At 39.4% G+C, this 64,183-nt stretch overlaps 2 protein-coding genes across 2 annotated transcripts; both read left to right on the top strand.

Moving 5' to 3' along the window:
• The first annotated feature begins 14,267 nt into the window (after positions 1 to 14,267).
• Positions 14,268 to 21,194, top strand: LOC136390840 (C4b-binding protein alpha chain-like). The gene is made up of 5 exons (XM_066361871.1): positions 14,268 to 14,449; positions 17,406 to 17,594; positions 19,006 to 19,173; positions 20,182 to 20,357; positions 20,892 to 21,194. The coding sequence occupies exons 1-5, from the start codon at positions 14,365 to 14,367 to the stop codon at positions 21,063 to 21,065; spliced, it is 792 nt and encodes a 263-aa protein (XP_066217968.1). The 5' UTR covers positions 14,268 to 14,364; the 3' UTR covers positions 21,066 to 21,194.
• Positions 21,195 to 33,031: 11,837 nt separating this feature from the next.
• On the top strand, positions 33,032 to 40,349 carry LOC136393437 (apolipoprotein R-like). The gene is made up of 4 exons (XM_066366064.1): positions 33,032 to 33,230; positions 37,282 to 37,452; positions 39,235 to 39,410; positions 39,955 to 40,349. Exons 1-4 carry the CDS (start codon positions 33,095 to 33,097, stop codon positions 40,090 to 40,092), a joined length of 621 nt encoding a protein of 206 aa, XP_066222161.1. The 5' UTR covers positions 33,032 to 33,094; the 3' UTR covers positions 40,093 to 40,349.
• Positions 40,350 to 64,183: the final 23,834 nt, after the last annotated feature.

Below are 64,183 nucleotides of genomic sequence, written 5' to 3'. Positions count from 1 at the left end.
TGCAGGGCCACTCTTATTGCAGCTCCTTGCACATAACTCCCAAAATAGCCTTGTAGTTTCTGCTAAAATCTTCAACAGTCCTTAATGCTTCCACACAGTGTAGAATGCATTGTGTTTAAGGCTCTCTGCAATATCTTTTTTTTTTTTTTTTTTCTGAAGCTGGAAACAGGGAGAGACAGTCAGACAGACTTCCGCATGCGCCCGACTGGGATCCACCCAGCACACCCACCAGGGGCGACGCTCAGCCCACCAGGGGGCGATGCTCTGCCCCTCTGGGGCGTCGCTCTGCCACGACCAGAGCCACTCTAGCGCCTGAGGCAGAAGCCAAGGAGCCATCCCCAGCGCCCAGGCCATCTTTGCTCCAATGGAGCCTTGGCTGCGGGAGGGGAAGAGAGAGACAGAGAGGAAGGAGGGAGGGTGGAGAAGCAAATGGGCGCTTCTCCTATGTGCCCTGGCCGGGAATTGAACCCGGGTCCCCCGCACGCCAGGCCAACGCTCTACTGCTGAGCCAACCAGCCAGGGCCTCTCTGCAATATCTTGCCAGCCTATCTCTCAGCCTCTTCTTCTATTGCTTATATTAAACCCCCATGCTCAGCTTAACATAATTCCTCAAAATTTTTAGAGTCAACTCACATTTTCCTAACCTCAAACGTACTAGTCTAATTCCTTTTCATAATTTTTTTATTGTATTGACATAATTGTCATTATTTAGCTGGATCACTAGGCCATTACCCTCTTCCACCCTACTTTCTAGGTTTTTTTCTCTTTTCTAAACCCACACTACATTGGTTGTGGCATTCTCATAGCACTTATCACATTAAACCTCCTTGCTAGATTAGTAAATTGGATTCCCTGACTGAATTCCAAGGGCAGGAAAGTGTTCCCTAATAACAATAAATAGTTCTCATGACTCTGATACTATTTACCCAGAGATTGCATCATATCTCACAAGTAAAGGGATCAGGCCTACAAGAGTGCACACCCCCCAAAAAAAACCAACAATTTTTTTCTTTCTTTTTTTTTTTTTTTTGTATTTTTCTGAAGTTGGAAACAGGGAGGCAGTCAGACAGACTCCCGCATGCCCCGACTGGGATCCACCCAGCATGCTCACCATGGGGCAATGCTCTGCCCATCTGGGGCATTGCTCTGTTGCAACGAGAGCCATTCTTGAGCCTGAGGCCATAGAGCCATCCTCAGCGCCCGGGCCAACTTTGCTCCAATGGAGCTTTGGCTGTGGGAGGGGAAGAGAGAGACAGAGAGGAAGGAGGGGGGGTGGAGAAGCAGATGGGCGCTTCTCCTATGTGCCCTGGCCGGGAATCGAACCCGGGACTCCTGCACTCCAGGCTGACACTCTACCACTGAGCCAACCGGCCAGGGCAAAACCAATTTTTGTACACCAGCAGGGTGTCCAAGAAGTCAATTCTGACACTATCTACCTAGAGACGAACATAACACCAAAGTTCACAGGTGAAGGGTTCAGTCCTACAGGACTGTCCTTCTCTCCAAACACACACACATTTTAGTTGCCAGCAGGAATGCCAAGCTTTCTGTGCTTCTACCAACTGGCTATGGATTTTAGATTGCCAATTGCAAGTCCAGGTTGCCACCATGCAGTTAGTCATATAACAATGTTCAGAGGGTAGGAGTTCAGCTACAGAAACATCTCCTCTGCCAGTTCTTCTAATGTATCATAGGCTTAATCAGCATGGTCCTATCTGGCATCCTTGGTAAATCTTCAAGACAGCCAGGGTCAGGTGTCTCCCAGGAGCAGCCAGGACCTGGTGCCTCTGGGACCATCTGACTCTGGGAATTATCAGCAAAAACACTCCCTGTTTCTTAAGATACAAAGTAAAGATTTAAAATTGGTGAACTTAGTTTTTAATTAATTTATAGGCCTTAACTTTTCATAGTAAATTCTGTGGCTAGGCTTTTATAAACAACTGTTGTGATTTAAATTCCCCTAATTGTCAGGTCCTTTTTCAGTGTAAGCTTTCTCTGACATTCCCTGCAGAGGTAATTGTTAACTGCTCACTATTTCATATTGCCTATGTAAACAAAGTTTGAGTATACACATTTTCACTTTTTTACCTAATCCCAAAGATTTCCTGCTTTGCTTTCCCCCGCCTTCTTAATCTATCACCAATGCATTTTGTGTAACCCCCTTAAGTCTTCCCCTGTGATTCTGATGTATAAAATAAGTGGTAAAACCACCATTTTCTGGAGTATTTTTTCAATTCATTGAGATTTTGCTTCCCAGAAATTGTTGATAGTCTGGCACAAATAAACTCATAATAATTCTTACAGGTTTGAATGTTTCTTATGTTGACATTTCCTCATCTATAAAATGTGGACAATCATCTGTAGTTCATGTAATTGTGTTGGTAAAATGATATAACCTATATGAAGTGATTAAAACATAAAAATGTGAGGTCATTATTTAAAATACAGTAGTACCTTGAGATACGAACAGACCAACATACAAATTTTTAAAGATACGAGCTGCAATTCGGTCTGTATTTTTGTTTGAGATCTGAGTGAAATTCTGAGATACGAGTCCTGCATTTTTTACAATTAAGTTTTTGTGGTTTCATTTTAGGTAAAGAAAGTACAGTTTTAGTTTTGTTTAAAGTAAAGAAAACGCAGTTTTAATTTACATTTAGTGTTAAGAAAGTGCAGTTTTAGTTTACGTGTCTACAGTGTCTGCATTCCTTCCTCCCTCCCTCCTCCTCCTCCGCCATTCACCGCCATTAGCTGCACTCATCTGTCTCCAAGGTGAGAATACAGTACTAAATAACACTTTTCTTTTATTTCATATACAGTAGTACCTTGAGATACGAATTTAATTCGTTCAGTAACTGAGCTCGTAAGTCAGTCAACTTGTATATGAAACTGCCGATACTGGACCCGTGCACCAACGTGCCAACTAGCAGCAGTTTTCCAAATCACGACTCGTATCTCAGAATTTTGCTTGGATCTCAAACAAAAATACAGACCGAGTTGCAGCTTGTATCTTAAAAAAATTCATATGTTGGTCTGTTTGTATCTCAAGGTACCACTGTATTTTGTTATGCATTGGTAAAGTATACACGTGTGTTTCTTAACTAAAAACATGTCTTTTTTCATAATTTAGGATGGTTTGAGGATGTTTCACAGGGCTGGAATGGATTAAATCTATTTCAGTTATTTTAAATGGGAGAAATTTGTTTTATATACAAGTAGACTGATTTATAAGCTCGGTTACAGAACGAATTAAATTCATATCTCAAGGTACCACTGTAATAATATACCTAAAAATAAATTTAACCAATGGAGTAAAAGACCTGTACTAAGAAAATTATAGGATACTAAAAAAAGAAATTGAGACAGATACAAGCAAGTGAAAGCATATACTGTATTCATGCATTGAAAGAATTAACTTTATTAAAATGTCCATACTACTACCTAAAGCAATCTATAGATTCAACACAATTCGTATTAAAATACTAATAGCATATTTCACAGATCTAGATCAAATATTCAAAAAATTTATATGAAACCACAAAAGATGCTGAATAACCTCAGCAATCTTGAGACATAAGAACAAAGTTGGAGGTATCCACTACTACAAGGCCATAGTAATTAAAACAGCTTGATACTGGCCTAAGAAGAGGCATATAGATCAATGGAAGAGAACACAGAGCACAGAAATAAACTTATGCCTTTATGGTTAATTAATATTTGACAAAGAAAGTAAGAACAAATAATGGAGTAAAGACAATGTCTTCAATAAATGATGTTAGTAAAAATTGGACAGGTATATGCAAAAAACTAAATCTAGGAGATGACGTCAGAGTAATGGCGGGATAGGAAGCGATACCGATAAATCTCCCCCAAAACTCAACAAGATCTTCAACCAGAAACAGAAAAACCTATACTTGGAGCCTCCAGATGCTTCGCAATACACTCAAAGGTATGGTCGAGTGAAAAATTGGCTAAATATATAACCAAACCCCGAAGGAAATAGAGAGTAAGAAATGCTCCGCCTTCCTCACTAACCTAAACAGGGCGGCTTTCTCTGGTAACTGTGAATATAGAAACTGAGGTGGGCAAAGGGGGTGAATAGATCCAGGCCGCGGCACAAACGGCCGAACCAGGCTGTGGCACGGAGATCCAAGCCGAGGAAAAACTGATCCTGTGGCAACCCGGGCAATACAAGCTAACACTCGTGCCAAACCCAAACAAAGAAAGACAAGCGGGGCAGCCATTTTACCCGGTCTCCTGGTCGGTGCGCAGTTAGTGGGCGAGAGATTTCTTCCTAAGCCCCGGAAGTGGGTGCCCGTGTTACCCCACAGAGAGGCAGAGTCAGAGGCCTTTCTGTGGGCCGAAAGCAGAATCTCTGGGCAGCCCCAGCGCCCTGGGAAAGCCGCACACGGGAGGGAGCGAGAACTAATTCCAACGGTGGAAATTTTCCGTGCTGGTGGGGGTTTCACTCAGAGGGAAACGCGGCCGGCCTCATATCCTGGTCTGCGCACGCAGATAGTGAATGAGAGATTCCTCCGAGTGCCTCGGCAGTGCGCGCCCGTGCTATAGCACAGAGGGGCAGAGTCAGGGGCCTTTGTGTGGGCCAAAGCGGAATTTCGGGCCACCCCAGCGCCTTGCAAAAGCCACGCACGGGGACGGAGCGAGACTCAATTCCAATGCTGCAACTTTTCCATGCGGTTGGGGGTTTTACTCAGAGCGTGAGACTGCTGGCCGGATATCCTGGTCTGCGCACGCAGATAGTGAATGAGCATTTCCTCCAAGCGCCCCAGAAGTGGGCACCCGCCTGTGTTACCAGACAGAGTGGCAGAGCCAGAGGTCTTTGAGTGGGCAGAAAGCCCACCTGATTATGCTAGCAGCTCTGACTGACTGAGCCTTACCCAGAGCCCTGTGCTGAGTGGAAATAGAGTGGGGAGTTGCCAGCTCTTTGAGCCTCTTACTATCCAGGCAGAGGCAGCAGCACCCCATAGCTGGATTATCAGGCTACTAATTGAGGAAGGAAAGACTAGGAGAAAGGCTCCAGGAACATGAACTCTTTCACTGTCGGAGCCTATAAATGCTAATGAGCCTCGACTACCAACGAGACTAAAGCACAATACATGACATTGCCATAGAGACTTATCAACTGCAAACCTCTACCTGAGCGTGCCAAAGGGGCAGAACCCGGGGTACAGAGTCACCGACCAGGAAGAGGGAGAGAAAAGAAAAAGCAAGAAGATAACCTCTCAAAATCAAGAATAATCTGCAGACTTTATAACCTATCCCATTTTATTATATTTGTTCATTTGTTTCTCTTATCTTCATTCTTGATACTTTTTTTCCTCCTCCAATTTGGCCGATTAACTCTCTGCCGGTCTTACTGTCTCCTCTCCTTGAACTACACTACCCATAAGTGTTACATCTCCCATTATCTTTTCTCTCCTCTTCCTTTCTCTCTATGAGGGTTGCACTCCAAAACCCTTAACTCTCTCTCTCTCTCTCTCTCCTTTCTTTTTTCTTCTATTAGTGGTCCCCTCTTTTTTTCTCTCTCTCTCTTTCTTTTCTCCCTCTATATTAGTTTCTTCCTTTCTCCTTTACATCTCCTCTCATTCAAACCTCAATAACAAACAAAGTATCTTATCTGGGACTCAAACTTATGTTTGTGGCATTTTGGGGGTTTTTTACTTCACTTTTTTAACTCACTAGCAGTGCTCCCATCCCTGGCTCTCCATTTTATCTAGTTCTTGTTCCACTAAATACAATAGTAATTTTTTAATTTGTCCCCCCATTTTTTCTGTTTTCCTCTTATTCCTCTCATCATAACTCTTAGACAACCAACACCTAAAAGCAAATCATTTTATTCTTGACCCAAATTTTTTCCTTATTTGCTTTTTGTGGGTCCATACCCTCTTTTTTTTCCTTTTTTCTTTTTTTTTCTTTTTTTTTTTTGCCCCTTTTTTACTTTTCCCCAATTCAGGCCCTCCATCACAGGCATTGTTTGTTATAATTCACAGTTCACCACAAGATTTTCTCAAGAAAGAGGGGAGAGGAGAGGAGAGGAAAAAAGGAAGGGGGAATAATTTCCTTTTTTTAAAATTTTTATTTTATTTTATTTTTCTTTATTTCATTATTAATTTTTTTTAAAAAAAACAACTCTTTTTTATTTTTTATTTTTTTATTATCTTTTTTATTTATTTTTTTTAACTTTTTATTCTTTATTAAATCTCATTAATACTATCAACAAAACCACCCTCAGATGCCATTAAGGAAGAGAAAATCGAATATCATGGATACAAAAGGAAGAGAGGTAACACAGCTAGATGAGGAAAAATCTATGGAGAAAAAATTTAATATATTGGAAACCTTGGAGCTAAATAACAGAGAATTCAAGATAGAAATCCTAAAAATCCTCCGAGATATACAAGAAAACACAGAAAGGCAATTTAGGGAGCTCAGAAAACAACTCAATGAACACAAAGAATATATGTCCAAGGAAATTGAAACTATAAAAACAAATAAAAACAGAGATGAAAAACTCAATTCACGAGCTGAAAAACGAAGTAACAAGCTTAGCTAATAGAACAGGTCAGATAGAAGAGAGGATTAGTGAAATAGAAGACAAGCAATTTGAGGCACAACAGAGAGAAGAAGAAAGAGACTCAAAAATTAAAAAAAATGAGATAGCCCTACAAGAATTATCTGACTCCATCAAAAAGAATAACATAAGAATAATAGGTATATCAGAGGGAGAAGAGAGAGAAAATGGAATGGAGAACATACTCAAACAAATAATAGATGAGAACTTCCCAAGCCTGTGGAAAGAACTAAAGCCTCAAGTTCAAGAAGCAAACAGAACTCCGAGTTTTCTTAACCCCAACAAACCTACTCCAAGGCATATCATAATGAAATTGACACAAACCAACAGCAAAGAAAAAATTCTCAAGGCAGCCAGGGAAAAGAAGAATACAACATATAAAGGAAGGCCCATTAGATTATCATCAGATTTCTCAGCAGAAACTCTACAAGCTAGAGGAGAGTGGACCCCAATATTTAAAGTCCTGAAAGAGAGGAACTTTCAGCCACGAATACTATACCCATCAAAGCTATCCTTCAAATATGAAGGAGAAATAAAAACATTCACAGATACAGAAAAGATGAGGGAATTTATCATCAGAAAACCCCCATTCCAGGAAGTACTAAAGGGGGTTCTCCAATCAGATACAAAGAACAAAAAAAAAACAGAGCCACAAGTAAAAGCTCCAAGAAGAACACAATAAAACCAAATTTAAACTGTGACAACAAAAAGAAAGAGGGGGAGAAGATGGAGATTAACAGTAGCAAAGAACGATGGAGTGCAAAAGTACTCACAAAATAGTTAACTACAATGAACAGAATAGGGACCCTTTTCATTACTCAAAGGTAACCACCATTGAAAAAACCACCACAGAAGCACATGAGATAAAAAAGATAGCAACAGAGGAAAGATGTATGGAATACAACCAAATAAAAACAAAAGATAGAAAAATGAAAGAGAAGGATCGAACAAGACACAAAACTAACAGAAAGCAAGATATAAAATGGCAATAGGGAACTCACAAGTATCAATAATTACACTAAATGTAAATGGATTAAACTCACCAAAAAAAAGGCACAGAGTAGCAGAATGGATTAAAAAAGAAAATCCAACTGTATGCTGCCTACAGGAAACTCATCTAAGTAACAAGGATAAAAACAAATTCAAAGTGAAAGGCTGGAAAACAATACTCCAAGCAAATAACATCCAAAAAAAAGCAGGTGTAGCAATACTGATTTCGGATAATGCTGACTACAAGACGGAAAAGTACTCAGAGACAAAAATGGCCATTTCATAATGGTCAAGGGGACACTGAATCAAGAAGACATAACAATTCTTAATATATATGCAACAAACCAAGGAGCACCAAAATATAAAAGACAGGTACTTATTGATCTTAAAACAAAAACTGACAAAAATACAATCATACTTGGAGACCTCAATACACCGCTGACGGCTCTAGATCGGTCATCCAAACAGAGAATCAACAAAGACATAATGGCCTTAAACAAAACACTAGAGCACCTGGATATGATAGACATCTACAGGACATTTCATCCCAAAGTGACTGAGTATACATTTTTCTCCAGTGTACATCGATCATTCTCAAGAATTGACCATATGTTGGGCCACAAAAACAACATCAGCAAATTCAGAAAAATCGAAGTTGTACCAAGCATATTTTCTGATCATAAAGCCTTGAAACTAGAATTCAACTGCAAAAAAGAGGAAAAAAATCCCACAAAAATGTGGAAACTAAACAACATACTTTTAAAAAATGAATGGGCCAAAGAAGAAATAAGTGCAGAGATCAAAAGATATATACAGACTAATGAAAATGACAATACCACATATCAGAATCTATGGGATGCAGCAAAAGCAGTGATAAGAGGGAAGTTCATATCACTTCAGGCATATATGATCAAAGAAGAGAGAGCCCAAGTGAACCACTTAACTTCACACCTGAAGGAACTAGAAAAAGAAGAACAAATACAACCCAAAACCAGCCGAAGAGAGGAGATAATAAAAATCAGAGCAGAAATAAATGAAATAGAGAACAGAAAAACTATAGAAAAAATTAATAGAACAAGGAGCTGGTTCTTTGAAAAGATCAACAAAATTGACAAACCCTTGGCAAGACTTACCAAGGAAAAAAGAGAAAGAACTCATATAAACAAAATCCAAAATGAAAGAGGAGAAATCACCACGGACACCATAGATATACAAAGAATTATTGTAGAATACTATGAAAAACTTTATGCCACTAAATTCAACAACCTAGAAGAAATGGATAAATTCCTAGAACAATACAACCTTCCTAGACTGAGTCAAGAAGAAGCAGAAAGCTTAAACAGACCTATCAGTAGAGAAGAAATAGAAAAAACCATTAAAAACCTCCCCAAAAATAAAAGTCCAGGCCCTGACGGCTATACCAGCGAATTTTACCAAACATTCAAAGAAGACTTGGTTCCTATTCTACTCAAAGTCTTCCAAAAAATTGAAGAAGAAGCAATACTTCCAAACACATTTTATGAGGCCAACATAACCCTCATACCAAAACCTGGCAAGGATGGCACAAAAAAAGAAAACTACAGACCAATATCTCTAATGAATACAGATGCTAAAATACTAAACAAAATACTAGCAAATTGAATACAACAACATATTAAAAAAATAATACATCATGATCAAGTGGGATTCATCCCAGAATCTCAAGGATGGTTCAACATACGCAAAACGGTTAACGTAATACACCATATCAACAAAACAAAGAACAAAAACCACATGATCTTATCAACAGACGCAGAAAAGGCTTTCGATAAAATACAACACAATTTTATGTTTAAGACTCTCAACAAAATGGGTATAGAAGGAAAATATCTCAACATGGTAAAGGCCATATATGATAAACCATCAGCTAACATCATATTAAATGGCACTAAACTGAAGGTTTTCCCCCTTAAATCAGGAACAAGACAGGGTTGTCCACTCTCTCCACTCTTATTTAATGTGGTACTAGAGGTTCTAGCCAGAGCAATCAGACAAGACAAAGAAATAAAAGGCATCCATATCGGAAAAGAAGAAGTAAAGTATCACTTTTTGCAGATGATATGATCCTATACATCGAAAACCCCAAAGAATCCACAAAAAGACTACTAGAAACAATAAGCCAATACAGTAAGGTCGCAGGATACAAAATTAACATACAGAAGTCAATAACCTTTCTATATGCCAACAATGAAACAATTGAGAACGAACTCAAAAGAATAATCCCCTTCACGATTGCAACAAAAAAAATAAAATACTTAGTAATAAACATAACAAAGAATGTAAAGGACTTTTGTAATGAAAACTATAAACCATTGTTAAGGGAAATCGAAAAAGATATAATGAGATGGAAGAATATACCTTGTTCTTGGCTAGGAAGAATAAATATAATCAAGATGGCTATATTACCCAAAGCAATATACAAATTTAATGCAATTCCCATCAAACTTCTAATGACGTTTTTTAAAGAAATAGAGCAAGAAATCATCAGATTTATATGGAACTATAAAAAGCCCTGAATAGCAAAATCAATCCTAAAGAAAAAGAATGAAGCTGGGGGCATTACAATACCTGACTTCAAACTATATTATAGGGCCACGACAATCAAAACAGCATGGTATTGGCAGAAAAATAGACACTCAGACCAATGGAACAGAATAGAAAGTCCAGAAATAAAACCACATATATATAGTCAAATAATTTTTGATAAAGGGGCCAACAACACACAATGGAGAAAAGAAAGCCTCTTCAATAAATGGTGCTGGGAAAACTGGAAAGCCACATGCAAAAGAATGAAACTGGACTACAGTCTCTCCCCCTGTACAAAAATTAACTCAAAATGGATCAAAGATCTAAACATAAGACCTGAAACAATTAAGTACATAGAAGAAGACATAGGTACTCAACTCATGGACCTGGGTTTTAAAGAGCATTTTATGAATTTGACTCCACGGGCAAGAGAAGTGAAGGCAAAAATTAATGAATGGGACTACATCAGACTAAAAAGTTTTTGCTCAGCAAGAGAAACTGATAACAAAATAAACAGAAAGCCAACTAAATGGGAAATGATATTTTCAAACAACAGCTCAGATAAGGGCCTAATATCCAAAATATACAAAGAACTCATAAAACTCAACAACAAACAAACAAACAATCTAATAAAAAAATGGGAAGAGGATATGAACAGACACTTCTCCCAGGAAGAAATACAAATGGCCAACAGATATATGAAAAGATGCTCATCTTCTTTAGCTATTAGAGAAATGCAAATCAAAACTGCAATGAGATATCACCTCACACCTGTTCGATTAGCTATTATCAGCAAGACAGGCAATAGCAAATGTTGGAGAGGCTGTGGAGAAAAAGGAACCCTCATACACTGTTGGTGGGAATGTAAAGTAGTACAACCATTATGGAAGAAAGTATGGTGGTTCCTCAAAAAACTGCAAATAGAACTACCTTATGACCCAGCAATCCCTCTACTGGGTATATACCCCCAAAACTCAGAAACATTGATACGTAAAGACACATGCAGCCCCATGTTTATTGCAGCATTGTTCACAGTGGCCAGGACATGGAAACAACCAAAAAGCCCGTCAACAGATGACTGGATATAGAAGATGTGGCACATATACACTATGGAATACTACTCAGCCATAAGAAATGATGACATCGGATCATTTACAGCAAAATGGTGGGATCTTGATAATATGATACGAAGCGAAATAAGTAAATCAGAAAAAACCAGGAACTGCATTATTCCATATGTAGGTGGGACATAAAAGTGAAACTAAGAGACATTGATAAGAGTGTGGTGGTTACGGGGGGGAGGGGGCAAAGGGAGAGGGAAAGGGGGAGGGGGAGGGGGAGGGGCACAAAGAAAACTAGATAGAAGGTGACAGAGGACAATCTGACTTTGGGTGGTGGGTATGCAACATAATTGAAAGACAAGATAACCTGGACTTGTTATCTTTGAATATATGTATCCTGATTTATTGATGTCACCCCATTAAAAAAATAAAATTATTAATAAAAAAATAAATAAATCTAGACCAACAATTCCCACCACACACAAGAATAAACTCAGAATGGATAAAAGAGTTAAAAGTAAGTCACAAAATCATAAAATTTCTAGAAGAAAAAACAGGTGAGAAAATCTCAGACATCTCTCATAGCTATATTTTTGTTAATATATATATATTTTGGGGCAAGAACACAAAGGAAAAAACTGACAAATGGGACTAATATCAAACTAAAAAGCTTTTTGCACAGTAAAAAACAACAACAAACTATCAACAAAATGAAAAGGAACCCACTGAATGGGAGAACATACTTGCCAATGATACATCTGATAAGGGGTTAATTTCTAAAATATTTTATATATAAAGAAGTCTGACACTCAACACTAAGAAGACAAACAACCCAATTAAATAACGGTCAAAGAATCTGAATAGATAATTCCCCAAAGAGGACATTCAGGTGGACAACAGACATATGAAAAAATGCTGAACATTATTAATCATCAGAGAGATACAAGTTAAAACCACAATGAGATATCACCTCACACCTGTCAGAATGTCTGTCACCAATAAATCAACAAATAAGTGCTGTGGAGAAAAGGGAACACTTGTGCACTGATGGTAGAAGTGCAGACTGGTGCAGCCACTGTGGAAAACACTATCATGGGTCCTCAAAAAATTAAAAGTGGAACTATCTTTTGATCCAATGACTCCACTTTGGGGCTATATCTAAAGAAACCTGAAACATTAATTTGAAGGAATACATGCACCCCTATGTTCATTGCAGCATTATTTATAATAGTTGAGATTTGGAAGCAGCCTTAGTGTCCATCAGCAGATGAGTGGATAAAAAAGCTGTGGTATATTATACAATGGATTATTACTCAGCCATAAAAAAAGAAGGACATCTTACCTTTTGCAACAACATAAGTGGACCTGTAGATTATTATGATAAGTAAAACAAGCCAACCAGAGAAAGATAAATACCATATGATCTCACTTATATTGTAGAATCTAATGAACAAAATAATTTAATAAACAAAATAGAAAGAGAAGTGTAGATACATTGAACAGACTGACAGCTATTAGAAGGGAGTAAGGTTGGCATGCTGGGTGAAAAAGGGTAAACAAAGTAAGTAAAAACAATTTATATATATATATAAAATATATATTATATATATATATGACACATAGACACGAACTAAGGTATGATGATAAACAGAGGGGGGGTGGGGGGGAAGTGGGCAAAGGGGGATAAGTGGGGATGGAAAGAGACTTTCCTTTGGGTAATGAGTACACAGTGTCATATGGACATGTTATTGAGGTATACACTGGAGATCTCAAAAATTCAATAAAAATTATTTAAATTATCTTTTTAATCTGATATACTCTGATTTTATTTTAATTTGTCTCAAAATTGAAGCAACTACATGTTGGGTTTACTTGCTTTTTTTCCCCTAGCAAGGTTGAAATTTAATTGTGCTGTCATCAATATTACAGAAGAGTCCACTTATTTCTTTCTGAGGAACGTTCCTCTTTATTTCTGAGAGCTCAGCAATTTGGCTGTTATAGGCCGCACAATGTACTCATTACAAATCAACAGGGCGGTGAGTCATTTTCAGACATTTTCAATGTTTACCATCCTCTATGGATGAATAACTATGTATCTTCAAGCAACAGCTATCCAGAACTTGTGCAAAGGGGAAAACATAAAATCCAGGTTGGTAACTTCACCTGTGCACTTTGCAGAGACTAAAAGAAATAATGAATAAAAACCTCAGATTTATTAATGGACCAGCCTTCATTCAGAGAGTTAATAATATGGGTTTAAAAATATGCCTTCTTCCACTTATCATTTAGTGCTTTTGTCAGAGATATAATACTGGGCTGGAAGGTTCTTCACTCTGATTCAGTGCCATTGAGAAACTTGACGTTGTCAAGATCCTTTGTTCTTCCGTAATGCTTAATCCTCTACAGTTTAATTTTCCATGCATGCTTTATCTGGGCTCAAAATACCACTTGAGAAATTTCCCTTTACTCCCCAACTACTGTAATCCAAAAGTTGATTAATTTGGTGTCATAAATACTCAAGAAAAGTTACATATTGATGAAATAATTGTTGTTTGGACTATATATTTTTTCTTTTCACAATTATAGACTTGCATGCTTTTTTATTCCAATTAGGTTGTGAATTCTTGAGGAAGAAAATTGAACGCTAGATCTTTTTTATACTTCCTTCCTATTGAGAATTCGCACTAGTGAATGAAGACCTGACTCCTAGGAGAGGGCCTAGAATGAATCTCAGCACTTCATCCCGATCTCTGGAGAAACTACTACTCACACTGTGTTTCTAGTTCTTCTTGATTACTCAAAGATAAATGGTGCCTATGTGTAGACAACCAGCCAGTAAGTATTCCCCAAAGCAGTAAGAAATCTTGGGGTTATGACTGTAAATACCCACATAATCCCAGAGAACTCACATGTCAAGCTTATATATCATTGTCCCCAAGACTTGGCGCTTTATTGCACTGCCCTGGTCAGATCCCATTCACTACCTTATCTACTCAGTTCCTCTCCTCTCTTTTAGTGACTCAAAGCTGTGGCACTGCCAAGTCTTAGTTCCTTGATTCAGGCCTTATATTACCATTGACTTAGAATCTCCACTTCATCTTGATCAGAACATCTGGAACACTGAGACCCAGTGCTGCATCTCTGAGACTTTTCACCATGTCTCCCAAGTTGCACAGAATTTTCCCCGCACTGTGCCTTCTTGGAGTCCTGGCTCTGTTGCAAAGCCTGTTTGTCCTGTGTGGTGAGTATAGATGTAATAGGGAAGACAGGTGTGTGTAAACCAAGGTTTGAGGAAAAATTATTGATTAAAAATTAGTTAATTATAATCAAATGGCAATAATTTAGTATGATTTTGGAGAAATACAAAGAATATTTTATTAAGAATATACTTAAATAATTGTAGTACTTTTAGTACAGGATATAATTACTTGGAAAGCAAAATATTACAAATGTTTGAAGAGCTGATCTAGCCCCCAAAACTTTTTAATTTTTTATTAATGCATCCTATTTAAAATAATATTTCTAAATTATTAAAGAATAAATAAGTGGAAAAGTTTTACAATTCAGAAAGTAAAATTTTATATTATTACAAATAATGAGTGAATTCATTACAGTGAAATTACAAAGTACTGTATAAACTAAAAACATTATAGAAGTGTGAGGTATTGTATTTAAAACTAGGGAATAATTGTCCATAACCAATGAGCACTAGTAATGCTGATTGTAAATGCAGATATGAGTAATTGTTTTCATTTATAAATGGAAAATATACCAACAAAATAACATTTCTTATTCATCTATAAATATATTTCTTCCTTAACAGAAATAATATCTAAGAATATTTTAATGTATTTACATACATGTCCTTTATACTATCTATCAGAAAAATAAATGTAGAGCATTTGAGACAGAGTGATAAAGTCACTCAAAAAATTTTACCAATAGCTGTGCTTATTTCAATGGATACTATGTTTTAATCAATTGATATTGGTTATTTTAGTAATTTTGATGATTGCATGCCAAGCAGAAGAAATGTGGAGTCCCCAAATGTCACTTTTCCATTCTATGTCAAGATTAATGTGTAGGGCCTCAGAATGACTCCATGCTGTTCAAGCTTTATAAATTTTCTTAATATCACAGAGTGACTTTAGAGTTGTTTTTCAAAGGGAATTACAAACTATTTTATTTTGGAATTTTTTATGTCATAATAATGGATATTTTAAAGGAAAATTTAAGGTAAGATAAAAGAACTGATATATGCTGGGTGATTCTCCTCTCCTGGAAATTGCAATGGCTAAATCTATTATGCTTCCAAAGCTCTCTCTACCTTACTCAAGCACTCTCATTCTCTTCCCTGAGTACCATCACCTTGACCTTCTCAGCTTCTTCTTTCTTTATCAGGTAGTGAAGGTAGATGACATTCAACAAGTCACAGAGACTTGTCATGATTCTGTCAGCCTCCTTTGTATCTATTCCCTCTTTTTCCATTCACTCAAAATCCTACCCTATCTCTGGACCATGGTCAGTATAAGGAATGCCCAAATCCAAATCTGTCTCACTCTAGTTTCTGAGCTCACCTCTCTTTCATGCTGCATTAACAACTTTCTGCTGCCTTTAAGTCTTTTCTCAAATTGTCACTCCAAGACAAAATGCCTGTCTAGATCTCATATATCAAAGCAATTTTTATTGAAACCTTAAGATACACTTCCAGGTCACTCTAGGGAATACTATTTTATCCTTTTTTTTTTAGTTTTCTTTTCTCTCTTTTTTTAAAAAATATCTATCTTGTTGGCATTTCTTGTCTTTAGACACATTATAAAGTGATTGATATTGTGGTTTTGATACTCATGTGGTTATGACTTATTTTCCTTATTATATTGCAAAAATATTGCTTAGTATCTGCTGGACAGACTTACAGGGACCAATTTACATAAATATTTGTTGGATTAACTCATAAAAAGGCACATTCTAATGAAGTGTTGATCTGAGGCTTAGAAAATTTCATTTGTGAACTCTAGACTTGTACACTGGGGATCATTTATTTTGAACCTACAATGTCAAGAGTGAAGGCACAAAGTTACTTGACACACATTGCCTGCACTCAAAAGGGGAAAAATTATACATATGGGTAGTATAAATAAGCTGTTAAATAATTACTAAAGTGTAGACTGAAGCCATAGAGAACATGGACTTTTGAGTAAGATAGATCTCAGTTCTGTCTCTGCCACTCAGCAGCTGCCTTACTTGGAACAAGACACTTAAGCTCTCCAAGAGTCTGTTTTCTGTTATAAAAGGTGGAGAAGATGAGAATGTGTACCTCTCAGGGGTGTTGTGATGATTGGATGAGGTAATACAGGAAATGTCTAGATTATGTATGCATAGTATCTATAGTATAAATGGTATACATATACTATGAATTGAGCACATAGTGTAATAGTATACAAAGTTAATGTATACATAGTGTCTAGATTATAGTAAAATCTCAATAAACAGTTGGATAAAATAAATAATCTCTGCCTACTAATTGCTTTAGGAGCTGAGAAATAAATGGTGACTATTTGCTGGGGCACTAAGAGAAGCATTCACAGAACAAATGGGACTTGAATTGCTAGCAGACAAAAAAAGTATCATTCTAAGTAGGATTATAGAATATAAGCACAGGTACAGATGTGGGAATGTGGGTGGCATATTTGGTTAGAGGGGTTAATTACCCTACAGAAAAAGGTTCATATGAAAGTAGTGATAGTAAAAATTAAAGGATCCATGATAAAGGTCAGGAGGGGGTCTTCTAAATAAACATGGGTTGGTAAATGTTTTAAAACTTTTTATTTCTAGAAATATAAATTCTAAAACTATCATTACTTGCTTTCAGCCCCATTGAAGCCAAAGATAGATAAATGTTATTCATCATTGCTTTTGAAAATTTTTGAAAATTGACATTTCCATACAGGTTCAATCCAAATTCTCATTTTGGAGGCTCCAATGAAAGTATTTAATTGGAGGGAAATGGCTGGATTGAACTACTTTTGCAAATCAGGGACAGGAAGCCAGGACTCAAAGTGTCTCATGTACCCTTGTCTGTTTCCCCGATTGCTCTTCTGTGGTGAGCTCTTCCAGAGGTGGAAATGAGATTATTAGCCATAGGAGCCTCTTCATGGTGATTTTACTAACCATTAGGCTCACTTTGTATTTTTCAGAGGTATGTTGCCCAGTACCTGAGCTGAAGAATGGCGAAATCATTAAACATAAAAGGCGTTTCACCAATGACTGTGCCTATTTCTATGGAGACTTGATTACATATTCATGTCATGGAAGATATTTTAACTCTGAAGCCACCTGCCAAGGAGATGGCACATGGAGTCCTGGAACACCAGCATGTGATGAGAGTAAGAGCTGTTTAATATTGTTTTAGAAGTTTAGGAGATTATTAAGGGAAGGTTTGAAATTAGGTAAAAAGAATTTGTACATTCTGCATGATTCTTGGAGTAGATCAATTTATTCAAAAGCACTACCTCCATTTCAACACCCCCCCCCCTGTGTATTCATTCCTATTTTTTTGAATCAGTGAAAATAGGAAACATATAGCAGATGAACTAGCTTTTAAATTATTGCATTCTGTTTCTTGGTATTCTCTTTTCTTCCCTTCCTTCAGGTCCATATGTCTTAATGTGGAAAATAAGACTTACCCAGACCTATTATGAACCTGCTTTTCTAAACTACCTTCCTTCCCTCTTTCCTTTCTTTCTTCTTCCCTCCCTCCCTTCCTTCCTTCCTTCCTTCCTTCCTTCCTTCCTTCCTTCCTTCCTTCCTTCCTTCCTTCCTTCCTTCCTTCCTTCCTTCCTTCCTTTCTTCCTTCCTGCCTTCCTTCCTATACGCAAAAGCATCATCATGCTACCTACTTCTTGCTTAGATAGAATTGACATGATGCCACTGGTACACTGGATCAAGGTGATAGTCTTTGGATGTCCAGACACTCATGAAAAGTTCAGACTCTATCATAAGAGAGGCAGGTGCATCATTATAACTCAGGGCTAAAACTGCAAATGTATGATCTTGACTATTCATGTGTATGCAAATGGTTTCTGATCTTCTTTTCTGATAAGGATGATAAAGAAGACCTTTGCTAAATCAGTGACCTCATTTATCTGAATACATATTAATCTGCTTGAGTAAAAAGAACACATTTGTTACAGTGGCTGCAATAGGGGTGAAAGTGTTGTTGAATTTTCAAGTCTGTTGTAATTGTTTAGAATCCTAATTTTTTGGTAGACAGACTAGAGAACTAAGTGGAGATACAAAGAGGATGATTACTTCTGCATTTCATTCTTTAAGATTGGCGTTAATTTCTCCCTTACCCAGTACATATATATGTATGTATTTTAAATTAAATTTATTGGAGTGACATTGGTTAATATGATATATGTATTAAATTTCATTTCTTTGCTTCAACAGGGAGGGGTCTGGATCAGATCAGTGGCCTTCCAGGATATGATTGCTCTTAACCCATAGGCCAGTGACCCAATATGGAGATTGGACCAAATACCAATTTTGTTTATTCAGATTATACTTTTGAAGATAATGGAAAGGACCACCATGTGGTCTAAGAGGGTGCCATGGTGGTTGTTCAGCATGAGGCTTACAGGAGGGCAGTGCAGGTACCAGGGTTTGGCTAAGTGATCCCATGAGCAGAGAAGATGGCCGGACAGGACAGAGCCTCCTACAAACCACACTGATTCTGGGCTGTGTTGTTTATATTCTGTAAACTCAAGCTCTCTCGCTTTATGTCTTACCACCAAGGTTGCAGTTATCCTCCGATCATTGCCCATGGACGTTATAAAAAAATTTCAAGCATTTTCCAAGATGTAGAAATTAAATATGAGTGTGACAGAGGCTATACCCTGATCGGAAGGGCCACTCTCTCCTGCAGTAATTCGCGCTGGTCAGCCCCAGCCCCTCAGTGTAAAGGTAACTCCAGCTCATGGCTAAGTGGGTGGAACTGTCATAAAGGGATTGAGAATAAGGTTTCTTTCCAGCCAGAGGCAGGACAAAAACATTTGTTTTGACTTGATTTATTTTAAATAATTACTATATTCAAATGGTACCCAAAGCAAAAAGTACAAGGGGCACACAGGAACATTAATCTCTCTTACTTCTTTCTCCAAGCTAAAAAATTCAGCCTCCTTGAGGTAGCCCCTCTTCCCACATCCTCATGTATTTGGGTAACAGTCTACAGGTGGTGCATTTTCTCTGAGTGTGGCTGTGGCCTGTGGTGAAATTTTCATGGGAAGATGCTCTGGCATGAAGATAGGATCTCGTGAGCTAATTCCAATCACCAGGAAGTAACAGGCATTTCCATCAGACCACATGCAGGGCACCGTCTGCCCATGGTGCAGGCATGCTGGGGGGACTCCCAGTTTGCCAACCTGTCATGGGGACAGGAGGAGTCAAGATCAGGTCTGGTTTTTGCATTCAGACAGGTTTAATATCACTTTGCCATCAACAACTCCAGGGATTATTTGCCACCATTGTCTCCATTGCACACAGGACAACAATAGGAAAGACAAAAAAATTTATCCCTAGTGTCTTATGAGGATCACAATATGAGGGATAGTTGCTGAGAATCTGGGGTCATGTGCATTTTTTATACCTTGTCATGTTATTTAAAGAGGTTATGTACTGGAACAAGTTTCTTAACCTCTCTGTGTTTCATTTTCTCCTTGATAAAATGGAAATAATAACAGTGTTCACTTCATAAAGTGGAGTGAGATTTAAAGGAGATAATTACATCAAATACTTAGCCCTTAATTTTTATATGAGCCAATGCTCAATAAAAATGTTAACTAATATTGCTATCACCATGAAAGAAAGAACAATTGGAAAACCTATATGTAGTTTAATTTAATAATCCTAGCCTGTTATCACATTTTTTTTTTTTTAGATTTACAGATTGCTTATCTATACTTTCTTTTGTAGCTCTGTGTCCAAAACCAGAGATAGAACATGGAAAGTTACTGGTGGATAAGAATCAGTTTGTTGAATCTGATACTGTCACCATCCAGTGTGACTCTGGCTATGGTGTGGTCGGTTCCCAAAATATCACCTGCTTAGAGAACAGTGGCTGGCACCCAGAGGTGCCCAAGTGTGAGTGGGTAAGTGGAACACTTCAAAGAAGTTCCTGTGATATCAAACCCTCAAAATGGTGCACCCGCAGCACTGTCCCAGCCAGGAAAGGCAAGATTTGACTTGCCAAGACTCATTTCTGAGTCACTCAAAAGAACTCTCATGTTTTCCCTTGAACCACTCTGGTCAGTTAATGTGGCAAATTTTCTTGCTCTCACTTGAGAACAGGAAATACTGAGCCCTTTTAAAAGAGGAGGTTCTCAGAGACCTGGGAGGACTAACTCCTAACTTTTCTTTTCTAGACTATATGATACACTCTGTTCTACTTCTGAATGGTTAGCCAAATTAGCCTCTGGTCCCCACAGAGGCCTCTGGGAAGCTGTCCGGAGCAGGTCCATATCTCCCTGGGGGAGATTCTGATGGAGCCTGAGGTGTTTTCTGGCTTTTCTGCTCAGCTATCAATCTTGGGCTTGGTCTTGGACCTGACCCTGTAGTCCTGTCATTGTCATGATCTGGAGTTCTAGAAACCTGTCAGCCATACTCATCACCTGTATCTCTTTTAGGAGACCCCTCAAGGCTGTGAGCAGGTTCTAGCAGGCAAAAAACTCATGCAGTGTCTCCCAAGACCGGAGGATGTGAAAATGGCCCTGGAGTTGTATAAATTGTCTTTGGAAATTGAAGTCTTGGAACTACAGAGAGACAAGGAGAGGAAATCCACTCTGGAAGAGTCACTGTAATTTTTCCCAGAAGAGGGAGAGCAAGGTGTCTTGCTGCCTTCCATTCAATGTGGGTCACTTTACTTTAGCAACTCTACCATCCTTTTGGTCCCCACATTCATCCTAATAAACATGCATATGTCAAAACTATTTATGGTCATGGTCATTTAGGATGTCATCAAGAGAAGGTCTTAAGCTAACTCATAGTTAATAGTTAAAAAAAATTTTTTTTATTAATTTTAATTTATTGTGTTAACATGAATTCAAGTGTCCCACTCAATATAACTTCCTCACCCTCCACCCCCATGTTCCCCTTTACATCCCCTTTGCCCCCTTCCCACTGACTCCCTCCCTCTTCCCTCTGGGATTTGCTGTCCTGTTATCTGTATCTATGTGTTGTGTATACATAGTTTCACTAATCCCTTCACCCTCTCTGATCCCATCCCTTCATCCCCCTTTCCTCTGACAGCTGTCCCTCTGCTCCCTGGGACTGCGCCTCTGCCTCTGTTCCATTCTTCAATTCACTTTGTTCATTAGATTCTACATATAAGTGAGATCATATGATATTTGTCTTTTTTCTTTTACTGCATAGACTTTGAAGGTATGTATTGCATTCACACCAAAAGTCTTTGAATGCTTTTACTTCAGAGTTCAACATGTCTTGATCATTCATGACATTAAAAATTTAGCCTGACCTGTGGTGTTGCAGTGGATAAAGCGTCGACCTGGAAATGCTGAGGTCACCGGTTCGAAACCGGCGACCTGGTCAAGGCACATCTGGGAGTTGATGCTTCCAGCTCCTCCCCCCCTTCTCTCTCTCTGTCTCTCCCTCTCCTCTCTAAAATGAAAAAAAAAATTTTACATTAGGCCCTGTCTGGTAGGCTCAGTGGTAGAGCATCAACCTAGTGTGTGTAAGTCCCAAGTTCGATTCCCAGTCAGGGCACACAGGAAAAGCGACCATTTGCTTCTTCTCCCTTCTCCCTCCCCCTTTTTTTTCTCTCTTTCTTTCTTCCCCTCCCACATCCATGGATCAATTGATTTGAGTGTATTGGCCCCAGGGGCTGAGGATGGCTCCATGGTGTTGCCTCAGGTGCTAAACATAGCTCCCCTTGCGAGCATGAGCCCCAGATGGGCAGAACATCGGCCACAGATGGGTGTCACCTGGAGTCTCTCTATCTCTGCCCCTATCACATAAAAAAAATTAAATTAAATGTTAACTTACCCCAAAGACCTTGTGTATTCTCCCCCATTTGAAGGAAGTTATGTCCTCTTTTAAGCCCCCACGCACTTGGTCTCTGCCTCACTAAGCCTACCTCTTGACTTTTGCCTTACATAAAATGTATTTTGATTGTATCTGACCCATTTAGTCCACCCTTTGAGAACAAACTCTGAAAGACTGATGAATATGAAGCCTGCATGACAACCACCTGCCCGTGTATTTCCAAGTCCTCCATCTGATCTGGTCCTCATTTTCTTTAATAGAAAATAATATCCTTGAGCAATTATCCCACACACGAGGAGAAACCCCATAAAAATTGTTTTCATATTGAGGTATTTCAAAAGTTTTAGTCCTTCCACTCACCATTTCCTCCAACTTTGCTTTCTCTGAAATCTCTTTTCTACTCCTATTTCAGCTCCACTGGCTTTCTTGCCTTTCCCTAGTACCTAGAACCTGACGGTGGACATTGACCTCTTTTAATTTCCCCAAACATATTCTAAAAAGGCAATGGTATATAGCAGGCTTTCACTGAATTACAGATATCACCAAGGGGCTTGAATTGTTATCCATGGTCTTAAATGCCATAACTTCTCCTGCTACTAGGACATCCTTTAGTTTCATGTTTATTTTGAGTTTCTCTTGAGGCTAGGATTTGTAGGTTCTAAGTGTCCTTGAGAAGTGGCTCCAGAAAGCACTGTGAGTGGGAAGTAAGATGGAGAAGGGGGGACAGCCTCAAGAGGGAGCATTACTGAGGGGATTGTTGTCATTGTTGCTGAGAGGAGCTCAATTATGCTGACTGCCCTCTGAAGGTGTGTGGACACAGCTATGATTTATTCTCCTGATGATGAAGACCTCAGTCTTTATTTGCTAATTCCCTCCCCTCACTGGGGAAGCTTGCTTGCAGCACACCAGACCCATACTGCAGGCCGGCTGGTGGCACTTATAGGACTGTTTGAAGTAACTTCCAGGGTAGGAATATGGAGGTTTGCAAAGAAAGCAGACACTGAGGAACATGTGTGCCAGCATGTGCCAAAGTGGTAGAGACCCAGTAAACTGAAAGGAATTTGACAGTGCTACACTTTGACATGCAGTGGAGGTTCTCTTGTCTGTATATTTGCTTTCCTGACCATCTGCTTTTGGTTTTTGAAATCATGTTCTCTTTCTTGATTTATTTCCTCATTTTATTGCAGCATATCCTCAAGTTGCTGCCTAGGAATTGATGCACAGGAAATAAAATATTGAGCTCCTACATATTTGAAACAATCTTTTCCAAATACTTGATTGATAATTTGGCTGGGAGTAGAAAACAGGGTTAAAAGTAATTATCTTTTAGAACTTTTAAATAATATCTTTTTTCCCTGATAGATTTCAATATTCCAGTTGAGAAGTCAGAGCCATTTTTATTATTGATAGTATAGTATTTTTCTTTATTTCTATTCTTTTTAAAAATTTTATTTAGAAAGTTAAATTTAAAAGGGGGATATTGATCAATAAGAGTACATAGGTTTCAAATAGACATTTCTACAGCATTTGAACTGTTGATTATGTTGTGTACACATAACTCAAAATCAAATCATTTTCCGTCAGCATATATTTGTCCCTCTTTACTCCTTTCCCCCTTCCACCTCTCCCACTACCCCTTCGTCTTCATCATCAGGAGGACAAATCATAGTTGTGTTCCACGCACCTGCAGAAGGCAGTCAGAGGAGTGGAGCTCCTCTCAGCAACAACACCTCCCTCTGTGATACTTCCCTCTTGAGGATGTCTCCCCCTCTCCCTCTTACTACCGCTCATTCTTTCCTTTTCTTTCTTTTTAAATATCCTATTGGTCAAATATTACACTTTGTCAATCCTATAATTTTCTTTTAATGTCCTATATCATCACCTCTACTTCCCCTCTCCCCCACGTTATTTGGGGCTATTTCCTTGATTTTTTATTTTAATCATTTTATTAATTATAAAAAATGTTCCCTTCATTTTTTTAAAAAAAGGGTTTCATTTTTAAGGATATAATGCCTATTCACTTATCTCAGGGAATGTTAATACTAGTTTCTTTGTAAGTTCTATTCTGCTTTCTGTAAACTTCCTCTGCTGCTGATTCTAGGTTATACATTGATTTTAAAGGGTGAGGCCTATGTAAAATGACTTAAGTTCCGTGTACATGGGGAGATTGAAAAGTGAGTTATGCTTTTGGAGTTGTATCTGATGCTGCTAATTGTTGCTCAATATCCATTTTTCCCCAGCTGTTTTAAGTAGTAGACCTACTTTTACTCTTTTAAATATTAACTAGAGCCTCCCTTTGTGCAGAATCTTAGCCACATTCTTAAAAAGGAAGCTGCTAACCTTCCACTTCCTGTTTTGCCACATAAAAACTAGAATGCTGACTGGGTGGTGGCTCATCAGCTTCCACCACGCTGATGAGGACAATACACTGGGGGATGTTGGAACAAGGAAGAGAAAGAGACCTGACCCCTGGATGACCTCATTGGACAGAGATGCTGACCAATCTGAATATGCCTCTGCCTCTGAACTGTTGAATGGGAGATAAACTTCTGCTTTTGTTTCCACAGCTTAGCTTATACAGTAACAAATTCAGAGAAATCCCCAAATATCAGTGCTTATTGGTGTCCTCTCTGTTGCTGACCAGTTTCTTCTGAGATGAATCCTCCAGTTCCTGCCTGCTTCTTTAGTAACTTGAATTTCTACCATGCAAAATGAGGAGATTACTGCGTCTCTGCTTCTCCGGAAACCCTTCTGCCTATTTCCACTGCAACATTGCTTCGCACTGTCAGCATTGAGAGCACTCGCTTTCTTTCTTGAAATGATTGCACCCATCCCTAGAAAGTAGAGCATGTACACTTATCTTTTTGTTTTAAGTGGAATGCTTTCCTTCTTTATGACAAATTCATCTTTGTATTTCCCTCAGAGGTTTGCTTTCTGTATGTACTGAACAATTATATTATGAATACAGAGTGTATAAAGTTACATGAGATAAAAATTTGGTTCTAATTAAAAATTAATAAGGTAAAATGTTAGAGGCAAAGCACATTTCTTTTTCTTTCTTGCATATGGATATTCAATGTTCTGGTACATTTTATTGATAAGACTTCACTTTTCTCCACTGAATTACCTTGGTTCCTTTGTCTACAATTAATTAATCATGTATAATTAGTTATTGTATTTCTGGACTTATTTTTTCCATAAATTGTAAGTCCAATTTTGTGTCATAACCATAATGTGTTACTCATTGTACCTTTATAGTAAGTCTTGAAATAGAATTATGAGTCTTTCAGCCTGACCAGGCGATGGCGCAGTAGATAGATCATTGGACTGAGATGCGGAAGGAACCAGGTTCGAGACCCTGAGGTCGCCAGCTTGAGCATGGGCTTATCTGGCTTGAGCAAAAAGCTCACCAGCTTGGACCCAAGGTCGCTGGCTCAAGCAAGGGGTTACTTGGTCTGCTGAAGGCCCATGCTCAAGGTGCATATGAGAAGGCAATCAATGAACAACTAAGGTGTCGCAACAAAAAACCGATGATTGATGCTTCTCATCTCTCTGCATTCCTGTCTGTCTGTCCCTATCTATCCCTCTCTCTGACTCTCTCTCTGTCTCTGTAAAAAAAAAAGAACTATGAGTCTTTCAACTTTTCAGTCTTTTGAAAATTGTTTTGGTTCTCCTTATTCTTTGCCTTATCCACATACTACATTTTAGAAAAAGCTCATCAAGTTTTACAAAGCCCTTGCTAAGGTTTGTTTGGGAATGCTTTGAATCTCTAGATCAATTTGAAAAGAATTAATATCTTAATAACATTGAGCCTTTTAATATATGAACATAGTATATCACTCCATTTATTTAAGTTTCTAAAAATTTTGTCTTGTTTTCTTTCAGCCATGCTTTGGAGTTTTCAGCTATCATGCACCATATAGAGTTTGTGTCATATTAAAAACTTTTATTTTGAAATAATTTTAGAGGCATAGAAAGCCACAATGATAGTACAGCGAAGTCTCATGCACCCTTCATCCAGTTTCTCCCAGTGGTTATATTTTAGAGAACTATGATAATATCAATAATATCAGAAAATTGATATTCTATGCTTTATTTTTTTTTTATCATCACAGTGTAGATTTGTGTAAAACTATAGCAATCAAAGATACAGAATCAGTTCATCACTACAAAGATCCCTGGTGAAGTATCCCCTTTGTACTCACACTTTTTCCTCTCCCCTGGCCCACATCCCTAACACTGGTAACTGGTGACCTGGTCCTCATTTCTATCCTTTTGCCATTTTTAAAATGTTTTACAAAAATAATCTTAAAAATTGTGGTCTTTAAAAATGGCTTTTGTAAACCAGCATATTGCCCTTTAGATAGTAGGACTTTTAAAATTTGCCTGACCAGGCAGTGGCACAGTGGATAGAGCATCAGCCTAGGAAGCTGAGAACCCAGGTTCAAAACCCCAAGGTTGCCAGCTTGAGCATGGGCTCATCCAGCTTGAGTGTGGGCTCACCAGCTTGAGCACGGGGTCCCTGGCTTGAGCATGGGATCATAGATATGGCCCCATGGTCACTGGTTTGAGCCCAAGGTCGCTGGCTGGAGCAAGGGGTCACTTGCTCTGCTAGAGCCCCTGGGCCAAGGCATATATGAGAAAGCAATCAATGAACAAAAAGGTGTGGCAACCATGAGTTGATGTTCTCATCTCTCTCCCTTCCTGTCTCTGTGTGTGTCTGTGTATATCTCATTAAAAAAACATAAATTAAAAATTTAAAAATAAAACAAAATTTTAATTTCTATTTTTTATTGCTAGAATTTAGCAATGCAGTTAATTTTAATATGTTGATATTTTACATTGTGATCTTATTAAATTTATGAGTTCTAGCAAGTTTTCTATAAATTCTTTGGATTTTACTGAATAAACAATTACGTTGTGTGCTAATAAACAAAGTTTGGTTTCTTCCTTTCCAAACTATATACCTTTTACTTATTTTTCTTGCCTTATTTCACTAATTGGGACTTCTAGTATTAATGTATATTGCTGAATAAAGAGCATCATTCAGTGCTATTATTTGTAGATATTTTGTATATATATTTGTCTTCTTACTTTGATAGCTCTCATTCCAAAGATCAGAGAACTAATATGAGAGTCCTACAAACTGCTATATACATGAATACCACAGAAATGACCATTTACTGGGTCCATAAAACCCGTGGATCATGGGAGATAAACATGATCGCCTGTCTCCTGTAGCTCCTGTTTTAACTGGGATCACAATGACACTTTATGTTCCTGGGGCTCAAATAACAAGTCTCTAAGGATTACAGGACACATCATAAGGATCTGTCCTCACTTTCAGCCTGAAAACTTGTGAAAAAATTATCAAGAAAAAAACTATTGGGCAAAGAGATCATGACTTTCCAATTGGAGTGGCTGACTTCAGCCTTTGGATAGTGTATTTTAGATCTCTTTTGATTATAGCAATACCCATGGTAGCTGACCCTTACTATAAGAAACATCATAGCTTATTAACCCTCTTCATATGTTCCTACAGGTCAGGATGTCCTCTCCCACGGATGCATCCTAAACTTGCTGCCCTACATGCCTCACTCTTAAGGAGGCACTTGCTCTCAGGCTCAGCACTTGCACAACCCTGAGAATGAGTGCCTTCTTTCATTTTGCCTCCTAAGTATATCTCTTGCATCACCCTAGCTCTGGCTCTGCAATAATTCTGAAGGTTAAATGCTACCACTTAGCTCTGCTCTCCCGGGATTCTATAAGCTTCACTGCTACCAGGCAACCACATTCGATAATGACATCTCCCCAGTCACAGTTGAGTTTCCCCTGTAATATTGGTGCCTGTCACTAGTGAAGTTTTTTTTTTTTTGTATTTTTTTGTATTTTTCTGAAGCTGGAAACGAGGAGAGACAGTCAGACAGACTCCTGCATGCGCCTGACCGGGATCCACCCGGCATGCCCACCAGGGGGCGATGCTCTACCCCTCCGGGGCGTCGCTCTGCCGCGACCAGAGCCACTCTAGCGCCTGGGGCAGAGGCCAAGGAGCCATCCCCAGCGCCCAGGCCATCTTTGCTCCAATGGAGCCTTGGCTGTGGGAGGGGAAGAGAGAGACAGAGAGGAAGGAGGAGGGGGTGAGGGGTGGAGAAGCAAATGGGCGCTTCTCCTATGTGCCCTGGCCAGGAATCGAACCCAGGTCCCCCACACGCCAGGCCGACACTCTACCACTGAGCCAACCGGCCAGGGCACTAGTGCAGTTTTTATTGCCTTGGTAGATGGTGCATCCTCAGGGTTCTCATGAAGAAAATAGCTGGTGGGTCTTCTGGTTTTATAAAATGGAACACACTGGGCCCTGGCTGGTTGGCTCAGTAGTAGAGTGTCAGCCTGGTGTGCAGCAGTCCCTGACTGCCTCCCCATTTCCAACTTCAGAAAAATACAAAAAAAAAAAAAACAAAAAAAAAAACAAAAAACTTCACTAAAATCAAATGTCTACACTGTCTACTTCTCTGAGCCTTGGATCACTTCCTTAGTCTGCCATCCTACACCATTTAACATTACTTGTAATTTTTATTAAGTTTCCAGAAGCATCACAGAAACATATCAAACCTGACTCCAGATCACTTGCCAGGGTATTAAATCCTGTGTTATGGGAAAGGGTGCCAACTTGACAAAGTTTCTATTATCTGCCTTTAAGATCTCTTCCTAGGCATTCTCTTCCAACAGCTAACACATACTAGGCAGGTCCCACAGATCCTGCACATGAGTCCTATCCACCCACAGCAGGTCCAGCACATTCTTAGTTCATTCATGCTGAGTTTTAATACCAGCTGTTGGTCCGATGCCTGGAGGGGAGGTGTGAGCAGATCTTGAGGTGAGCAATTTTAACCTTATAAGATATATAACATACTTGATCCTTTTGCATGGTCTTCAAATAATAGGGGCACTATCTTATAACAAAGGGGAGTTGGCCAATTACATAGGCTTTTTGGGTATAGGAGAATCTGGGGTTCAAATTTCTGTAGTGCATCTACTCAGATATTTTCATGCCAAGTCTAAAGGCACCACCCCTGCTATAAGGGCCCTGTCTTTTAGTAGAAGACTTGCTAGGGCTAAGAATTCATACTTTATTGAAGTTCTGTTATTCTTTTATGATTATATCCTGAGCCTGGCCTTTAGCATGATTATTAGCCTCCTGGCTATCTGAGACACAAGTTTCTTTAAATACTGACAAGGAGACCTCTGGCTTTCACACTTGGATTCAAATTGTGGTTAGTTGCCTTGATCTTTCACTTAAAGCTAAGGGGCACTAAGCCTGTATTAGTGGTACTCAGTTACCCAATTTCACAACCATTATTGCTATTTGCACTGCCCTTCTCAAATGTCAGAGATATTGCACAAGCCAGTGCTTCTTCCATCTATGTCTTATGAAAGCTTACCACGTGAAAATGTTCATGATTGCAGTGCTGTGGCAAGCCTAGGCTATCAGTATGTCACCTATCACCAGTGTTGAAGTCATGATTGCTGGTTGGCTGGTGGGTGATCCAATTCTAGAATCCCATTCTTAGAGTTTGCTTTCTAGATATACTTGTGGTACAAACTGTCTTCAGTCAGTTTTTCCAGAAGGAATTCAGATGTATGTAAATTTTTGATGGTGTGCTGTTTAGGGGAGAAAAAACCTCTAAGGATATAAAGCAACATGGTAGGAATGAAAAGAGCTGAGCAAGGATGTATTCTCAGCTTGTGTAACCTTCACTTGATCCATAGTGAACACCTGAGTGTAAATCGCACCACTGAATTGTCTAGACTTGAGGCAAGGAATCAGAGCTTTTGTATCCCAATATTAGTTAGGCATTGGTTGGTCCTGTGGAGCATGGTATAACTTTCTAGGTGCATTAGGATGAGGATACTCCGGTCATTTCAGCACATTCTCTGGAGAAGGCCCAGGTGTATGTTAACTGCAGTACTAGCAGTGTTTGTAGGTGGACATGCTATTGGATAAGGCCCAACTGTGTTGATTTACTCCCAAATGGCTGGCTCAGTGTCCCAACAGGAAGCCAATATTGGCCAGAAAGTGGAAATATTTTCGGTATTAAAATAGCTAGTGTTTTAAAACCAGTCTTGGGTTCAGAATTTGGCTTAGCCACTAATTATCTGAGAAGTTTGAGGGCAGTTTCCTTAATGTGTCTGAACCTGTTTCCTCTATTCAGTGAGGAAGGTAAGAGCTAGGCCATAGGCTTTTTGAATATTAATTATGATTATTTATGTAAAGTTCTTTTTTTTTAATTCTGTGAGAGGAGGGGAGGCAGAGAGACAGACTCCTGCATATACTCAGACTGGGATCTGCCTGGCAAGCCCCCTATGGGGTGATGCTCTGGCCAGCTGGGGACATTGTTATGTTGCTTGGCAACCAAGCTATTTTTAGTGCCTGAGGTGAGATGATGGAGCCATCCCCAGCTCCCAGGGCCAACTCACTAAGACCAATTGAGTCATGGCTGTGGGAGAAGAAGACAGAGAGAAAAAGAGAGAAAGGAGGGTGAGGGGTAGAGAAGCAGATGTTTATACTTCTCCTGTATACCCTGACAGTGCATCAAACCTAGGACATCCACATGCAGGCTGACAGTCTACCACTGAGCCAACCAGCCAGGGCTAATTTATTTAAATTTCTTGAACACTGTAGGCTGAAAGATTAAAAGCAATTTTCTGGTTAATCATTTAAATTACTTCTCTTTATTGCAGTTTTTCTTTCTAAAGGAAGTAACCATTTGGTGGATCGATTTGTTTTTCCTTCTCTCTAGGAAGTAGAAATTTAATTATGCTTTCTTCAATATTCCAAAGAATTTTGCTTGGTAATATTTGGCAATTCTACTCATTTATTTTTGAGAGGTAAGCATTTTGGTTATTATTGGTATATAGCAGTCATTGCAGGTCAGCTGAGTCATGAAGATCACTTCAGGACAATTTCTAGAGCTTACTCTTTAGCTTTAGACAACTATATATATAAACACAGATATCCATAGTTGGTAGGCAAGATGTAGAATTCAGGTTGGTATTTTCATCTCTCCCACTTAGGAGACAGTTTAGGAAATGACCTTGATGAAAAGCCAAGCAGTATCAGATGGTCAAGGGAAACTTAGGGTTAACAATTCATAAAGAATAACAAGTATGCCTTCCATTTATTTGTCTCTTAGTGCTTAGAGGCAAAGTCTGGGCTTCTGGATCCAACATCATCTAGCTCTTTGAAAACTCATACTAGGCCCTGACGGTTGGCTCAATAGGAGAGTGTTGGCCCAGTGTGTGGATGTCTTGGGTTTGATTCCTGGTCAGCACATACAGGAGAAACCACCTTTGCTTCTCCATCACTCCCCCTCCCTTTCTCTCTCTCTCTCTCTCTCTCTCTTTCTTCCTTTCCTGAAGCCATGGCTCAAATGGTTCAAATACATTGGCCCTGGGCACTGAGGATGGCTCCATGAAACCTCAGCCTCAGGCGCTAAACATAACTAGGTTTCGATCATGGCCTCAGATGGGTGAGCATCAGCCCTAGATAGGGGTTGCCGGGTGAACCCCAGTTGGGGTGCATGCAGGAATCTGTCTCTCTGCCTCCCTTCCTCTCACTTGGAAAAGAAAAAAAAAGGAAAAAAATCTTACTAAATCTTCCTTCCTTCTTAGCTCATCATCCCCAAGCATTTAACTTCCAGTGCATCCTTTTTCTGTGCAAACACACACTAGAAGAATTCCCATACTAAACTAGTTTCATAAAGTGGATCATTTCGTGTGTTATGTACATCAGCAGACTCAAGAAATAAAGAAGTCTCACTGAAGTACTATAAGAATATTTTTTGTTTAGACTAGATTCTTTTATTTTTTAAAGAGAAAGATCTGGTGTCTCTGTTTTTATTTATTTATTTATTTATTTTACAGAGACAGAGAGAGTCAGAGAGAGGGATAGATAGGGACAGACCGACAGGAATGGAGAGAGGTGAGAAGCATCAATCATCAGTTTTTCGTTGCGACACCTTAGTTGTTCATTGATTGCTTTCTCATATGTGACTGTGGGCCTTTAGCAGACCGAGTAACCCCTTGCTCAAGCCAGCGACCTTGGGTCCATGCTGGTGAGCTTTGCTCAAACCAGATGAGCCCACCCAGATGAGCCTGCGCTCAAACTGGTGACCTCGGGGTCTCAAACCTGGGTCCTTCTACATCCCAGTCCGACGCTCTATCTACTGCGCCACCGCCTGGTCTTGACTAGATTCTTGAATATTTTTACACTTATAGACTTATATTAGTCTGTTCTGACTAGACCATAGGCTAACTAGAAAGAAATTTAACTTTCTACACTTAAAAAAATTTATTCTCTGAGCAATTCATACCACCAATCGAAAAAAAACCACTTTCTTGGACAAGTACTGTTTCTCAGATGTTTTATTTTCTTTTTATGCTATGACTTGTAACTCTTGTAGAGCCCACCGCATACCTTGTATATCAGGACCTGCAATCCTGGTACCTTTTACCTTTCTTTACTCAGACAGGGATCGTGTATATCCAGAAGGAAACTTACTACATGTGCCATCTAAACAGCAGCAAATTCTTTTCCAAGAGTAAATATGTACAATACTGCAAAGAGCTCCTCCATCAAGCACCAGACTCTTCTCAAGAAGGAAAACCAATGGGCTTGCCCTGACAGCCAATCTGTGCTCAGCATCTGGTCTGTCACTCCCATGGCCTCTTCCCCTTAGTGATATAGTGCTGGGACTTTGCCAAGGCTGAGTTCCTTGTCTTAGGCACCATTTCAACAGTTCTTTACAGAACTTTTCTTCATCTTGATTCAATGCGTCTGGGAATGCTGAGCCCCATTGTGGCGCCTCTGAGACTCTGCACCATGCCCCCCAAGTTGCAGAGCATTCTCCCAGCCCTGTACTGCCTTGGGCTCTTGACCTTACTGCTGTGCCCTTCTGCCCTGTGTGGTGAGTACAGTGGTTATGGGGGGAAAGGCAGTAGTTTCTCTAAGATATGGAGAAAAATACCAGACCACAGTTCATTAAATGTAGTCAAATGCCGGTAATTTATAACCTTTAAAAAAGAGTACCAGGAACTAGGTTATTAATAAAAATGAAGAATTTAAAAAATATAAAAGAAAATTTTCAAGATAGAAATTGTCTAGAATAATTGTGTTGCTATATTAAAATTCTTGGGAGGCTACTTTAGCAGGAAATAATCTTTAATTTTCAAATCAATTTCTTATATTTAAATGCTCCAAACCACTTAAAACACATTTACTACAATCTTAGTGATTGATTGGAAAAACACTCCATTAGTAAAGCAAAAATATTGTGTGTTATCACAAACACTAAATTTTCTAGAGTAAAATATAGGACACTTCAAAAACTGCAAAACATTATATAAATGTAAGGCGTTGTTACTGAAATGTAGAAAAAAAAATTTAAATAAAGGAAAAATAAAAGGGTTTGAGAGAATCTCCCAGAACTAAAGTCTATTGCTATAGAAATTAACTTGTTATTTTTTTCATGGAAAATGTTATTATTTAAATGGAAATGCCCTTTAAGCAAAATCTTTTCCTCTTGTGCTAGTTAATATTATTATTATTATTATTATTTTGTATTTTTCTGAAGTTGGAAATGGGGAGGCAGTCAGACAGACTCCCGCATGCGCCCAACCGGGATCCACCCGGCACGCCCACCAGGGGGTGATGCTCTGCCCATCTGGGGCGTTGCTCTGTTGCGACCAGAGCCATTCTAGCGCCTGAGGCAGAGGCCATGGAGCCATCCTCAGCGCCCGGGCCAACTTTGCTCCAATGGAGCCTCTGCTGCAGGAGGGGAAGAGAGAGACAGGAAGGAGTGGAGAAGCAGATGGGCGCTTCTCCTGTGTGCCCTGGCTGGGAATCGAACCTGGGACTCCTGCACGCCAGGCCAACGCTCTACCACTGAGCCAACTGGCCAGGGCCTAATTTTTTTACCTGAGAGGATTAATTTTCATAATAAAGATATTTATATGCACAATCCCTGGAAACAGCTCTTGTGGCATAAAAATGTAGGATTTGGAATAGCTTAGAGAAAAAATCCTGACTCTACAATAATAGTTGAATGCTTTTATGTGAGCTAGCAGATTGATTTAAAAGTGTGGAAGCCATGCTTTCTCTATTACTGAGAGTGGTGAGGGGGAAAGCAGGGGTTTATCAAGGAATAATTTATAATTGAAGGTGATTTTTAGAAAATTTATTTAAATATTTTATTTATTGATTTTGAGGGAAAGGAACTAGAAGCATCAACTCACAGAAATTGCTTCTTGAGTATGTGCGTTGACTGGGTAAGTCTGGGGTTTTGAATTGGCAACCTCAGCATTCCAAGTCGAAGCTTTATCCACTGGGCAACCACAGGTTAAGCAAAGGGTGATTTTTCACCTTACATGCATGAACACTATTAAAGAATAGCACTAATTACATTACAGAGTCAGTACAGCATAAAGAACTTTCTGCTCAGGGGATTTTCAGGCCCCCAACATTGTCTCTGAGTTCTCCTCTCTTCGAGTTTGAGGTAGCAGAAGAGGCCTTATCAAATTTGTTAACATCTTTCAATTATGTCTTCATATTTCTGTTTCCTGGTCTCTTTTTTTTCTGTTCCCTCAAATCTTCCCATTGTCTATGACCTTAACCCTCTGAAATGGCATTTAATGCCTGTCAACTTTGACTTGAATCTCCTTTTTTGACTCTGCTTCCCCTTCTGATGCCAGAAACTCTGCTCACTGTCTGCTTCTACTAGCTCTCTCTCTCTCTTTTATTGATCTTTTAAAGAAAGATGATAAGCATCAATTCATAGTTGCTTCACTTTAGTTGTTTATTGCTCCTTGACCAGGAGGCTCAAGCAGAGCTAGTGACCCCTTGTTTAAGCCAGCAACTTTGGGCTTTAAGCCAGCAACCTTTGGGCTCAAGTCAGTGGCCTTGGGATCATGTCAATGATCCTGTGTTCAAGTTGGTGATCCCACACTTAAGCCATGAGCTGACATTCAAACTGGTGACCTTGGCGTTTTGGACCAGGGACCTCCATGTTCCAGGTCAACATTCTGTCCACTGCACCACTGCACCACTGGTCAGGCTGCTTCTACTATCTTATCAGCTACTCAACTTCCACCCATCTTTCAAGATGATCTCCAACTTATTCTTGGGTACTTTCCCATAATACTCCAGTCCTCAATTCTGTCAACACCTTCTCTTTTATTTATTTTTTATTTTATTTTATTTTTTATTTCAGTGAGAGGAGGGGAGGCAGAGAAACAAACTCCCGCATGTGCCCAGACTGGAATCCACCAGGCAAGCCCACTAGGGGGAGACACTCTGCCCATCTGGGGCATTGCTCTATTGCAACATGAAGCCATTTTTTAGCACCTGAGGCAGAGGCCATGGAGCCATCCTTAGCTCTCGAGGACAACTCACTGGAGTTACTCGAGCCATGGCTGCAGGAGGGGAATAGAGAGAGAAAGAAATAGAGAGAGAGAGAGAGAGAGAAGGCAGATGGTCACTTCTCCTGTGTGCCCTGACCGTGGATTGAACCCAGGACTTTTATACTTCAGGCCTATGCTCTACCACTGAGCTAACAAGCCAGGGCAATTCCTTCTCCTTTAGAACTCATTTCCTATCCTACTCTTCTGGCACTTGTGTGACTGGTTTTGTGGTGTCACTATTATCTTTCTAAACACATTGCAAGTGTGGCTGTTAATATTGTCTGAAAAACCTAATATAGATCTCTATATATATGTCTACTAATAAAAACTAAGAGCTATTTTTCTTTTTATGTGGAGGTACTTATTCTGAAGTTTAGAAAAGGCTACATGAAACCTGTTGACTTATACATAGATGAATTAAACAAAATTTACCTCTGAATTACTGTTACTGTGTTTCTGAAGTGCCCAGAGTTGAAGCTTTGGGAGGAACAAGGTAAGGGAAACAGGCCTTGATCTGAGCTGATTCTTAGCCTCAGGGGTGGCTAAAGCTTGCTCTCTCTCTCTCTCTCTCTCTCTCTCATCAGTCTGTTTGTTTATTTTTGTGGGTACTGCATCATCACTGAGGACCTGCCAACTGCAATTCCTAGGGTATCCTCAAACCACCTCTGGTTCTGGTTGATCACTTACTAATCTTACTAATTCCTAACTCCTAGATAACTGGTGACTCCTAGATCTTTTTTTGTTTGTTTGTTTGTTTTAACTGAAGCCTTCCTCCTACCTCAGGTTGCACATTTGGACAGGCCTGAAGACAACTCCACCATGGCTGTCTTTCTCAATATAGCCTAGTTCTAATCCACGGGAAATACTTACTTATCCTTTGTTATGAATAATGTGAGGAATACAGGCAAATCTCAAAGCAGTAGGAATCTGTCCCTTGCTCTCACCATCAGAGCCACTTGACATCCTGCAAGTGTTCCCTCCAAAATGAAAGGATACATATCAGGTTCTTTCACAACTCTTCTCTTAATGTGAAGGAGAAACACGCATCTGCCTCATCTGGGGCCAGGGGCAGTGGTCACAGGATATCAGAAGTGTTATAAAAATACTTTCTCAAATATTATTATTTTAAAATTTTAATTTTAACTGGTTATGAGTCACCTACTTCTTCACTTTGGGGGTATTACTTGACATTGCATGTAACAAGAAGAATATTGTTCTAATTCTTAAGTTTTATTCACATCACTTGTACTTATATAGACTATTTCACCTTTTTTGTGTTTTCTTTTTGCTAGAATGGGCATGATGATAATACTACTTTAAAGAGTTAGTGTGAAAAAAAAAAGAGTTAGTGTGAGTATTAAATGGTATAACATATAAAATGATTAACACCGTGGTGAAAAATTCAACAAATCTTTTCTAGTGATTTTGTCAAGGAAATGAAATATACCTCATCAGTAAATTTAATGACTTAGTTCTACTGAGAGGAGTCCCTCAATTTAAATTGTTAAGTAAATTAAACTCTAGCTCATTCTTTTCTATCCTTCTTTTCCACCATTTGAGATTGCCGTAGGTTTCCTAGCATTGACCATGGATTCCATCATGATGTGAGTTCATTTTTCTCCTTCACAACTGTGGTGCAATATGAATGTGATGAAGGATATGTTCTGGTTGGAGAGTCCAAAATCACCTGCAAAAATTCACAGTGGTCATCCCCAGCCCCTCATTGTAAAGGTAACTTCAGTTTTACTGATGCTCTTGCTAGGAAGGTAGAGCCACCACGAAAGTTATAGTAGAATCTCCTCCCAGCCAGAGGCAGCACTTAGAAATTTATATTTTATGTGTTTATTCATTTCATGTAGTTAATATTAATACATGTGTATGATATAATATTTTAAAAGTGTGAACCATCACCCAGTTAATCCCACTGTTACCAATGTGTATGTTTTCAGAGGTAATCTAGAGGCTCACTTTTTGCTTTATTTTAATAAAAGTTTTAATTTAAATGTAATGTACTACAGAACTATGCACAAATTTTAGGTGCACAGGTCAATGATATTCATAAAGTAAAATGACCCATGAAACTATCACTCAGGTCAAGAAGCACTAGTATTACCAAAACCACAGAAGTGTTCCACATGTGTTCACCCATTTATTCCCCAAAGGTGGAATCTAACACCACAGATTAATTTTGCCAACTTTTAACGCTATGTAAGAAAAATCATGCATTTACTTTATTGTACCTGGTTTCTTTCCTCAACATTATGTTTTAGGAAACCATTTATATTCTTACATTTAATGATAGTTTATTGATTTTCATTGCTGTATAATATTCCTTTGTATAAATACATACCACATTTTATATATCTTATAAAAGTCTGACTTTTTATGTTGTAGGCTACTATGAATAATGATCTTATGAACATTCTCGTGTATGTCTTTTGGTACAAATGTGCCAACATTTCTGTTGGGAATAAACTTAAAGTAGAATTACTGTTTCATAGAGTATGCACATGCTCGTTTTTAGTAGATGATACTAAATTTTGTTCAAAAATGTTTGCAACAATTGACATTTCCACCAGCAGTGTATGAGTATTCTAGTTTTGATAAACAAGAATTCTACATCCCAGTTTAGCTCAATTTATTAATCTTTTTCTTGATGTTGAAGCCTTTTGTGTCCTGTTTAAGAAATATTTACCTACAACAGGGTCACAAAAATATATTCTCTTATGTTATCATACAGTCCTTTATTGTTTTATTTTTCACATTGATACGCCTAATCCACTTGAAATATCTATGGGTTTATGGTAGAAAGTATAATTCAAAATTTGTTTTTGCCCCAGAAATAATCAATAAACCTTGCACCACTTATTAAATGGACTATAGTTTCCACACTGCTCTGCAATGCTACCTTTGTCATAATTCAAGTGTCCAGTATGTATGCTTCTGTTTCTGCTACAATCTTCTCATAGTGACATTGACCTCTAAGAGATTTCTGGTTGACCACCAAGATTAGGTGTGCCTTTTTAAAAAAAAAAAAAATCACACTGTAAACAGCAACTCAAGGGACTAATTTCTTTCTACTGTCTCCATTTAATGCAGGAAGATATTAAGGGTATGCGATTTAAAATTACATACTTAGAGTTACTCAAAGAGTAAGGTTTTGAGGTATAGTAGCTTTGAAAACCAAGACTCTAGGACCATAGTATTTTGGTTTATATCATAGTCTTGCCACCCAAAAGCTGTACAACTATAGACAAGTCACATAAATGACCTGTACCTAATTTTGCTCTCTAGTAAAATGGAGATAAAAATACTAGTGTTTTATGTTGACAGTAGCATGCAAATTATTAGTTTTATTATTATAATAATACAGTAAATAAATAGAGATGAAGAGCAACTTTCATCATGCAGATATAACTTATTATTAGTGTTTTTCAGCCTTTACTATTCTCTACTATTTTAATAACTTATTCTGACAATCACCAGCTGATCAAAATTGTGTTTCCATAACAGCTCTGTGTCTGAAACCAAAGTTAGAAAATGGAAAACTGTCTATGGATAAGGCTTTATATGTTGAGCCTGAAAATGTCACCATCCAGTGTGACCCTGGATATAGCATGGTGAGCTCTCAAAGTATCACCTGCTCAGAAAACAGAACCTGGTATCCAGAAGTGCCCAAGTGTGAGTGGGTAAGTGGCACACATTCCAGGGCATTGCATCACGTTCTACAAGTGGCAACCTGCTTCAGAGCACTGTCCCATCCAACACTGATGAAATCTGACTTTTGTCGGGACTCAGGTCTGAGCTGTTTAAATCATTTTTGATATCAGTAATTTCACCTTCAAAGCACTTGTTGAGCTCATTAAGGCAAGTTCTAATTCTTGTATTTAATAGCAAGAAGAACAACGCCTCTAAATAGGAGGAGAAAGTTCCAAAGAATCAGGTAACCTGGCCCAGCCTTGTATTTTTCTACCACAAATGCTATGCTTTTGCATGACCATCAAAACCATTCCTTCAGTTGTGCCTGAAGAGGCTCCCCCGAGTGTCTTCAGTAGCACCATTCCTTCCCTGCTCCATTTGTCTGGACCCTAGTATCTTGGATTTCTTATGTCAGTCCTGAGGAAGGTCTTGATACTTCAATTTTGCTATCATCAGTGAGGCATCATGAAGGAATCTTCTAATTTCTCAATTTGAAGAGAAGTCTCTCAAAATCCATCCTTTTATGTCTTTCAGGAAGTCCACAATGGTTGTGAACAAGTGCTAGCAGGCAGTCAACTCTTGCAGTGTCTCCCAAACCCAGAGGACGTGAAAAGGGCCCTGGAAGTGTATAAACTGTCTCTGGAGATTAAACGACTTAAGCAAGAAGAGTAAGCCTCAAAGGAGAACACCAGTTAGAAATCAGCACATTCACTTCCACTCATTAAAGTATTAGGTACATTTCTCTTATTCACAACTTTACTGTTCCTTAAATACTAGTATTTACTGGAAAAAAAAAAAACACCACACTTGATTTAGGGCACTCTTGGTGACACTCATAATGTGGAACTGTTGATAATTTATATTTTAACTTAGATTACGCTTTTGCTTTCCTGGATTTGGTGGAATAGCAGAAATAAATAATCACCTGTCAAAAATCCAGTGTCTTTGTTTCCAGTTTGATTCCTGTGTAATAGAAAATTAGGATTCTCTATGAATCATTTCCTAATGTTTCTCTGATTACTGTCCTTTTCTATTCTCTCATATTTCAGGGTATATGTGGTCCTTGAAAATATATAGTCATGCCTTGTCTGAGGTGTCTTTACCTACATCTTCACTTCCTGCTCATTCCTCAATGGTTAAATATCACCTCTTCCTCCAAGTTCTCTTTTCTTTCTCTATTTTACCACCATTATTTTTCTGGAACAAATTCATACTTCCTCTTTATATTGAATATAAATTTGTTGTATATTTATTATATATAATAACCGGCTTGAAAGTCTTTGAAAACCTGATCTATGAGTAACCCAAACATTCCTCTTGGGCATGCACAAGTCCTCCAATTCAATCTAATCCCTTTTTAAATATTTTAATTAAAATTGCTTTAGTGTCTCTTTTAAATTAGATTTCCCATAAGCAGACACTGAAAGAAGGATTCGCATACAAGTAGTTTATTAAGAAGTGAGAAAGGGGGAAGGATGGGCAGGACAGAACAGGAAGGAGAGTAGCAGGGCAGTCAGGCAAAGTCCTACAGAGGGTGGCTTAGCCTTGTCCCAAAGGGAACGCTGGTCTATGAATCTGCTTACATTTTGTTCCAATTTCAGACAAAGGAGCTGGGCTTTCATTCCACTATACCAGTCAGTTATTGGTAAAGGAGCACTTTGGGGACACAGAAACCCCCAGGACATCCAACTCTCTCTGTGTGGGGTCAAAGCTGTCTAGCAGCCTGAGGGGCAATGCTGCCAAGAGAGTAGAAGGTGTGACCATTAGAAACCGAAGCACAGAGAAGCCAGCAGAGGAGTGCGCAGAAATGGTAAAAGGGATGCGAGGACTGAGCAGAGCTTATGTCATGAGTCCCTCTTATATCTGGACATTCTTGGGAGCCTTGTACGTCTGACAGTCTTTATTTCTTCCAATTTTGTGCCTCCTCTAAAATCGCATTCTTGACTCATCCTTGCCTACTGTGTGGCTGGCCTCTGGTTCTCCACCGCATCTTGATCAATACTAGAGAACATCACCTTTTTTCCTTGATTACTGCAAAATAGCAGTCATTCAGGAAAGCTGTCTTGCTGACTTTTACTGAAGTTTTAGAGTCAACAGAGGGGTATATGGTTGGCCATAACAAGACTGGACTTTCACATTGGATGTTACATAACTGTGATGGTAAAAGACCATTGCCTTCCACTGCCACCAGAAGTATTTTCTGGTTGACGTTGTCTCCATGACCCTGTCGGCATCTGGGTTGTGTGGTCGGCCACTTTCCTGCCTCAAGTCTCTCCTTGACACACGTTATCTACTCGTGCTCCAACTACCCCGAAACCCATTTCTCTTTGTTACAGAAAGCATTTTAGATCTCTATCTTTCCTTAGTCTCAGAGCTTTATATCCAGGAACGTATGAATGTACTCAGATAAACAAAGGACCACACATTAGGTTTGGGCACCACACTGTAGAGATGATTTAGAGGAATCTCTGAAATATGAGTCTTTCTATATTTCCTCCCTGATGTAAATTAAGTAGCAATGTTTTGTTAATTTCAAATTAATTACACAATTATAATTATAGAAGTAATACAGGCATCTGGAAACAAGAATTAAAACCTTACAAATGGATTGATAAAAAATAAAAGTAAAATGCTTCTCCTTTTGTGCCTCAATCCTACTGTTTTGAGGTTTTTTGCTGATTAACTTAATCACTCTGAAGAGGATATATAAACTATATCATTTGACTTTTTATCTCTAAAGCGTATATTATATTTAAAATTTTTTTTACTTAATTGATTCACTTTAGAGAGAGAGAGAAAGAGGAGAGAGAGAGAGAGAGAGAGAGAGAGAGAGAGAGAAAGGAGGAGAAGCAGGAAGCACCAACTCCTATATGTGCCTTTACCAGGCAAGCCTAGGATTTCGAACCAGTAACCTGAACGTTCCAGGTCGACGTTTTATCCACTGCACCACCACAGGTCAGGCTTAGGCCATATATTATATTTTGATTTCCTGCTACAAAATGATCAGTCTAGCTCCTATTTTCCCTCTCTCTTCTCTATTGCTTGATCTCATTTAATTTTTTTATTGATTACTTATCTTTATGGCTTTAAATTATGTATTAAACCTTTATTATTTATGCAACTTTGTCTTTTAATAATTTATTATTTTATTAAAGTAACACAAGCAAATGATTAAAAATCAAATAATCTAAGAAGATTTATAATGAAAACTCTAGTATTTTGACCCACTTAATCTCATCCTTTGGTTTTATTTCTCCCAAATATTCACTTCAACTCCTTTAGTTCTTTCTTATGATATATATCTACATATTTCTATATAATTTCATTCTCTATGTATTTATTCTTTTTAAACATATGTATTGACTTACCGTTAAGAGAGAATAGAGTTTAGGTCTTTGGCATTTTTGCCCACAGTGTCGTTACATTCCACTCCTTGGTTAAATTAATATTTAGTGTTTACATTATTATGACTAAGCCAATTTTTATCTTTGCTAAGCCAAGGTAAACCAAGCAGTGATTTGTGAATATATTTCCTTATAAGACAACTCTTTAATTTTTATGGCACTGATAATTTATCTCATTCTTTTGGTTTACTATTCTATGTCCCTATTGCTGATTCCTGCTACATGCTCCAATAACTAGGTCAGAGTAGAGTCATATATTTCTTAGCTCTCAGAGATGTCAGATACTGCTTCAATTCCATGCTCCTCCCACCATCTCTATAGAAGACTTCCTTCCCAGGCCCACTATTCAGTGATTCGAAAATGAGCTGTTTACTTTTAAATCTTAGGTCTCTCCCTTAATGATCTCTTTATTACTTTGATTCCAAGTCTTTATCTGTTTTAGTTTATTTCCTAATTTTTTTCTGAAACAGATCCTTCAGAAGGTGCCTAAGAAAAGGTGCCTGGGAAATAATTTTGAGTCCCTAAATATCTTGAAATATCTGTTTTTCTATCAGTTAATTGATAGATTGTTTATATGTAGAAGTTTGGGTTCTCTCAGAATTTTGATGGTATTTCTTCATTGTTATGTCCCATCCAGTGCTGTTATGAAATAATCTATGATATTCTGATCAATCTATGATATTCTGATCCTTGATACAATGTTGTTCATCCCTTTTTTTCTCTCCTCTTTCAGAGACATTTCAGTATCTTCTCTTTATCCCAGAGTCCTTACTTTAAAACATTTTTCCTGCATTGACCTGGGTTCTTTTTGGAATGTTTGGATATGAAAACTCATGTACTTCCAATCAGGGAAAATTTTTAGAACTTTTTTGTTTCAATTTTGTTTTGATTCACCCACTGGAACTCCTGTTAGTAAAAATTTGTTATAACTTTTATTTCTGTCCTACATTCTGTATTTTGTTCTTTGTGTTCTACTTTTGGGAAGATTTTCCTGATTTTTAGCTATCTATGAGTCTGTTTCTGTTCTGCTTGTTTATTTTGTTTTTTAGATTCAATTGTTGATATATCTGTATATATTGCCATTTGATTGTTCATATTTTTAAATCTTTTTTCTTCGTTTTTCTTTTTAAAAAAGACTTAAACATTTCATGTAATACTGGTTTTGTGGTGATTAACTCTTTTAGCTACTTCTTATCTGGGAAGCTCTTTATCTGTCATTTGATTCTAAATAATAGCTTTGCTGTGTAGACTAATCTTGATTGTAGAGCCTTACTTTTCATCACTTAGAATATTTCTTGTCAATCCCTTCTGGCCTGCAAAGTTTCTGTTGAGAAATCAGCTGACAGTCTTATGGGAGCTCCCTTGTAGGTAACTAACTGTTTTTCTCTTGCTGCTTTCAAAGATTCTTTGCCTTTGACCTTTACATTTTAATTTTGGTGTGTCTTGGTATGGGCCTCTTTGGATTTATCTTGTTTGGGAGTCTCTGTGCTTCCTGGACTTAAATGTGTATTTCCTCCACCAAGTTAAAAAAGATTTTTGTAATTTCTTTTTCTTTTTTCATTGAATTTATTAAGGTCACAGTGGTTAACATAATTATACAGGTTTCAGGTGCCCACTTCTAAAACACATCTCTGTTTACCATACTGTGCGTTTTCCACTTCCCCAAGTCAAGTGTTTGCTCATCACCACTTATCCTTCTTATACCCTCTTCCAACTCTCCACTTCCTGGCAATCACTACACTGCTAGGTTGATGGAGACTCAGATGTGGCATACACCTGCAGGCTCTGTGGAGAGGAGGGCATTTCTCAGAAAAGGAACAGTGGCCTCTGCCAGAACTTCTGTCTAGCAGAAAGTTGCCCTCCCCCCTCCATTACAGTCCTGGTGCCAGATAATTCAGTTTTTCTGGTATTTAGTATTGCAGTTTCTTTTAATCTGCTGCTCCAATGCTGAAGCACACAGTGAGTGAATCTGAGTTAGTCCATTTGTGAGTCCTTTAAGAGAAACTGTCTGGGACTCCAGCAGGCTTCCATCTCACTTAGCCACAATCCCTGCTGGTTTTTAAAACCAGAAGTTATGGGAACTTCTCTTTCTAATGCTGGAATTCTGGGTTGTGCAACCAGGTGTGGGGCTGGGACCCCCCAGTCTTTAGAGAAGATCTATCAATTTTTATCTGCCACACAAGTGTGGTACCAGCCTGTTCTGCATCTCCACCCCTTCTACCAGTATTGATATGGCTTCTTCTTTAAATCCCTACTTGTATGACTTCCATTCAGCTATATTTCAGGCAGGCAGTTCTGAATGATAGTTGTTCTGTAGTTCGCTTGTAATTTTGATGTGATTGTGGAAAGATTTGAGTGCTGCACTGACTAAAACTGCCATCTTGACCAGAAGTCTGCTTTATGATTCTGAAGTAAGCAAATATTTAGTATATACAACAATATGGAGAATGAAAAATTTTTATTTTTATGAAAAAATGTTGTAAATTGTCTAATATTAAAATAAGCACTTCTATTTACTTAAAGATTTCATTAAGGCTTCTAGAGAGAAGTACAAATAACCAATAAGCACACAAAAAGATACTCGGTATCATTGGTCGTTAGGGAAATAAAAATTAAAACCACAGTGATGTACCACTTCCCACCCAACTGGATGACTACATATTTTTGAAAAGGAAAATCACATGTGTTGGAGAAGATGTGAAGAAACTGAAACACTCAACATTCCTGATAGAAGTGTAAAATCTTTAGTTGCTGTGAAAAAGTTCATCAGTTCCTCAAAATATTAGTTAGCATGTGACCTAGCAGTTTATTCCTAATGCTGTATCCACAAGTGTTGAAAGCCTATCTTCATATAAACACATGAATAAAATCTTCACAGGCAACATTATTTATAATATCCAAAAAGTAGAAACAATCCAACTGATAAATAAATGAACAAGTATGGTGTATCCATACAATGTTCGATTATTTAGCCTTGAGAAGTAATGAAGTACTGACACATGCTACAACCTGGATGAACTTCAAAAACATTATTCTGCAAAAGAAACCAGCCCTAAAAACCACATATTGTCTGACTTAATTTATATAGAATTTTCAGAATAGGCAAATCTATAGACACAGAAAGTAGATGTAGAGAGGGAATGAGGAGAGATTGCTAAAAAGTATGGGGTGAGCCTGACCAGGTGGTGGCACAGTGGATAGAGCATTGGACTGGGATGCAGAGGACCCAGGTTTGAGACCCCGAGGTTGCCAGATTGAGCGCAGGCTCATCTGGTTTGAGCAAAAAGCCCACCAGCTTGAACCCAAGGTTGCTGGCTCCAGCAAGGGGTTACTCGGTCTGCTGAAGGCCTGCGGTCAAGGCACATATGAGAAAGCAATCAATGAACAACTAAGGTGTTGCAACGTGCAGTGAAAAACTAATGATTGATGCTTCTCATCTCTCTCCGTTCCTGTCTGTCTGTCCCTGTCTATCCCTCTCTCTCTCTCTCTCTCTAAAAAAAAAAAAAAAAGTATGGGGTGATAAAAAGGACCTGGAATTAGACAGTGGTAATGGTTGCACAATCTTATGAACTGTACACTTTAAAGTGGTAAATTTTGTGGTATATCAATTTTATCTCAAAATAAGAAAGCCACTTAATTTCACCCCCCAAATTCATATGTTCAAATCTGAAGTACTCTAGTATCTCAGAATTTAAGTATATTTGAAGATAAGTTCTTTAAAATGGTGATTAAGTTAAAATCAGGTCTTTAGGTGGGCCCTAATCCAATATGGACACACACAGAAATATCAGGCAACAGTGCATGCAAATGGATGACCATGTAAAGATACAGCAAAAAAAAAAATATGGACATTGGTAAGACAAGGAGAGACTTGGGACAGACTGCTAGCCCTCATTAAAATCTAAACCTTAACACTTTGCTCTCAGACTTTCAGTCTCCATAACTATGATAAAATAAATCTCTGTTGTTTAAGCCACTTAATCTGTAATTTTGTTATGGGAATTTTAGTAAGCTAATACAGATACCAATAAAAGGTTGAGAGAGCAAACTGCAGCTAGGAAGTGATATTTGTAATATCTACACCTAATTAAGGACTTACAAATCAATGAGAAAAATATTATCAATCCACCAAAAGAATGGACAAAAATCCTGAAGAGTATTCAGAAAAAGAATTTTCAACTGGACTATATACATATAAAAGATATTAACTTCATTAGTCATCAGGAAATTAAAATTAAAACCACAGTACTTGGCTGGACAAAAACATGCATGGACCTCAAGGACATTATGCTAAGTGGAAAGTGAGAGAAATGAGTGAACTGTTTTTGTTTTTTATTAGTTTAAATAAATTGAGTGATTTTTTAAAAATTATATTAAAAAAAGTAAAGAGTCCTATATGTGAAAGGGTTTAATCTAAACTGACACAGCTGAAGAACAATATGTTAGTGTACTATATTGCAGAAAAATTACAGAACATAAGTGAACTCTTTTTAGAAATACATTTGCTCCTTTAATTGTGAACTTTATGTGTAGTAGAACTTTGGAGAAGTAAAGCAACTTCAAGTGAATTTTGCTTTTTAAGAGAAGAGAGGTGAAGGGAAAAATATGGTTGCATGTCTTAAATGGTTATTGATTTCCCTAAGAGTTAAGGTAGGTCAAGGAAACATATACACACAAAGACCACTCACACATACAGGAGGGATCAGGCTGTCTCTTCATAAGGAATTTCAAGTGTAGTTACAGTTGTTACATACTGAGAAGGTAAACTGGACTTGTAGCTAGCAGCAAAAAAAGAGCAACTATACTAGAAAACAAGGCACAGTGCTGTTTTACTACATATCCAAAACAATTGCTAAAATGATAAAATAGCAAGTGTTAACAAAAATATATTGCAATCATAACTCTCAAAAATTATTGATGAAAGTGTAAATTCATCCATCTGCCTTGGAAAATTCTCTAGTAGTAACTACTAAAGCTGAATATGTGTTTACTTTATGATCTGGCTATTTCACCCGTAGGTATTATACCCCGGAAATACACACACCTGTCCAACAATGGACCTGTAGTATAATGTTTGTAGCATCCCTATCTGCAATGACCCCAAACTGGAAACTACCCAAATGTTCATGTGTGGTAGAGCGGATAAATTAACTAAGATATGTCACATGATGAAATATACCACAACAATGAAATTAATTTCAAAACCTAAAATGTTTAATAAAAGATGCCAGACACAGACTAGTACCTACTGCTTTATTTAATTTATGTAATGTACAAAAACAGGCAAAAGTAATCTGTAGTGGTCAAAGTCAGTATAGCAATCTCTTAAAAAGGGGGCAAGAGGACTGTGAAGATTCAAGCAATGCTTTGTTTCTTCATCTGAGCGGTGTTTCACAGGTGAGATTTAGTTGTGAAAAGTAAACTAGCTCTATACTTAAGATATGCTTTTTTGTGTGTATAAACTACTTCAATAAATATTTTTATTTTTTTCTTATTTTTATTTTTTATTTATTTTTTGTGAGAGGAGAGGAGGCAGAGAGGCAGACTCCCATATGTGCCCCGGACTGAGATCCATCCAGCAAGCCCACTGGGGATGATGCTCTGCCCATCTGGGGCCATTGCTCTGTTTGTTGCTCAGCAATGAAGCCAATTTTTTTTAGCACCTGAGGAGGCATCCTCAGCGCCTAAGGCCATCTCGCTGAATGAATTGAGCCATGGCTGTGGGAGGGAAAGAGAGAAAGAGAAGTGAGAGGAGTGGAGAAGCAGATGTTTGCTTCTCTTGTGTGCCCTGACCGGGAATTAAACCCGGACATCCACATGCAGGTTGACATTCTACCACTGAACCAACCAGCCAGGGCCTCAATAAAAATTAAGTGAAACAAGTGGACGTAAGGAAAAGGATAGGGAATATAGTTATCAATACTATAATAACTATTTATGGTGCCAGGTGGGCACTTGAATTATCAGAAGGAATATTTTATTACCTATATGAATGTCTATCTGCTGTACTGTCTATCTTAAACTAGTACAAAACAGTGTTCAATGCAAACTGTAGTAGAATAAAATTAAAAAATTAAATAAAACATTGGAAACAGGGAGGGTGGATCCTCCATACTCTAGTGATCTGGGAGGTAATAGCAGGTCTTTCCATTTACTTAGAATATCCTTACAAATAAAGCATTCAGATACAGGAGAAACTGCCATTTTCCTCACAGTAGAGCTCATCCTTTCAATGTTTTCACTGGCTACCGTATTTTCCCTCTTTTACATCTATACCTGATATTTCTAAGTTTACTATGCCACCAGTTTTGTGGGACACTAAATCCTAGTATTCAGAAATTTCATCCGTGTTGTTTTGGCTCCCTCTGTCGGCTCACTGATTTTCACCAGTGCATTAACAATAGCCAGGGTAATAGCTTTTCTTGGTGTTGCTCTCCAAGTCATTCCACTAGATCAGATCTTTGGGAATTAAGGGTGTAGTTTTTATGTCCCACTGGTAAGTTCTACCTCCCATTATACATCTCAAGGCCTTGAGTATCCCATACTATGGCTGGTAAGATAACCTGGGCTTGGCAATATCATACCTCTGCCATGAATTGTCCCAATTATTTTCTCACAGATATTTAGACATAATGGGTGTGGGGACTTTCCATCAACCCCATTGTGACCACTAATCTGCTCAGTGATAGTATTTACAATGCTGGCAAATGTCAAGAGAAAGCTTAGATTGATGAGATCAGATATTTGGGTAAATCAAATCATTTGTTTATATAAAGGATACAGAAATACAGAAGGAAGTTATCAAGGTCTGGACAAAGAGCAGAGAGATCAGTCACACTTTCCAGGTTAGGCAGAGGTCAAGTTTCCAGATTTCAAAATCATCACAGTGAGTGCACTGCTGAGGTGATTTTATCCAAATAAAGACCCTCATTGGACTTCCTGGGAACTCAGATGTTTCCTTCTGAGCATTGCGTTGCAACATTGGCCCAGTTCTACATGTTGACTTTTGACCAAAGCAAAAGCAAATCAATGGAGAAAAGTGAGCCTTTCTGACAAACAGTGCTAGAGTAATTGGACATTACAAGCAAAAAAGTAAATCTTAATTTAAACCTCATACCTTACCTAAAAATTAACTCAAAATGAATCCTGAACTTAAATGTAAAACATAAAGTTCAAAAACTTTTAGAAAAAAAGCACACAGAAGAATGTTATGGGATCTAAAATTTGAATGTAAAGTATTAAACTATATAGTGCATTTAAAAAATAGGAGAAAAATCTTGGGATACAGGGCTAGACAAAGAATTTTTAGACTTGAACCCAAAAGCATAATTTATAAAGGAAAGATTGATAAATTAGACATTATTAAAACAAAAAACTTTTGCTCTGCAAAATACCGTGTGAAGAGGTTGAAAGACAAGCTGCCATCTGGAAGAAAATATTTTAAAACCATATATCTGACTAAAGACTAATATCTAAAATAGATAAAGAACTCTCAAAACCCATCAGTGAAACAAACAATCCAATTAGGAATCAGGCAAAAAGCACTAATGGATATTTCACTGAAGAGTATATGTCATTGGAAAATAAGCACGTGAAAAGATGTTTAACATCATTAGCCATTAGGGAAATGCAAATTAAGATCACAGATAACACTATACAACTATTAGAATAGCTAAAGTAAAAAATGCTGATAGCAAATGCTGGCTAGAATGTGGAGAAACTGAGTCATTCATACATTGTTGTCAGTATTGTTCAATGATCAGCCTCTCTCGAAACAGTCTGACAGTTTTCTAAAAATATAAACATGCAACTACCATATGATTCACTCCCAGAGAGATGAAGAATTATATTCACACAAAACCTGTACATGAATGTTTTTTATCACCTTTATTCCTACTAGTGAAAAACTAGAAATAGTCCAGATGTTTCTCAGTAGGTGAATTGTGAAACACACTAGTATATTCATACCGTGGAAAACGACTTGGCAGTTAAAAGGAACAGACTCTTGACACAGAAACTTAAATGGGTGTTAAAGGAATTACGCCAAATGAAAAAAAAAAAAAACCTAATCCCAAAAGATTACATACTGTATTATTCTATTTATATAACACTTTTAAATAACATAATTTTAGAAATGGAAACTGGATTAGTGGTTGCCAGGGGTTAGGGATGGGAAGATAGCCAGGAGGGAGGTGGGTGTTGTTATAAAAAGGCAACATGAGGGATCTTTCTGCTTATGAACTATTCTGTATCTTCACAGTGGTGGTGGATCACAAACCTACATGTGTGATAAAACTGTATAGAATCGAATATATTCACACATGAGTCTAAGGAGTTGATTAAAGTCAATGTCAATATCCATTCATTGACCCTGGCCAGTTGGCTCAGTGGTAGAGTGTCGGCCTGGTGTGCAGGAGTCCTGGGTTCAATTCCTGGCCAGGGCACACAGGAGAAGCGCCCATCTGCTTCTCCACCCCTCCCCCTCTCCTTCCTCTCTGTTTCTCTCTTCCCCTCCCGCAGCCAAGGCTCCATTGGAGCAAAGTTGGCCCAGGCGCTGAGGATGGCTCCATGGCCTCTGCCTCAGGTGCTAGAATGGCCCTGGTTGCAACAGAGCAATGCCCCAGATGGGCAGAGCATCTTCCCCTGGTGGGCATGCCAAGTGGATCTTGGTTGGACGCATGCAGGAGTCTGTCTGACTGCCTCCCCGTTTCCAACTTCAGAAAAATACAAAAAAAAAAAACAAGCAAAAAAATCCATTCATTCAGTAGCTCTTGAGTATGTCCTTTCACGATTTGAAGGAGATTGTGTTTCTGCTTTCTAGCTCATAACCCCATTTCCTTACCTTCCTTGTTTCTCTGTCTAGTTTCCTATTTTTCTTGGACAATTATACACATTATTTTAAAAGAACTGGGTTCATAGTGGAAAGCACATGTCTGGTTCAGATCCTGGCTCAGCTGCTTATTATTTGTAATTTTTTTTGGCAAGTGTTACTTAACCATTTTTGAGAAGGGGATAAAACAAAATTATAGGATTGTTGTAAGATTAAATGGAACCATTTGCGGAAAGTGCTTAATAAAAGGGACAATTCAAAATAGTATTTTAGTGAATGTTTAAAATTTCTTGTTTTTTCTAATATTCAGCAATGTCTTAGATTCTCTTCATAAATTAACACAAATTTATGGTGGATTTATTTGCTTTCCTTTCCAGGAAGGTAGAAATTGAATTGTGCTCTAATCAACATTGCCTTACAATTGACCCAGTTACCTCTGGTGAGAGCTAAGCACTTTGGAGTCTGAACTCTTATAACAGCCTTTGAATCTAAACTCAGCAGGAAGTTCATTTTCAGGCATTTCTTAAACTCATTATCTTCTTTTAATCAACTTCAACATATCTTCAAGTATTACTTCAAGTATGCATGTAAATACTTACCTTTTGCTGCTTTTGTCAGAGACATACCGATGGGTTGTGTCATTCGGCTGATCTAACACATTCCAAATATTTTTAAGGTGTTATGAACCTTCCTCTCTTCATAGTTCCCTACTGCCAACCATTTCAGTGTCTGGCACATGCTTTTTCAGAGCTACAGGCACTACTGTTCCCCCTCCTAATGTACTAAAATGGCACCAAGGCATAATTTATTAAGTGTCTTAAGTAAATCAAGAATGTCCAAAGGCATGCCCCACTCAAATATTGTCAGAGCCATTTTTTCAGGTCTGTCTGTACTACTGAGTCTTTTCATATCTCTCTCCTCTCTAGGCTTTTGAACATCAGGGAAAAAATTTAACTTTAGTCATCATTTTTTTGTTTTGTTTATGTTTTAATTTCATCCTGCTGTTGGCAGTTCAAACTTCTAACTGGTAACAACTGTTCCTTAATAGGAAGTGCTTCTCAGAAAAGACTTTCTTTCACACCAATTTCCAAACTCCACTGGAATTAACACAGCTCTATTGTACTCAAGTTTGGCTTTAAGGGTTGGTGAACCTACCCTCTCTAGACCAAAGTGTTATTTTTTCCATCCTTTGTCTTGTTACTCAGAAATGAATTATTTACATTTCCAGATAGCAATTTCCCATTCTTACAATGAAAAGAAAACATTGGGGTTACACTTCTAAATACCATCAGAAGCTACTTGCTCCTGGCATCAGACCTTGATGCTATAATTGAGGTTTCAAATGCTTCTTGATTCAAGAAGCTCTAATTCTGCCCTTTGCTGCTCAGTTTCTTCCTCAGAGCTCAACCTTGACCTGGACTTTTCCCCTAGGAATTTGCTGTAACTCCAGTTTGGCTAGTGCTTCTGCTAATTCAACAGGTATCATAAGGCCTGAGTTAGGAAGCAGCTCTCCAGTTCAATGCCTTCTTAGGGCTCTGACCCGGCTTCTATGGCCAGCCAGCCCACATGTAAGGTAGTTGCTGGTGCTCAGGGTCCCAGGAAAGCAAGAGAGAAATGCTCAGTTAATGACGAGAAGGTAGTTTAGATTAATCAATTGCAAATGTATTTATTTCATATTAGGAAGTTTAGTATCCCCAGCAATATTTTTGTTTCTAATTGGTTATTATAATTTTACTATTTGTAAAGCTTAAGTGAAATTGTAATTGATATCAGTAATTCTGAGAAAACTAACTGAAGTCTACACTTATGAGTTATGTGTATAAAAGTTCTTTGTAAAACACATTTTTTAACATAAAGTTTTATTTTTTGCCCTTTAAGTAATTTTTGTAAATTAATCAATATTAAAAAGGCTTGATGGTACCTGTAGGACTCAATAGGGAAGTGTTGTGACTGGATCTTTTCATTATTGTGAGGTCAGTTGGCAATAGGGGAAGGTCACGTGAGGAACCAGACCCGAGAACTTTGGTTGGAACTACCTACACCCATGCACCCCAAAAGAAACTCCCCAGGAGTCCTTTGAAGAAGAGCGACCATCTGTCAGCCAATGAAATTTCACCACATCATATCAACTCGCCTTCACCCTCCCAACCCTATAAATTATCCTCACGCAGATTGCCCCACACAACTTCTCTGGCCCCCGTCTCGTGGACCAGAGAACATTGTCTGGGAAGTGCTCTACTGTTGTACTATTGTAAAGTACCCAATCCACAATTTCACAGGTTTTTGTAGAGACACCAAGTCCAGATGAGTTTTGAAGAGTTTTATTAAAGGAGGAAATTTATTAAATATGCTGGCTGCATATAGCTTACATGGGGCAGCAGTCCCAAATCGTGTGCACCTATAATATTCTAGGGGCTGGTTATATACCCTTAATTATACATGGGCAAGGAAAAAAGCCTGACATCATGGCATAAGCTTATAACCTTTGTTTTCACCTATACAGGTTTGGGATAAGGATGAAGGGGGGGATGAGACACAATTCATTAGCAAGTTTATAACATTCATCTATAGGATTCATAAAAAGACGTTTCTACACATTAAAACTCATAAGGTAACACAATAGTAAAAATGTCACTCTACATATTAAAAGATATTCCTATCCTTTCTAGTGTTCTCCTGCCATTCCTTTGTTCATATATATATATATAATATATATATTAACTACATGCTTTCAGGAGGGGAGAGGTAGTTTCCATGGGGACAAATGCCTGTTAATGGCCCATCAATATAAGAAAAGGTTTAATTTAATCTTTCTCTTCCTGCACCTGGCTAGCTATTCACTCGCTTCCTTATAGGTGTGGGGGGAGGTCAGAGAATCCAAATCTCCTTCCCCTCTGCATTTACAATACAATGCTATCAGCCATCCTGGTTTTGATGCTAATCACACAAGTACAAAGATCATTTACAAAATCTCTCTTCTCACCTAGCCCAAATTAATAAAATGTTCTTTAAGCTTCCTAAAATATTAATATTAATTCTGTAACTTTTGGTACCTTATAACACTACTAAATAAAGCTTTTGCTATTCCACACTTTGTGGCTATGTCCTTCCTTCTTCCTCAGCAGGGAAAATATCTTACATTTGGTGCCAAAACCCTAGAGGAGTTAGAAGCCTGCCAAGGCCGCTCCTCTCCCCTTCCCTTCCTAGGAAGAACCAGGATCTCTGACTTTCAACCCACTTCGGCATACGGTGCGGTAAGTCCCCTGCCTCTAGTCTCCCCTCAGTTCTTTTCACCAAGACTTCCTGTACATCATCGCAGCTGCGTCAGGGACCTCTTATCTGTTCCAGGTGCGTGTGTGCCCATGGAGACGTCCCAGACACATTCACTCTACCTGTTGGGCAGAAAAAATATATTATGCTCACTTTGTTAAAGATGGTGCTGCCCACGTGGAAGCCCATCACCCAGGTGATAATATTAATTACCCTTCTTGCTTGGGATGGGCGTGATTATGTTAATATGTGCTAGGGGAGGGCTTTCACACCAAAAGGTTTTAAAAGGAAGAGAGATCACGTTGTTCCAGGGGAAGAGTGATTACATTCTAAGAGGATCTCATGCTAGAGGAGAGCAGAGAAAGGCCACATGGAAGAGAGGAGAGGCAGCCAAGATAGCAGAATGCTGAAGGAGAAACCAGTTTGTGCAGAGTTTGTACAGAGAAGGAGATGGGGAACAGAGGTGAATGGGGAGCTAGAAACCTTTGATTCTAGGAAACTCGGATAAGTCAGTAGCTTTGTGAGCACTGAATGGGTGGGTTTTGGAGCCCAGTGTGTGTTTTTACTTGCCTGCCAGGTGCAAGCTAGGATTAAAGTTAATGGCCCACCAGTTCTTGGCTCTGTTGTTTCATTACCGACTGTCTGAATCTAATGCGAACCTGCATGGGCCAGGCAGCTGTGATGGTGGCTGTGGCTACTGGCTTTACACTACCTAACCATCCAGTGGCAAGAGCTTGAGTTGAGGGACGCCAATTCTCATCTCTGACCACTCCGAGGACTGAGGGTGGCCATAGAGTCATGGGGATCTGAATGTGATCCAAAAATACTCCTGTAGTGCCTTATCTGAAATCTCTCCCTTCCTAAAGAAGAAGAAACTGGTCTTCTTCTCCACAGTGGCCAGGCCACAGAACCAACTGGATAACCAGACCACGTGGCCTCCTGAAGAGACTTTCAATTTTTACACCCTCACCAATTTAATTATTGCCAAGGAACTGGGAAATGGTTCAGGGCTTCTAGTATTTGCACAACCGTCCTAATCTCTGTGCTGCCTGTTCTACGGCACAGGCCCTTTTTGGCCAGAGAAACCTTAGCTAAACCCTCCACTCCTGATCTTTCCTCCTCTGCCAACCCCCAACTCTCTTTCCCTCTTTCACAGCTCCCTCCATCCTATCAGGTTCCTCCCCTCCCTTCGAGGGATCCTGTTTCTTATTCACTTGCAAATACCAGTCCCTCTTTCCCTTCCCCTCCTGGCCAGGGGCCCCTCCTTTCTCCGTTGTGTTCCTAAGCCCCTCCCCCATCAGGCCCTCCTCCACTGGCCATTGGCCCTCACATGGATTTCCTGACCCCATGGCCCAACCCTGGTCTTCTTGCAGGAAAGCCTGGTCTTGTCCTACCTCTGGCTCTGGTGTTTCCAGCGGATCTGGGTGCCAGGCTCCCCAGGAGCCCCTCTCCTCTTATTCTCACCCCCAAACCCCTATCCAAGACCTGTGAACATGGTATTTAAAGTTTTTAATGGCCACCGCTAGTAGGAAAAGGCCAAGGCTGCTCGCCAGGCCTGCATGCAGCAGAAGGTGACTCTCCGAACCCAGGCTCTTGTGGCAGCCCTGAGGCCGGCAGAGCAACAAGGGCAAGGCACAGGAGGTGCCCAACCCAAGTCTGGACTGTAAAGAGGGTCACTGGTCCCAGCAGTGCCCCTGCCCGTGGCTGCCCACTGAGCCCTGCCCTGACTGCAAGCAGCCCGATTGCCTCTTTTGGGCAACAGGCTTGTCCTCAGCACCTCTATGTGGAGGACAAGCCACCCAAAGGGAGGCCAAGCCAGCCAGGCAGGCCCACCACTCTAACTCCTAGACCTCATGGATGACTGATGTGGCCCAGACTTGGAGACCCCCATCACCCTCGTCGAGCCCAGGGTAATACTGCAGGTAGTGGGTAAGTCCATTTCATTTCTTGTGGACATGGGGGCTACCTTCTCTGTTTTGCCATCACACTCTGGACCTCTAGTTCCCTCACAGGTCTTGGTTATGGGAGTGGATGGGACCCCTTTTTTTCCCCTTCACATGCCACCCCTGACATGCAGTTTGGACGGAATCCCCTTTTTGCACTCGTTCTTAGTTATGCCCTCATGCCCTGTACCCCTTCTAGGTCAAGACATTCTACAAAGTCTTGAAACCACTATCCAGTTGACAACATCTTTCCACTTACTCCTACCATTCCTCACTACCAAGGGCTCCCTCATAATCAATACTACCCTCATTTCTAACCATGTCTCTCACCTCAAGCTTGCCCCCATGCAGGACTGCTGGCAGTCGGAACCAGTGGGCCCTACTCGTCTCTGGCTCACTAAAAGGTTGGGCCCTGTAGATCCCCTTGTGGCTCCTGTCCCTCCCACCGGGAACCTGCAACCAGAGTGAGCTAAAGCAGGGAGCAGTGCTGTTCAATGAGACTGGCCTGATGGAAGAAAACATCAATGTCCCCAACCGTCTGCAAAAGAAACTGTGCAGGAATCTCTCCTCCTACAACCCGCTTAACTCCTGATTGCAGTCACTCATCCTCACGTGGGTTGCCCCTATCCTAAATCCTCTTCTAATTATCAGCATATTACTCATATTTGTTCCTCTTTTAAAAATTCTTACAGGACTTCCCTGGCCAGTTGGCTCAGCAGTAGAGCGTCGGCCTGGCATGCAGGGGACCCGGGTTCGATTCCCGGCTAGGGCACATAGGAGAAGCGCCCATTTGCTCCCCCCCCCCCCCGTCCTTCCTCTCTGTCTCTCTCTTCCCCTCCCGCAGCCAAAGCTCCATTGGAGCAAAGATGGCCCGGGCGCTGGGGATGGCTCCTTGGCCTCTGCCCCAGGTGCTATAGTGGCTCTGGTCACGGCGGAGCGACGCCCCGGAGGGGCAGAGCATCGCCCCCTGGTGGGCAGAGCGTCGCCCCTGGTGGGCGTGCCGGGTGGATCCCGGTCAGGCGCATGCAGGAGTCTGTCTGACTGTCTCTCCCCGTTTCCAGCTTCAGAAAAATACAAAAAAAAAAAAAAAAAAATTCTTACAGGACCACATCTGTGAGGTTCCTCAAGTCACAATCAAACAGATGCTCCTACACCGATATATGTGACTCCCCTCAAAGCCACCACCTTTCGACCTCCCCTCCCCACGATGCCCCTAACCAGCAGGAAGTAGCCAGATGAACAGCAGCATCCCTATCTAACATAAAAGGTCGAATGTGAGGTCGGTTGGCAATGGGGGAAGGTCACGTGAGGAACCAGACCCAGGAACTTTGGCTGGAACCACCTATACTGATGCGTGCCAAAAGAAACTTCCCAGGAGTACTTTGAAAAAGAGCAACCATCTGTTGTCCAATGAAACTTCACCATGTCATGTCAACTCGCCTTCACCCTCCCAACCCTATAAATTACCCCCATGCAGATCCCCCCACGTGACTTCTCTGGCCCACGTCTGGCAGACCAGAGAACATCATCCGGGAAGTGCTCTACTAAATAAAGCTTTTGCTATTCCACACTTTGTAGCTATACCCTTCCTTCTTCCTCAGAGGAGAAAATACCTTATAATTATGTTTTATATAAATGAATATGCATCACAGGTGAATATTTGGTAATATGATTTTTTCTTGGGATAATATAAAACATACACAAAACAATTATTAACTCATGGCCAATTTTATTTTATCCACATCAATAACTGATTTTGCCTACTCTATGTTATTTAGAAGAGACTCTTAGATATATTATTTCACTTCCAAGTATTTCAGTATGTATCTCTAAAAGAGAAGCATTCTTTTCTAAAAACATTATCATGAACAACTATCATATCTAAAATTGAGTAATAATTTTATAATATCAACTATCTAGTGTTCAAGTTTTCCCAATTATCTCATAAATGATTTTATAATGATTTATTTGTTCAAATTAAAACCCAAATAAGGTCTAAACATTGGAATTGGTTGACAGTGGAATTGGTTGACAGATCTCTTCAGTCTCTTTTAAGTTATAAGTTCTTCCATTTTTCTTATATAATTTTTTAGTTAATTTCAGAACCTTAATTTTAAAATATTTATTCAGAAATTCCCACACCAGCTCTTAAGAAATGAAAATAGAAAATGTTGAAGTTTGAGGGAAGATGTGCTGATTGATTACTGATAGAAGCAATCGGAGTCCAAAAGACCAGTGTAACAGGCTTTATTGAGAGAGGACCTGCTGGGCTGTCTCATCTGGTAAGGGAGAGCAGGCCCCGGTTTTCTAACAGGTAGGGTTAAATAGAGGATTCGAGGATGGGGCTGGTAGTCATTAAGGAAAAATGTAGCTTTCAGTGACCTATGTAAGATTAACTGTAAATAAGCTAGGGGACCTTCCAAACCCAGGTTAGTCACCCGGATGCCCAGAGGGCCGTGTCCTGGAACATCCAGTTTGTCAGTGTCCCTTTGTCCACTTAAGGGAGGAGAGGGTCATAACCCCCACCTGCAACCCTATCAATTACTATGGCTCTAAAGGAGTTTAAGTCCAACTATACATTTTTAGACTTTTTGGAACACTAATCCTATGGTGACATTGGGGCAGTTTTTTTTTAAAGGGGCTATAAAAGCATCTTTCTTTTGAAAATGTATTCTGCAAAAAGATAAAAAGAATTAAGATAAAGCTGAAAGTTAGGCAAAAGAATCAATGTAAGATTATGAATTTCTTTAAGTGCTTGGTTGGAAATTGGACTTGATGATATGTGACCATATTTAGTCAGTACTCAGTCTCTATCTTCTTTTTGTGTATGTGTACATGTGTGTATGTGTGTGTGTGTGTGGGGTGTTTATTCTACCAATCCTTCATGTTTGTCTGAATTACCTCTTCCATGTTGATTAAATCAATGAAGGCCATATACCATTGGTCAACAAGTCTTGTGATTCTTTCAATCATTTTTTTGTATAAACTTCTTTTTTATTCTCGTATATGCCTTGACTAAGCAAGCTCAGGGTTTTAAACCAGTGACCTCAGCAATCCAGGTCGACACTTTATCCACTGTGCCACCACAGGTCAGGCTTTTTTTTTTTAAATGTTTGTATTTATTTATTTATTTATTTATTTTTACAGAGACAGAGAGGGAGTTAGAGAGAGGGATAGACAGGGACAGACAGACAGAAATGGAGAGATAAGAAGCATCAATCATTAGTTTTTTATTGCAGGCCTTCAGCAGACCGAGGAACTCCTTGCTTGAGCCAGTGACCTTGGGACCAAGTTGGTGAGCTTTTTGCTCAAGCCAGATGAGCCTGCGCTCAAGCTGGCAACCTCAGGGTCTCGAACCTGTGTCCTTCTGCATCCCAGTCTAACGCTCTATCCACTGCGCCACCGCTTTGCCAGGCAAATTTTGAAGGGTTTTATTAAAAGGAGGAGATTTATTAATATGCTGGCCTCATGTGACTGACACAGGTCATAGCAGACCCAAATTGTGCAGCCCCAAATGTATTTCAGAAGTTGGTTATATACCCTTTGACCACATACAGGTTGGGGGGAGCATGACAGCATGGCATAATCATTAACAAAATTATAACATTTGTCTAGGGGATTTAAAAAAAGTTTAAAACTTTCAATCAAAGACATTCACAAAGCCTTTTAGTATCTATCTCTTTTCCTTTCTTAGAGGTACACAGTAATCTCAGAATTCCAGGAAGGGAGGGAGAGCTAAAATCAGTGTAGGGTGGTATGTAAATTTTGTCTTCTTGAAAGGGAAAGTAAGCTCTTCAGATAACCTTAATTCTTTCAAAGAACTAAAACCAAATGACCCAGTTGTCCTTGTAAGTCAGGAGATTTTCATATCCTTCTCCCTCCATTTTCCAAAGAAAGGACAGGACAGAAAGCCTGCTTTTCCTTTTAAAATGGCATTGTCAATACTAAGTTTTACAGTTCTCTGGCACCTTACCACACATCCACCCGAATCCAATGGGGACCTGCATGGCCACAGCCACTGGCCTTACACGATGAATGTGTGAATCTACCCCTATGGATGGATATGGAGAGATAATAGATGAACAGATCTTTATTCTAACTTTTGTACATAGAGATCACAAAGCACATTTCATACATCTTCAATGCCACAGGTATTTAGCATGTTCCTCTGAAAAGACTAGCTCCAAAATACATGTTTGGGTGAAGGTAATATTGTGTTTATACAGAAATTCTAGGGCTCAAATATGCCCTTTCCTGAGCATTATACTAATATCAAAAGATAGCAGAAAATGTATACTACAGGAAGAGAAAGAATACCATGAGTTATATGTCAGAAAAATGCCTCCTGAAACAGGAATTGGAATCGAATAAGTAGCTACTTTGGTGGAAGGCATTCTACATTTAGGAAGAATGATATTTAAAAAAATGAGAGGGATAAAATGGATAAAACATTCATAGTTAGTGTTGAGCAGATAAAATATATTATGCTCACTTTGTTAAAGATGGCACTGCCCACGTGGAAGCCTGTTACCCAGGTGATTATTTGGCATTGGCGTGATTATGTTAATATGTGTTGGGGGAGGATTTTCACACGAAAAGGTTTGTGGGTTTTTTTTTGTATTTTTTTTTTCTGAAGCTGGAAACGGGGAGAGACAGTCAGACAGACTCCCACATGTGCCCGACCAGGATCCACCCAGCACGCCCACCAGGGGGCGACGCTCTGTCCACCAGGGGGCGATGCTCTGCCCCTCCGGGGCATCGCTCTGCCGCGACCAGAGCCACTCTAGCGCCTGGGGCAGAGGCCAAGGAGCCATCCCCAGCGCCCGGGCCATCTTTGCTCCAATGGAGCCTTGGCTGCGGGAGGGGTAGAGAGAGACAGAGAGGAAGGAGGGGGGGGTGGAGAAGCAAATGGGTGCTTCTCCTATGTGCCCTGGCCGGGAATCAAACCCAGGTTCCCCGCACGCCAGGCCGACGCTCTACCGCTGAGCCAACCTGTCAGGGCCACGAAAAGGTTTTAAAAGGAAGAAAGATCACGTTTGTAAAGCCAGTTGCCACGGCCACCATCACAGCCACCTGGCCAATGCAGGTTCACACTGGATTCCAACAGATGGTAATGAAACAACAGAGCCAAAAACTGGTGGGCCATCATCTTTAATCCTAGCTTGCACTCGACGGGCAAGTAAAAACACACACTGGGCTCCAAAACCTACTCATTCTGTGCTCACAAAGCTATTGACTTATCTGAGTTTTCCTAGAATCAAAGGTTTCTAGCTCACCAGACTTATTCACCTCTGTTCCCCATCTTTTTCCTTCTCCCTGCACAAACTCTGCACAAACTGGCTTCTCACTCAGCACTCCACCATCTTGGCTGCTTCTCCTGGCCTCTTCCACGTGGCCTTTCTCTGTTCTCCTCTCTAATGCTAATCTCAGAAACTGCGAGAGCAAGCTCCCACTCTACCCCCACTTTATAGTGCAAAAATCAAAACCTTTAATCCAATATACAAAATAGGGAAGTCTCTAATATAAAGTCACTTATCTGAGACATGATGGGCTTGCACCACCCCACATCAAAAAGGATGGGAAAGGCTTAGTCCTAAAACCAAGCCCCAGGCTACAAGGTCCTACCTGCCCACAGCCCGCCCCCAACACACATTAATATCACCTGGGCGACGGGCTTCCATGTAGACAGCGCCATCTTTTTTTTTTTTTTTTTTAATATCTTTTTTTTTTTAATTATTTTTTATTTTATTCATTTTTTTAGAGAGGAGAGGGAGGGACAGAGAGAGAGAGAGGAGAGACAGAGAGAGAGAAGGGGGGGAGGAGCTGGAAGCATCAACTCCCATATGTGCCTTGACCAGGCAAGCCCAGGGTTTCGAACCGGCGACCTCAGCATTTCCAGATCGATGCTTTATCCACTGCGCCACCACAGGTCAAGCAACAGCGCCATCTTTAACAATGTGAGCATAATATATTTTATCTGCCCAACAACGTTGTTCTGGGAGAAGAGTGATTATGTTCTAGAAGGAGCTCATGCTGTGGGAGAGCAGAGAAAGGCCACGTGGAGAAGGCCAGAAGAAACAGCCAACATGGCAGAATGCTGAAAGAGAAGCCAGTTTTTGTAAAGTTTGTGCAGAGAGAAGGAGATGGGGAACAGAGATGAATAAGGCTAGTGAGCTAGAAATTTTTGATTCTAGGAAACTGGATAAGTCAGTAGCTTTGTGGGCACTGAATGAGTGGGTTTTGGAGCCCAGTGTGTGTTTTTACTTGCCTACCGGATGCAAGCTAGGAAGCTAATGGCCCACCAGTTAATGGCTCCATTGTTTCATTACCATCTGTCCGAAACCAATGCGAACCTGCACTGGCCAGGCGGCTATAATGGTGGCTGCGGCTACTGGCCTTACAGTTAGTAGACTAATTTGACCAGAAAAGCATATGGGGAAAAAGTAAAAGATAAGAGTTAAAATAAGTTTTCAACAACAAACAGAGTTAAAGACATAATTTCATAAATAGAGGAATTTTTAAGAGAATGAAAAAGAAGCCTGACTACCTGATCAGGCAGTGGGACAGTGGATAGAGCATTGGACTGGGATGCCGAGGACCCAGGTTTGAGACCCTGAGGTTGCCAGCTTGAGCACAGGCTCATTTGGTTTGAGCAAAATCTCACCAGCTTAGACCCAAGGTCACTGGCTCCAGCAAGGGGTTACTCAGTCTGCTGAAGGCCCGTGGTCAAGGCACATATGAGAAAGCAATCAATGAACAACTAAGGTGTCGCAACGAAAAACTGATGATTGATGCTTCTCATCTCTCTTCGTTCCTGTCTGTCTGTCCCTATCTATTCCTCTCTCTGACTCTCTCTCTGTCCCTGTACAAACAAACAAACAAACACACACAAAAAAAACTCCTTCAAAATTCATCTGGACTTGGTGTCTCTACATAAACCCGTGGAAGTGAGATACTGTACTTTACAACATTTGGGGGTATGGTACTTTACAACAGATAGTAAAGGAATGGTGGAGCCATAAAATGCTGAGGCATTCTGTTTATTACAGTCTTGTAATGGTGGATGAGCAAACAGGTAGGGAAAACTTCTTCCTATCTCTCTCCAGATTCCCAAGTGAAACAGGCTGGGAGGGGTTCCCCTTTTCCAGCAAACAATAGCAAACAATGGCTCCTCCCAAACAGGCAGAAAATCTGCAATCTATAATCGGCCTCCTGAGGCAAGCACCTGCATGATTCAGGCAAAATACAAGTTTGCAAGCCTAACACACTTGTGGTACACTTGTTTGCCCAACACATCATTATATATACAACTGCCA

The sequence above is a fragment of the Saccopteryx leptura genome, chromosome 2, assembly GCF_036850995.1.
Source record: "Saccopteryx leptura isolate mSacLep1 chromosome 2, mSacLep1_pri_phased_curated, whole genome shotgun sequence".
NCBI classification, from domain to species: Eukaryota; Metazoa; Chordata; class Mammalia; order Chiroptera; family Emballonuridae; genus Saccopteryx; species Saccopteryx leptura.
This window is presented reverse-complemented; position numbering and strand designations above follow the sequence as displayed.

What these genes read in the sequence shown, in the direction of transcription:
- LOC136390840 (XM_066361871.1), top strand. Translation starts at nt 14,365, where the DNA reads ATGTCTCCCAAGTTGCACAGAATTTTCCCCGCACTGTGCCTTCTTGGA. An exon ending in CCCAGCCCCTCAGTGTAAAG is followed by an intron (nt 19,174 to 20,181) that starts GTAACTCCAGCT and finishes TTTCTTTTGTAG; the next exon opens with CTCTGTGTCCAAAACCAGAG. An exon ending in AGGTGCCCAAGTGTGAGTGG is followed by an intron (nt 20,358 to 20,891) that starts GTAAGTGGAACA and finishes TATCTCTTTTAG; the next exon opens with GAGACCCCTCAAGGCTGTGA.
- LOC136393437 (XM_066366064.1), top strand. Translation starts at nt 33,095, where the DNA reads ATGCGTCTGGGAATGCTGAGCCCCATTGTGGCGCCTCTGAGACTCTGC. An exon ending in CCCAGCCCCTCATTGTAAAG is followed by an intron (nt 37,453 to 39,234) that starts GTAACTTCAGTT and finishes TTTCCATAACAG; the next exon opens with CTCTGTGTCTGAAACCAAAG. An exon ending in AAGTGCCCAAGTGTGAGTGG is followed by an intron (nt 39,411 to 39,954) that starts GTAAGTGGCACA and finishes TATGTCTTTCAG; the next exon opens with GAAGTCCACAATGGTTGTGA.